This window comes from Somniosus microcephalus, chromosome 6 (assembly GCF_052327205.1).
Source record: "Somniosus microcephalus isolate GS21.2 chromosome 6, FLI_Smic_1.0, whole genome shotgun sequence".
NCBI lineage: Eukaryota > Metazoa > Chordata > Chondrichthyes > Squaliformes > Somniosidae > Somniosus > Somniosus microcephalus.
Genome location: NC_140992.1, coordinates 46,593,648 through 46,665,736, shown reverse-complemented (window position 1 = coordinate 46,665,736; position 72,089 = coordinate 46,593,648). Strand labels below are relative to the sequence as shown.

At 45.6% G+C, this 72,089-nt stretch overlaps 1 long non-coding RNA gene across 1 annotated transcript; it reads right to left on the bottom strand.

Moving 5' to 3' along the window:
• Positions 1-29,258: 29,258 nt before the first annotated feature.
• LOC147115674 (uncharacterized) lies at positions 29,259-56,874 on the bottom strand. The gene is made up of 3 exons (XR_015078584.1): positions 56,328-56,874; positions 42,347-42,455; positions 29,259-29,554 (listed from the first exon to the last, which is right to left on the bottom strand). It is a non-coding gene; the product is annotated as an uncharacterized LOC147115674 (long non-coding RNA).
• Between the last annotated feature and the right edge of the window lie 15,215 nt (positions 56,875-72,089).

Sequence of the window (72,089 nt, the reverse complement as noted above, 5' to 3'; positions counted from 1 at the left end):
TTTTTGCTAATTTCCTTCCTTTTCTCTCCTCTCCTGAAAGCACTTTATCCTTATGTTCATGGGCCCACGGGTGCCAGCAACCTCCTTTTCCTGAACTCAAATTCCCATTCATCATATACCAGCCCAGGAGTTTAGCTAGCAATTTGAAATTTATGCACACACCAAACAATCCACCGCCTCCCTCCCATCACAGCCTACCATCCCTAGACACTAACCTTATAGGCCTCAGAGAACACTGTCACTTTCTATGCAAAAAGTTAAAATAGCATCACCAGCACAAGAATGATAAATGCTTCAAATTCCTCAGATTGATTTCCCAGTCTCTGTAAAATAAATATGCATACAATTATATTTGTTTTCCTATACATGTGTGAACCTAGACATTCAAGCTGGGATTTTCCTTAGCTGGGTGAGTCCGGTGCGGCTGGTGTTGGTGGCGGGTCGCGGCCCCGCTGCTGGCTCCATCCCGCGGCCTAAAATTAATTTACGTTGCTAGGGCTTGTTAAGTCAGCCCAGTGCATGTCCCAGCCTAATTAGAGGAAGTGGGTCTGGTGACATCATTCATGATGCGTCATCAGCCAGTTTCCTTAAAGGGACCATGGCCAACTTTCTTTTTACAGTTCTGCTGTCGGTGTTCGACAGTATTGAGGTGCTGCAAACATAGAAACATAGAAGATAGGAGCAGGAATAGGCCATTCGGCCTCTCGAGCCTGCTCCGCCATTTAATGAGATCATGGCTGATCATCTAAATTCAGTACCCTGTCCCTGCTTTCTCCCCATATCCCTTGATCCCTTTAGCCTTAAGAAATATATCTAACTCCTTCTTGAATATATTTAATGAATTGGCCTCAACTGCCTTCTGTGGTAGAGAATTCCACAGGTTCACCACTCTCTGGGTGAAGAAATTCCTCCTCATTTCTGTCCTAAATGGCTTACCCCTTATCCTTAGACTGTGACCCCTGGTTCTGGACTCCCCAACCATCGGGAACATCCTTCCAGCATCTAGTCTGTCTAGTCCGGTTAGAATTTTATAAGTTTCAATGAGATTCCCTCTCATTCTTCTAAACTCCAGCGAGTACAAGCCCAATCGACCCAATCTCTCCTCATCGGACAAAGTCAACATGGCTTTACAAAAGGTAAATCGTGCTTGACTAATCTACTGGAATTTTTTGAGGATGTAACTGGTAAAATAGATAAGGGAGAACCAGTGGATGTGGTGTATTTGGATTTTCAAAAGGCTTTCGATAAGGTCCCGCATAAGAGATTACCGCCCAAGTTAAAGCACATGGGATTGGGGGCAAGGTATTGACTTGGATAGAAAACTGGTTGGCAGATAGAAAGCAAAGAGTTGGAATAAACGGCTCTTTTTCCGAGTGGCAGGCAGTGACTAGAGGGGTACCGCAGGGATCGGTCCTTGGGCCCCAGCTATTCACATTGGCCCAGAAATTCGAGTCGGGGGCTTGCCGCGCGTGTAAGCCCCCGATCTGCACTTACACGACGCGCCGGCCGTTGAGCTTCAGGGACGCCTGGAATTGGTGTTTTAAAATGTTGACTCCCGGGCAGCGTCTGACGTCACGCCGCCCAGGAGTGCAGCCAGCGCGAAGCCTGTAGCGCGCTGTGCAAGTGAGACACGCCCCTTGAGGTCTCAGTTTAACAGGACACGCCCCCAATGTTTCTGCCAAGCTGCTAAGCATTTTTACATGCAAAGCAGCAGTTTAAATAGGTTTTTGGAAGTTTTTTTAAGCTTTTGGTAACTTTTATAAACTTTTAAAAACGTTTACATTATTTTGAAGAATCTGAAGTAGTTTTAAACAGAATTAAAGCAATTTAAAGACTTTTAAAAGCCCTAAAAGAATTTTTTAAATTCCATTTATTTATTTAGCAATGTCGTCGTCATACGTGTCTTCACACTGTTCCCTTTGGGGAACTGTATGAAGTGGTGGAAGGATTTATGGCCATGATTAACGCTCATTCCGTGACCGTAACCATCTTTGAACCAGCCATTAGGGCGGTTAGTCCTATGGCGGGAGGGTTTTACGGGCTCCCACAAGCTATACAAGGAGGGGGGGCCACCCACACCCACAGACGCAAATATCCCACTGGATGTCAACCCAGAATTTAGAGCCGGAGCTCCGACTCCACTTGCCGGGACTGTCTGGAGCGGGGTTCGAAACCCTACCCTGATCTGGCCCAGCGGCGGGGATCCTACCGCTATGCCAAAGGCCCAATCCGATTAGCAACGTGAAATGGCTGGAATGAGCACAATTCACGGCATTAAAAGAACTCACAATTGAACTGATGATGACCTCAGCAATCTCCTCAAGGAGGTGGAGGCGCAGCGCCTGCTCATCATTGGTAATGAGAAGTCAAAGGCGCTGCAAAAAGGGCAGATGATAGCTTGGTCTTTCAAGTGGCAGCATAGGGCTCCAGTCACGGGGAGGGAAAAGGCGCAGGAAACGTATGGGTGTCACCTTTTGTGCGGAGTGGGCCTTTTGCGTAGCAGTAAGCATCCCCGCCGCTGGGCCAGAAGGAGTAGGGTTTCGAACCCCACTCCAGACAGTCCCGGCAAGTGGAGTCGGAGCTCCAACTATAAATTCTGGGTGGACATCCAGCGGGATACTTGCGTCCGTGGGTGTGGGTGGCCACCCTCCCCCCCCCCCCCCAGATGGGTTGTGGGAGCCCGTAAAACCCTCACGCCATAGGACTAACCACCCTAATGGCTGGTTCAAAGATGGTTACGGTCACGGAATGAGCATTAATCATGGCCATAAATCCTTCCACCACTTCATACAGTTCCCAAAAGGGAACAGTGTGAGGATACGTACGACGATGACCTCTTGCGCAATGCACCTCCTTGGACCCTCAGTCGCAGATGCGAGGGGGCAAATCGTGCAATTGTTAAATTTTTCATTTTATTGACATGTAAAATGTTGGCCCAGTAATTCCCTTCCAAATGCGCGAGTACGGTCGGGGTACTTACGCGTCTGGCCGGAGGAAATGCCGGTTTTCAGCATGCACAGCGCATGCGGGGAAAACCGGCATTTCCTGTCCTCTGAACGAAGGGGTTCAGAGGCTGAACGCATGCGCAGTAAAATTCGTCGCTTTCATTCATGCTTTCAGTGAGGTCAAGTCCTTACAACTTACACATGAAAAAAGCATGGGTACAGTTGCTCCAGAGGCTGCGGAGGAAGATATTTCTTATCGTGGAGCTTCTGAAAGTATGTATGTCTGTATATATTCCTTTGCGTGTTATGTATATATTCCTTTACTTATGTGTATGAATGTATTATTTAATTATGACTTTCAGAGAAAGTAACTTATTGGAAAATCATAATTAAAAACATACATTCATACACATAAGTAAAGGAATATAAAACATACATACATATACGTAAAGGAATATATGCGGACATACATACATAATTACTTATTACTGATGAAAAGTTTCTTTCTTAAAAGTGCTGGAAATGTTACATTACTCATTTTAGAACACTCATTTTCACATTCAATTCACACAGCCACAATTGCTCCTTCTACCTACCGTTCTGAAAACCCGTTTAAAAAAAAAAATTTAAACTTTAAAACTTACTTAAAATTTCTTAAAATAACTTCCCTCCCTTTCCCAAACAAAAATATTGCCTTTCAGAAGCTCCACGATAAAATATATCTTCCTCCGCAGCCTTGGAACAACTTTACACATGCTTTTTTCAAGTGTAACTTGTAAGGACTTACCCTCACTGAATCCATGAATGAAATCGACGAAGTTCACTGCGCAAGCGCTGCCTGTGCAGTCGCACGCGCTGTGCCTCTGAACCCCTTCGTTCAGAGGACTGGAAATGCCGGCGTTCCCCGCATGCGCTGTGCATGCTGAACGCTGGCATTTCCAACGGCCAGATGCGTGAGTACCCAAACTGTACTCACGCATTTGGTCACGAATTTCTGGCCCAATATATATTAATGATCTGGACAAGGGAACTAGATGTAATATCTCCAAGTTTGCAGATGACACAAAGCTGGGTGGGCGTGTGTGCTGCGAGGAGCATGCCAAGAAACTCCAGTATGATTTGGACAGGTTGGGTGATTGGGCAGAAACACGGCAGATGCAATATAACGTGGATAAATGCGAGGTTATCCACTTTGGTGTCAAAGACAGGAAGGCAGATTATTATCTAAATGGCAATAGATTGGGAGAAGGGGAAGTGCAACGAGACCTGGGCGTCCTTGTGCACCAGTCGCTGAAAGTAAGCATGCAGGTGCAGCAGGCGGTTAAGAAGGCAGATGGTATGTTGGCCTTCGTAGCGAGAGGGTTTGAGTACAGGAACAAAGATGTCTTGCTGCAGTTGTACAGGGCCTTGGTGAGGCCACATCTTGAGTATTGTGTGCAGTTTTGGTCGCCTTATCTGAGGAAGCATGTTCTTGTCATGGAAGGAGTGCAGCGAAGATTCACCAGGCTGATACCTGGGATGGCAGGAATGACGTATGAGGAGAGATTGGGTCGATTGGGCTTGTACTCGTTGGAGTTTAGAAGAATGAGATGGGATCTCATCGAAACTTATAAAATTCTAACCGGACTAGACAGACTAGATGCTGGAAGGATGTTCCCGATGGTTGGGGAGTCCAGAACCAGGGGTCGCAGTCTAAGGATAAGGGGTAAGCCATCTAGGACAGAGATGAGGAGGAATTTCTTCACCCAGAGAGTGGTGAACCTGTGTAATTCTCTGCCAAAGAAGGCAGTAGAGGCCAATTCATTAAATATATTCAAGAAGGAGTTGGGTATATTTCTTAAGGCTAAAGGGATCAAGGGATATGGAGAGAAGGCAGGAACAGGGTACTGAATTTGGATGATCAGCCATGAACTCGTTGAATGGAGGAGCAGGCTCAAGGGGCCGAATGGCCTACTCCTGCTCCTATCTTCTATGTTTCTATGTTTCATACATCATTCCTGCCATCCCAGGTATCAGTCTGGTGAATCTTCGCTGCACTCCCTCCATGGCAACAACATCCTTCCTCAGATAAGGTGACCAAAACTGCACACAGTACTCAAGGTGTGGTCTCACCAAGGCCCTGTACAACTGCAGCAAGCCATCCTTGTTCCTGTACTCGAATCCTCTCGCTATGAAGGCCAACATACCATTTGCCTTCTTAACCGCCTGCTGCACCTGCATGCTTACCTTCAGCAACTGGTGCACAAGGGCACCCAGGTCTCGTTGCACTTGCCCTTCTCCCAATCTATTGCCATTCAGATAATAACCTGCCTTCCTGTTTTTGCCACCAAAGTGGATAACCTCGCATTTATCCACATTATACTGCATCTGCCATGCATCTGCCCAATCACCCAACCTGTCCAAATCATACTGGAGTTTCTCGGCATCCTCCTCACAGCACACACGCCCACCCAGCTTTATGTCACCTGCAAACTTGGAGATATTACATCTAGTTCCCTCGTCTAGATCATTAATATATATTGTGAATAGCTGGGGTCCTAGCACCGATCCCTGCGGTACCCCACTAGTCACTGCCTGCCACTCGGAAAAAGACCCGTTTATTCCAACTCTTTGCTTCCTGTCTGCCAACCAGTTCTCTATCCAAGTCAGTACCTTGCCCCCAATCCCATGTGCTTTAACTTTGCACGCTAATCTCTTATGCGGGACCTTATCGAAAGCCTTCTGAAAGTCCAAATACACCAAATCCACTGGTTCTCCCTTATCTATTCTACCAATTACATCCTCAAAAAATTCCAGTAGATTAGTCAAGCACGATTTACCTTTTGTAAATCCATGTTGACTTTGTCCGATCCTGTCACTGTTTTCCAAGTGCTCTGCTATTACACCTGACAATGACTGCACAGAGGTGCCGCCTGCACCCAGGCTCTCCCATGAATCCCTCCATATGCTTATGGAGGGAGTCACAGCATGCAGGGAGGTCCTCTTCCCTTCTGATGGGCGGAAGACACCTCGCCAGGAGACCAAAACAGCCTGTTTGCACATTGCACAGGAGGGCACAAGCAGGGATGTGGTCAGGAGGGCCTGGGTGCAGTGGCACAAACGTTTCAATTATCTCATTAGATCACAAAACGTTAGTACAAAACCACAGTCAACCTCACCCTGCTGTGCCTCTCATCAGATCCCCATCACTCTGCCTTCTCTACCCTACTCCTGCACATCTTTACTCACACCAACTTACCTTGCACCTCCACCCATCCCTCTCTATCTACATTATCACACCCCCATCTCACTAGCCGCCACTCACACTCACTCTCATCCTAGTGCAATCATATCAACTAACGACACATAAGGGTAGGCACTTGGGTGTTTTATCCAATGTTTATATAAAGTTTCTATTAATGTGTTGTCAAACATTGAAATCTTTATTTCCAACACTTTCTGGTCTTGGACAGATTTGCGTGCGCCTTTGGAAGTGGCTTAGTGAGTTCCAGTGAATGGTGAGACATAACGGCACCCCCCCGCAATAGTGATGAGTGTGAAAGGAATGGCTTGGTCATTGTAAGGATGTTTAATGTTGTTGGTGTGGGGTGGTGCCAACCTGGTGCATCATGTGGCAGCCAGGGTGTACAGCATAAAGTTAAGTAAATCTGGCCATGGTGAGGCCATCCCTGGCCTCCTGGGCTGCAATATGCTTGGGTGCTGGTGCCCTGTGTCCTGTGCAGCATCAGTTGATTGCGGAGAAGATTGGTGTTGTTGGTGCTGCTGGTGTTGGGGCTCATTGTGGTCTAATTCTGAGGACCAAGGTGAGACAGTATAAATGGCACCCATGTTGATGGAATAGATAGCAGATGAAGTAGAGATGACAGAAACGATTCGTCAATGGTGAGAGAGGTAATGAGGTGAGACTGGATGGAGACTTGTGTAAAGACTTGCAGCATGCTAAATCTGTTGAGTAAAGTGATCTCTGTCAGGTGGGAGCTATTACTGTACATTTGAAGCTGTCAAGGATTCCGTTGGAGCAATGGCCACTGAACCCCTGCCTCAGCTTGACAGACGTGGTCCCCGACCAGCATGCTTCCCGTGGCCATGAACTTAAAGTTAAAAAGTAAGGTAAAAAAAAAGCCTGTTAAACGTCTGGTAAGTACACTAATGAGTTTAATTGGGTTGCCCGCCGCTGCTGGTCGGGTCTGCTCAGCGCTGACAGACCCGACATTGGGAAAGGCGCATTGCGGCGGTCCGGCCTGAATGTCAGCAGGCTATTTGATTGTGGAAGACATTACACTGAAGACTGACAGTTTCCTAAGTTGGGTTCAACACATGTACTCTTTCCAGCATTGGCCACTGGTTGGCAGTCAAAACTGATTTTATCCTTACCTAGCCCAGGGGCACTGAGGCCTGAGGCCAATCATAGAACCCCAACTATCAGTGAATATCAACTAATGCAGCACAGATTGGGAATCTAATTGGGACCTTCTACTTTACATGTTACCGCTGGTGTCCCCCAAGGACCTATCCTTGGCCCCCTCCTATTTCTCATCTACATGCTGCCCCTTGGCGACATCATCCGAAAACACAGCGTCAGTTTCCACATGTATGCTGACGACACCCAACTCTACTTCACTACCACTTCTCTCGACCCCTCCATGGTCTCTAAATTGTCAGACTGCTTGTCCGACATACAGTTCTGGATGAGCAAAAATATGTTCCAATTAAATATTGGGAAGACCGAAGCCATTGTTTTTGGTCCCCACCACAAACTCTGTTCCCTAGCCACTGACTCCATCCCTCTCCCTAACATCTGCCTGAGGCTGAACGAGTCTGTTTGCAACCTTGGTGTCATATTTGACCCTGAATTGAGCTTCGACCACATATCCGCAGCATAACTAAGATCACCTATTTCCACCTCCGGAACATCGTCCGTCTCCACCCTTGCCTCAGCTCATCCGCTGCTGAGCCCCTCATCCATGCCTTTGTTACCTCTAGACTTGATTATTCCAATGCACTCCTGGCTGGCCTCCCACATTCCACCCTACATAAACTTGAGGTGATCCGAAACTCGGCTGCCCGTGTCCTAACCTGCACCAAGTCCCGTTCGCCCATCTCCCCTGTGTTCGCTGACCTACATTGGCTGCTGGATAAGCAGATCCTCGATTTCAAAATTCTCATCCTTGTTTTCAAATCCCTCCATGGCCTCGCCCCTTCCTATCTCTGTAATCTCCTTCAGCCCCCAACCACCCCACCCCGAGGTATCTGCGCTCCTCTAACTCTGCCCTCTTGAGCATCCCTGATTAGAATCGCTCAACCATTGGTGGCCGTGCCTTCTGTTGCCTAGGCCCTAAGCTCTGGAATTCCCTCCCTAAACCTCTCCGCCTTGTTACCTCTCTTTCCTCTTTTAAGACACTCCTTAAAACCTACCTCTTTGACCAAGCTTTTGATCACCTGCCCTAATTTATCCTTATGCGGCTTGGTGTCAAATTTTTTTGTCTTACAATACTCCTGTGCAGCACCTTGGGACGTTTTACTACGTTAAAGGCACTATATTTTAAAAGTTGTTATTGTTGTTCTTGTTGTCTAGGGGCTTTACTGATAAAACCATTGGGGGTAGGGGAAGAAACTTCCCACCTGCAAAGCTTGCAAAAAAAAATTCTCCCACTTTTGAGGGGAAGTACTAATTTTTAAGTGTTGTAGGACAATCTGTTGGAAAGCCTGTATGACTGTTGGAAGAGAGACATTTTGGTACAGCATGTTACAGTATGCAGCGCACCTGCCAGAGATGGCTCTCACATTGTTGAACACATATCAGCATCCTTTTCAGTGCTGTATACTAATCCGGGAGCTCCAATTATATTGAAAAGTTCAATAATTGCCAGACTAAGAAGAGACTTATTAAATATTAAGTGGTTCACCAAACTGTACTTGTTCAGGTCACTGGCTTAATCCTTCTTACTTGAAGGGTCACAAAAGTTGTCAGGAATTTCATAACTGTCGAATGAAATAGACATGATCAAGTTACAAGAGTGATTCACTTCAGTGGCATATTAGCTGGAACTCAACATCACAGGAAAGATATTGGGGGATATATTGGCCCTTGTACCCATTTTTGGACGATAAATTTGGCTTGTTACACGTAACAGGTGACATTGACGTTTTCTTCTTTGTGCTTATTTTTTCCTACTTTCGACCTTTAATTAAACACTGCTATAGCCCTCAGTACCTCTGCTAAACTGGCAAGAATAATCATAATGGAATAGTTATAATCACACTTTATTGTTTAATTTCTGGTATTGTTTTTGTGCTTTTTGGAGTTGTCCAGCCAGACTGCAGGAGATGACATTTTTTCTTCAATAGGTGTAACATAAAAATATCACCCTGTGCCAGAGACTACATAGGGACAGGAACACAATTCACTATGTATAGCCAATGTTGTTATTGCTCCACGTTATGTATGGAACTTGGTTGGGTTATCGGGGCAGGGTCCCTTTAAGAGTCGTCGATTGTGTGATGACGTCATAGCCCTGCGATGGGGCCGAGTCCCTCAGTCCATGCGGAGAGTTAATAAAGGTAACACGCGTTTTTCTTTGCTGCTATGAAAGTCTCGCAGTCTGTTTATTTCCAGCGACTCCTACATTGGTGACCCCGTTTCCCTTTTGGACGTTTTCAAAGACTTTATCCGAGATGGCGACGAACGCCATTTCTCTCAAATTACCGGAGTTTTGGGAACGGCAGGCTGCCACTTGGTTCGCCCAGGCCGAGGCTCAGTTTGCACGCCGGGACATCACCGCGGACGACACGAAGTATTATTACGTTGTCTCTGCTCTCGGCAGCTCCACCGCTGCCAGAGTCATGAGCCTGCTCGAGGACCCCCCGGAGCACCACAAATTTGCAACGCTGAGAATGCACCTCCTAGAGACTTTTGGACTAACTGAACCCGAGCGCGCATGCCAGCTTCTCTCTCTACCCAGGCTTGGCGACTCCAAGCCCTCAGAACTGATGGACCACATGTTAACCCTCCTGGGCAAGCACAAGCCGTGCTTCCTCTTCAGAGAACTGTTCCTACAACAGCTGCCAGGGCAGGTACGGTCGGCTTTAGCCAACTCTCATATTAGTGATTTCTGCGCCCTGGCCAAGGAGGCCGACAAATTTTTCTCCGCCGGGCAACAGTACTGCGCGGCCATGTGGGGCCCTACCCCCACCGCCACAGCCCAACGGCGGCAGCCCCCAAGCATGTGCTTCTACCATGCGCAGTTCGGCCCCAATGCTAAGAAGTGCCGGCCCCGGTGCAGCATTACCGCGTCGGGAAACGCGAAGGCCCACTCATTAGCTGCCATGGCTGTCGGTCCTTCAGGTAGTCTGTTATTCATTACGGACACTGACTCTGGACATCGTTTCCTCTGCGACACGAGTGCCCAGGTGAGCGTCCTGCCCGCGTCAACCGTAGACATACAGGGGGGGAACCACGGCCCCGCCCTCGAAGCCGCCAACGGCAGTTCCATCCGTACTTTCGGGAAACGGAGCGTGGCACTGTGTTTTGGCGGGCAGCGTTTCGCTTGGGACTTTGTTACAGCGAAAGTGTCCACCCCCCTTCTCGGCGCTGACTTCCTCTGCACCAATGGCCTTTTGGTGGACGTCAAGAACCGACGTCTCGTCAAAGCTGAGACTTTCAGTTTGCTCCCGTGTTCGCTCAGTGGTTCCGGCACGACGAAGTTCTCCAGCGCACTCTCGGCCTCCGACGAGTTTTCCCGCCTCCTCGCCGGGTTCCCGGACCTCACGAAGCCCACTTTCTCATCCACCGCCACCAAGCACGGGGTAGAACACCACATCCCGACCACTGGTCCGCCTGTCTACGCCCGCGTTCGGCGCCTCGACCCGGGGAAACTCGCCATCGCTAAAGTCGAGTTCGACACGATGGAGCACCTCGGCATCATTCGCCGGTCGAACAGTCCGTGGGCCTCGCCCCTCCACATCGCACCAAAACCAGGCGGCGGTTGGCGCCCGTGTGGCGATTACCGGCGCCTCAACGACGCTACGACCCCCGACCGCTACCCGATTCCACACATCCAGGACTTTTCCACCCGCCTGGCCGGGAAAGTTGTTTTCTCTAAAGTGGACCTCGTTCGGGGTTACCACCAGGTCCCCGTTCGGCCACAGGACATCCCGAAAGCCGCAGTGATCACCCTGTTCGGGTTGTTCGAATTCCTCCGCATGCCATTCGGTCTCAAAAACGCCGCTCAGGCTTTTCAACGCCTAATGGACACCGTGTTACGGGACCTGCCATTCCTGTTCGTCTACCTGGATGACATTCTCATCGCCAGCGCCTCCAGGACGGAGCATGTGTCCCACCTCCGGACTCTCTTCGAACGCCTCAGCCAGCACGGCCTAACCGTCAATCCGGCCAAGTGCCAGTTCGGGCTGTCCTCGATCGACTTTCTCGGGCACCGCATCACGGAGGACGGGGCAGTGCCACTGCCGTCGAAAGTAGAGGCCGTGAAGGATTTTCTGCGACCCCTCACCATGAGGGCCCTGCAGGAGTTTTTGGGCATGGTGAACTTTTATCATCGCTTCGTTCCCCGGGCAGCCCAGCTTATGCCGTCGACTGGTCCGAGGAGATGGCCAATTCTTTCACGGACACGAAAAGGGCCCTGGCTAACGCGACCATGCTGGCGCATCCATTGCCCGATGCGCCGATCGCTCTCATCACTGACGCTTCGGACTATGCTGGCGGCGCCGTCCACGAACAGTGGGTCAATGGCACCTGGCAGCCGCTCGCTTTCTTCAACCGGCAGCTCCGACCCAACGAGCGGAAGTATAGCACCTTCGATCGCGAGCTTCTCGGCCTCTACCTCGCTGTCTGACACTTCCGTTTCCTGCTGGAGGCCCGCCTGTTCACGGCATTCGTGGACCACAAGCCGTTGACCTTCGCCATGGCCAAAGTTTCCGAGCCGTGGTCGGCCCGTCAGCAGCGCCAGCTTTCCTTCGTCTCCGAGTTCACGACGGACATCCAGCATGTGGCTGGGAAAAACAACCCTGTCACTGACTGTCTCTCCCGGGCCGTCGCCAGCGCTGTACACCTCGGCATCGACTACACCCGCATGGCGGCCGACCAGGCCTCCGACCCAGACGTCCAGGCCTACAGGACGGCTGTCACGGGCCTTCAGTAAGCGGACGTCGCGTTTGACGATGCCGGCACCATGCTCCTGTGCGACGTCTCCGCTGGGCAGCCACGCCCCGTCGTGAACGACGGGTGGAGATGGCAGGTTTTCGACGCCGTCCATAGCCTTTCCCACCCGGGCAGGAAGCCGTCACAGAAGCTGGTGGCGGCTAAGTTCGTCTGGCACGGGCTCAAGAAGGACGTTCGCGACTGGGCCAATACCTGCGTGGTATGCCAGCGCTCGAAAGTGCATCGCCATACTAAGGCCCCGTTGGCGCCTTTCGCGGTGCCCGAGAGGCGGTTCAACCATGTTAACGTGGACCTGGTGGGGCCCCTGCCGCCCTCCCACGGGTTCACCCACCTCCTCACGATGGTCGACAGAACCACCCGATGGCTGGAAGCCATCCCGCTGTCATCAACAACGTCCGCCGATGTGGCTCGGGCGTTCATCAACACTTGGTTTTCCCAGTTCGGCGCCCCATCTGACGTCTCCTCCGACCGGGGGCCCCAGTTCACATCGGAGCTCTGGAAAGCTGTCGCCCAAGGCCTCGGGTTGAGACTCCACCGCACCACCGCATATCACCCTCAGGCTAACGGGCTGTGCGAATGGTTTCATCGCTCCATGAAGGCCGCGCTCCGGGCCAGCCTCTGGGACGACAGTTGGATCGACAGACTCCCGTGGGTCATGCTGGGACTCAGGACCGCCCCCAAGGAGGACGTCCAGTCCTCGTCCACCGAGCTCGTCTACGGGCAGCCGCTGCGGGTTCCCGGGGATTTCGTCCCCAACGCCACGGACCCTTGGTCCACAGCCCGTCAGCGGTCCGCCCTCCTGGACTACGCCAAGGTTTTCGCGCCGGTGCGGCGGAGTACGTTTTTGACCGCCACGACGCCCACCGGAGACCTCTTCACCCACCCTACGACGGACCATTCCACGTCCTGGAAGCCGGGGACAAGGCCTTCGTAGTGGATGTCAGCGGTAAGCCGGACTACATTTCCGTGGACCGTCTTAAGCCGGCCCACCTGGATCTGGACCGACCCGTTGGGTTGGCTCAGGCCCCCGCGGCGGGGCCGACCTTCGGCTTCTGCACCCTCAGTCCACCACCGAGCGCCCGGGGACCCTCCTGCGACCCCCCCCCCCCCGGTCCCCGCCCCGGACTTAAGGAGCCGTTTCGGCCGTGTGATCCGGGCCCCTCAACGACTGACATTGCCAGTTCTGGTGAATTCTGGGGGGACGTATGTGGTGGAGACCACGTAGGGACAGTAACACTATTCACTATGTATAGCCAATGTTGTTATCGCTCCACGTTATGTACGGAACTTGGTTGGGTTATCGGGGCAGGGTCCCTTTAAGAGTCGTTGATTGTGTGATGACGTCATAGCCCTGCGATGAGGCCGAGTCCCTTAATAAAGCTAACACGCGTTTTTCTTTGCCGCTATGAAATTCTCGCAGTCTGTTTATTTCCAGCGACTCCTACAGCCCATTGCGAAGCATTAGTCCAAACACTTGGTTAATAGCAAGCTTGTACACCCTAACTGATACATGAATTTGTGAAGTAAGTAGTGTGGGTGACAGCTGCCACATGGACTCTTTTCACAAGTTAAGCAATGCAAATCAAAAAGAAAATCAGAAACATTAGCTAGACCATGAGAGAGACACGATAAATTAGAAGAGCACATGAAAGGTAAATGTAGGAAGAGTGACATATATGGCAAGACAACGGAAGTTATGATCATACGTAACAGTGTCAAAAAGAGGAAATTGAGGAAAAAATTCAGTAACAAGCATTTAGGAACCCTTTTGTGGATGTCCATGCCACACATTCCTCCTCACAAATCTCATGGACAATCCCTGTAGAAAGACAGGTTGATGACAGTCAGACAGTGGCAGGACGTCATCTCCTGGTCCCAGCTGTGCACAGATAGTGACCTAAATTAACCACACTGGCAGACAGGGTGAGCCAGCACTGTGTAACCATGCCTGGATATTCCTGCCGCCACCCCACCCCCATTCTCTAGTTCTTTTCAACAAAGATACATTGCATGATATACCTATACAATGGAGAGCACAATTTGTCAGAAAAATATAATAATGTCCAAGTAGTGTTGTGTAATGGGATGATGGAAATGGTATGTGCAAAGAATTTTGTTTATTTTTTATTTTTTTTATTCATTTATGGGATCAGGGTGTCGCTGGCAATGCCAGCATTTATTGCCCATCCCTAGTTGCCCTTGAGAAGGTGCTGGTGAGCTGCCTTCTTGAACCGCTGCAGTCCGTGTGGTGAAGGTACTCCCACAGTGCTATTAGGAAGGGTGTTCCAGGATTTTCACCCAGCGACGATGAAGGATTGGCGATATACTTCTAAGTCAGGATGGTGTGTGACTTGGAGGGGAACTTGGATGTGGTGGTGTTCCCATGTGCCTGCTGCCCTTGTTCTTCTAGATGGAAGAGGTCGCGGGTTTGGGAGGTGCTGCCGAAGAAGCCTTGGCGAGTTGCTGCAGTGCATCTTGTAGATGGTACACACTGCAGCCACGGTACGCCGGTGGTGGAGGGAGTGAATGTTTAAGGTGGTGGATGGGGTGCCAATCAAGTGGGCTGCTTTGTCCTGGATGGTGTTGAGCTTCTTGAGTGTTATTGGAGCTGCACTCATCCAGGCAAGTGGAGAGTATTCCATCACACTCCTTACTTGTGCCTTGTAGATTGTGGAAAAGCTTTTGGGAGTCAGGAGGTGAGACACTCGCCGCAGAATACCTAACCTCTGACCTGCTCTTGTTGCCACAGTATTTATGTGGCTGGTCCAGTTAAATTTCTGGTTAATGGTGACCCCCCAGGATGTTGATAGTGGGGGATTCGGCAATGGTAATGTCAAGGGGAGGTGGTTAGACTCTCGCTTGTTGGAGATAGTCATTGCCTGGCACTTCTGTGGCATGAATGTTACCTGCCACTTATCAGCCCAAGCCTGAATGTCATCTAGGTCTTGTTGCATGCGGGCATGGACTGCTTCATTATCTGTGGAGTTGCGAATGGCGCTGAACACTGTACAGTCATCAGCGAACATCCCCATTTCTGACCTTATGTTGGAGGGAAGATCATTGATGAAGCAGCTGAAGATGGTTGGGCCTAGGACACTGTCCTGAGGAACTCCTGCAGCGATGTCCTGGGGTTGTGATGATTGACCATCTTCCTTTGTGCTAGGTATGACTCCAGCCAGTGGAGCATTTTCCCCGATTCCCATTGACTTCAGTTTTACTAGAGCTCCTTCATGCCAGACTCAGTCAAATGCTGCCTCGATGTCAAGGGCAGTCACTCTCACCTCACCTGGAATTCAGCTCCTTTGTCTATGTTTGGACCAAGGCTGTATGAGGTCAGGAGCTGAGTGGTCTTGGCGGAACCTAAACTGGGCATCAGTGAGCAGGTTATTGGTGAGTAAGTGCCGCTTGATAGCACTGTCGATGACACCTTCCATCACTTTGCTGATGATTGAGAGTAGACTGATGGGACGGTATTTAGCCGGGTTGGATTTGTCCTGCTTTTTGTGGACAGGACATACCTGGACAGTTTTCCACATTGTCGGATAGATGCTAGTGTTGTAGCTGTACTGGAACAGCTTGGCTAGAGGCGCAGCTAGTTCTGGAGCACAAGTCTTCAGCACGATAACCAAGATGTTGTCGGGGCCCATAGCCTTTGCTGTATCCAGTGCGCTCAGCCATTGCTTGATATCACGTGGAGTGAATCGAATTGGCTGAAGAATGGCTTCTGTGATGGTGGAGATCTCGGGAGTAGGCTGATATGAATCATCCACTCGGCACTTCTGGCTGAAGTTGGTTGCAAATGCTTCAGCCTTGTCTTTTGCACTCACGTGCTGGGCTCCACCATCATTGAGGATGGGGATATTCTTGAAGCCTCCTCATTCCGTTAGTTGTTTAATGGTCCACCACCATTCACGACTGGATGTGGCAGGACTGCAGAGCTTTGATCTAATCCATTGATTGTGGGATTGCTTAGCCCTGTCTATAGCATGCTGCTTCCGCTTTTTGGCATGCATGTACTCCTGTGTTGCAGCTTCCCCGGGTTGGCACCTCATTTTTAGGTACACCTGGTGCTGCTCCTGGCATGCTCTTCTACATTCGTTGTTGAACCAGGGTTGGTGGTAATGGTAGAGTGAGGGATATGCCGGGCCATCAGGCTACAGATTGTGGTGGAATATAATTCTGCTGCTGCTGATGGCCCAGAGCGCCTCATGGTATGGCCAGTTTTGAGCTGCTAGATCTGTTCTGAATCTATCTCATTTAGCACGGTGGTAGTGCCACACAACACAATGGAGGGTGTTCTCAGTGTGAAGATGGGACTTCGTCTCCACAATGACTGTGCGGTGGTCACTGCTGCATCTGCGACAGGTAAATTGGTGAGGACGCGGCCAAGTAGGTTTTTCCCTGTTGTTGGTCCACTCACTACTACCTGTCGCAGGCCCAGACTCGCAGTTATGTCCTTCAGGACCCGGCCAGTAGTGGTGCTACTGAGCCACTCTTGGTGATGGACATTGAAGTCCCCCACCCTTGCTACTCACAGTGCTTCTTCCAAGTGGTGTTCAACATGGAGGAGTACTGATTCATCAGCTGAGAGAGGGCAGTAGGTGGTAATCAGCAGGAGGTTTCCTTGCCCGTATGCTTGACCTGAAATTTCATGGGGTCCAAAGTCAATGTTGAGGACTCCCAGGGCCACTCCTTCCTGACTGTATACCACTGTGCCACCAACCCGTGGTGGGTCTGTCCTGTTGGTGGGACGGGACATGCTCAGGGATGGTGATGGAGGAGTTCAGGACACTGGTTGAAAGGTATGATTCTGTGAGTATGACTATGTCAGGCTGTTGCTTGACTAGTCTGTGAAACAGCTCTCCCAATGTTGGCACAAGTCCCCAGATGCTGGTGAGGAGGACTTTGCAGGGTTGACTGGGCTGGGTGTGCTGTTGCTGTGTCCGTAGCCAGTGCCGGGTGGTCCGTCCAGTTTCATTCTTATTATTTTGTTTCGTAGCAGTTAGTTACAACTGAGTGACATGCTAGGCCATTTCAGAGGGCAGTTAAGAGTCAACTGTGGGTCTGGAGTCACATATGGGCCAGAGCAGGTAAGGACAGTAGATTTCCTTTCCTAAAGGACAATTAGTGAACCAGATGGGTTTTTACAACAATCCAATAGTTTCATGGTCACCATTTTTATTCCAGATTTATTTAATTAACTGAATTTAAATTCCCCAGCTGCTATGGTGGGATTTGAACTCACATCTGGATCATTAAGTCCTGGCCTCTGGATTACTAGCCCAGTGGCATAACCACTACGCTACCGTTCGCTCCTATGGGGAAGGTCAGATAAATAAAGTACATTTTACTTTCTTCCTCATTTGCTTATCATTACGCCAATGCTCTCCTGACTGACTTCCTGTCCACCCGCATAAACGTCAACTCATCTAAAACTCCCTGCTCATGACCTATTCCACACCAAGTTCCACTCACCCATCACTCCCATTTTCTCTGGCCTTTACTGGCTCCCTGTCCTCTAATGCCTCAAATTTAACATTCTAATCTTTGTGTTTAAATCCCTCCATGGCCTCAGTCCTCGCTATCTCTGTAGGTTTCTTCGGTCTTACAACACTCAACCCCACCCGCACAACAAAATCTTTACCTTGCCATTGGCAACTATACTTTCAGCTGCCTCGATCTCACTCACCGAAATTCCCTCCCTAAACCTCTTCATCTGCCTTTCCTCCTTTAAGATACTCCTTAAAGCCCAGCTCTATGACTAACCTTTTGGTCACTTTCCTAATCTGTCATTCATTTCTTATTATCCATTTATTCTGTGTAAAATGCATTGGGCATTTTTCTACATTAAAGGCACCATATAAATGCAAGTTATTGTTGTTATCCTCACACCACTGGGTCAGAGAATTGTAAATATGAGCCCCAGTCCAAGGATTGATCTCATAATCTAGACTGATACTCCAGTACTCATTGTTCTACATTGTCAGAGATGCAGAAAGGTTGCAATCCTTACTTACATAAGAGTTACTGCAATTCAAATGTAATTATTATGTAAAACCTTTTGAGCATATCTCCCATAGTGTTTCTCATGGTAAATCAGAGGTACGCAGTTGCAAGCAGGGAATGCTGGGGTGAAGTGTTGTTTGACTGGATTCTGGAAAATAAATAGTGTTTTTCTTATCCACTGTAGGTTGACAAATAGAGAAATAAACTTGTTCCCATCAAATACAATGGTTAAAATAGCTGCTATAGTTGCATAAATAAACAATCCATTGAATATAATTACTATTTTGCCTCTCAAAGTTTCCCCAGATCAAGTTCAAAAGTTCATGCTGTTCTGATGTTTTGTAGAAAAAAATGAAATTCACAGTCCTAGTAATGAATCATAGAATCATAGAATGATACAGCCAATCGGCCCATCGTGCCAGTGCTGGCGCTTTCAATGAGCTCTCCAAATAGTCCCACTCCCCTGCTCTTTCCCCACAGCCCTGTAAATTATTTCTCCTTCAAGTATTTATACAATTCTCTTTTGAATGTTACCTTTGAGTCTGCCTCCACCACCCTTTCAGCCAGTGCATTCCAGATCACAACAACTCGCTGTGTAAAAAAATGTTTCCTTATGTCACCTCTGGTTCTTTTGCCAATTACCTTAATCTGTGTCCTCTGGTTACCGACCCTTGTGCCACTGGAAACAGTTTCTCCTTATTTTCTCTATAAAAACCCTTCATGATTTTGAACACCTCTCTCAAATCTCCTCTTAACCTTCTCTGCTCTAAGGAGAACAACCGCAGCTCCTCCAGTGCCTCCACATAACTGAAGTCTCTCATGCCTGGTACCATTCTAATAAATCTCTTCTGCACCCTCTCCAAGGACTTAACATCTTTCCTAAAGGGTGGTACCCAGAATTGAACACAATAGAAGTGCCACAGAAGTGCCAGGCAATGACTATCTCCAACAAGCGAGAGTCTAACCACCTCCCCTTGACATTCAATGGCATTACCATCGCTGAATCCCCCACTATCAACATCCTGGGGGTCACCATTAACCAGAAACTTAACCGGACCAGCCACATAAATACTGTGGCAACAAGAGCAGGTCAGAGGCTAGGTATTCTGCGGCGAGTATTCTGTGACTCCCCAAAGCCTTTTCACCATCTACAAGGCACAAGTCAGGAGTGTGATGGAATACACTCCACTTGCCTGGATGAGTGCAGCTCCAACAACACTCAAGAAGCTCGACACCATCCAGGACAAAGCAGCCCGCTTGATTGGCACCCCATCCACCACCTTAAACATTCACTCCCTCCACCACCAGCGTACCGTGGCTGCAGTGTGTACCATCTACAAGATGCACTGCAGCAACTCGCCAAGGATTCTTCGGCATTACCTCCCAAACTCGCGACCTCTTCCACCTAGAAGAACAAGGGCAGCAGGCGCATGGGAACACCACCACCTCCAAGCTCCCCTCCAAGTCACACACCATCCTGACTTAGAAGTATATCGCCGATCCTAACCGCACTGTGGGAGTACCTTCACCACACTGACTGCAGCAGTTCATGAAGGCGGCTCACCACCACCTTCTCAAGGGCAACTAGGGATGGGCAATAAATGCTGGCCTTGCCAGCAACGCCCACATCCCAGGAACAAATAAAAAAAATCCAGCTGAGGCCTAGCCAGTGTTTTATAAAGATTTAGCATAATTTCCCAGCTTTTGTACTCTATAGGCAGGATTTTCATTGAGCCATGGAGACGGGGTTGGAGGCGTATGGGGGGTTAAAATCCCGAAATTGGGGGGCACGAACCCATCCCGCCCCCCCAACCCGCCTCCATGCCAGTTTCAAAGGAGGCGGGTACCCGACCCGCACTGGGACCCGCCTCCCCGAGGCGGGAAGGGGATTAGTGCCAATTAACTGCCTGTTAACAGGCAGTTTTTAGCCTAATCCCTATTTTTAATGTTGAAGTGTGGGATTCCCGACGGCTCCAAACCACGCCAAATTAGAGGAGGCGGACCATCGGGATGAAGGGCTTGGAGGGGTCAAGATGTCCGGTGTTCAGGTGAGTGATGGGTGCATGAGTGCAAAGGTAAGTGTGCTTGATGTGTGTAAAGTGTTTAAAGAAGTTTTACATACCTTTACTTACCTTTACAGCCTTCCTTCCTTCAGGTCTCGGGAGTCCCTCATCGCACTGGCACAGAAAGCAGAATAGCTGCGAGCTGTCAAAAATTGCAGCATTCAGCTTTCTGTTCCGGGGAGATCTCTAAATCATCCTGACAAGAAGGAATTAACTTAGAATACAGATTGTCAGCGTTTGACAGCTTCAAACAGCTGTGAAACGCTGATATTTCATCTGTCAAAAGGTCTTGACAGATGAAATGTCAATCTGTGACGTTACCTGTTGCCGGGTGGCCCTTAATTGGCCTGTTGAGCCCGCTGGGCGGGCTCAACAAGGTCAATCAAGTCAAAATCGCGTGGGTTGGCTAGAACTCGATGGAGGTGGGACTACAACCCTGAAAGCTGTAGTCTGGCCTCATACCCGACTCCTCAATGAAAATCCAGCCCGATGCCTCTATTAATAAAGTCAAGGATCCCATTTTTTTTCAACAGCCTTCTCAACTTGTCCGGCCACATTCAAAGGGGGAGAAATTCGATTGGTTAGAGCCGGGGGTGGCGGGGGGGGGGGGTTGCTAAGGGGTTAGCGACTGAGCGCGGCAAATGCTGCAACACCCGCGAAATTCATTTCCAGTTTTAGTGCTGGCACTACCTCTTACCGCCTGGGCCTCAAGTGCCTTGCAGATCGTGATGTCATGAATTGTGCAGCATCCCGTTACCGCCCCTGCTGTGAAATTGGCTTCCGCCCCCTGCTGTGTGGCTGGCCGTTAACAACGGCAGGAAGAGGAGTCGTTGTCAACTCAACTGGCCACTTGGGGAGCGCTATTTAAAGGGAAGGGTTTTCAGGTAGGCCAACCTTTAATATTTCCACCAGCCTGGTTCCTGCTGAAAGTTTTTGGTCACTTCCTTGCTCCAAGATGTCCAAGCCCTCCACTTAGTAGAGTATTTGGGGCTGTAACGGCAGTGGCACAGGTCACCTTGCAACGCAGACCTGCCGACAAGTGGGTTGTGAAGCATCACTGGCTCTTCCCTTTAAGCGAGGGAAGCAGCCATGATGCCGTTAGCGATGCGCTCCAAATTCTTCTGCGTTCTGCTGCTACCGTCCTGCTCCTGGACTTTAGCACTCTAGGAAAAGTGGTTATCGCTTGATTTGGCGCTCCACTTCCCTCTTGGAGCGCTAACGCTGAATTTCCCATCAGGAGAGAATCATTAGCGCCTGGCGCTACTTTTCCTACTTTTCAAAAGTTAGCGCCCCGCCCGGGGTGAAACCCAATTTCTAGCCCTTAAATTGACTGATGTACATACATCCCCGGGTCTCTCTGTTCCTGCACCTCCTTTAAAATTATACCATTTAGTTTAAACGGCCTCCCCTCATTCTTCCTATCAAGGTGTATCACTTCACACTTCTTTGTGTTAAATTTCATCTGCCATGCGTCTGCCCATTTCACCAGTCTGTCTCTGTCCTCCTGAAGTCTGTTACTATCCTTCTCATGTTTACTACATTTCCAAGTTATGTGTCATCTGCAAACTTTTGAAATTATGACATGTATGTACAAGTCCAGGTTTTTAAGATATATATCAAAAAGAGCAGTGGTCCTAATACCAACCCCTGGGTAACACCACTGTATACTTCCCTCCAGTCTGAAAAGCAATTGTTCACTGCTGCTCTCTGCTTTCTGTCCCTTAGCCAATTTTGTATCCACGCTGCCACTGTCCCTTTAATCCCATGGGCTTTAGTTTTGCTAACAAAGACAATTTTTCTGCTCAGCGGAACAGCAACAATTTCTGTGCAGGGTTGGGCGGGGTGAGTGTGGGTAGCATGGGCTTATTCCAGACAGGGACTAAAATGCTGCTCAGAGAGGGAAGGGAAGCCAAGGCCCAAAAGCAGGAGTGAACAGGTCACTGGGGAAAGTGAATAGTTGCTGAAGTGGGGAGCTGAAAGGTGGTGAGGAAATTGATTGAAATACTGCTCAGTGGGGAAAGGGAAGAGAAATGGTCTCAGTGGTTGAGGAGGGGTGGGAGTGCCTTGCCAAAATACTGCTCAGTGGGGAGGGATACATTGCAATGGCAGAAATCCTGCTGCTTGGGAGGAGATTGGAGAACAGGCCGAGATGTTGATCAGAGGGAGAGCAGTGCAGTTCAGGTTGCATATCTCAGCAGTGAATGCCAAGAGGACGCATGTACAACAGGCCGATGATCAGGCAAGCAGAGAGCCAAGCACATACCCTTTAGGGGAATGTTCTGCTGGGTGATAAGCAGGCTGGACAGGCAGGCTACAGGAGCAGATGGTGAGCGAGGGGCCTGGCAAGTAGGAAGGCAGAGGCTGATGGGCAAAGTTCGTGAGGGAGAACAGTAGGTTTATTGGGGGAGGTTTGCAAGGGACAGCTACCAGGGGTGGGTAATTGGGCTGCTAGTGGCTAAGAGAGGCTTGTGGACCGGGCCACATAGAGGAAGGAAAAATATACAGTGGGGTGAGGTGGGAGAGAGTGTAGGAAGGGGCTATACGGGATTTAAAAATTACAAAAAAGATTTACATTTATTTGTACATCTTAATATATACCTCCTTTACTTACCTCTACCGACATGGCTGCTGGCTAAGACAACCAAGGTTGAAAAACTTAGGCTGCTCCACAGTGATGCAAATGGCCAGACCATGTGCCTACATGCAGACTCAACCAGATTTTGTTTTGGGATTAACTCTCAATATTCAATATAACAGCTGTTGTATTAACACATAACATTATGTGATATTTAACACTGAAAAATCCTATCGCAGAGCCACCTAAAGGTACTGCAGGAAAATGCTGACACTTTTTTCATGAGTTTTCGCTTTGAGGTAGTATGAATGTAGGACTTCACAAACCATTTTAAAATGGAATGTTGCAATGCACTCAATTAATACATAATAGATTACTAGAAAATCTCTCATGGTGCTGCTTACTCTAAGCCAGATGATATGCTGCGTTTGAACAGCAGGAACATTATACAATGTATAGCATAATGTAATATTCTGCTGCTAAAATGTAAGTTGTCTATTCCTTTAAGGTTACAAGGTATAAGTGGACCGCACAAAGTGGAGGAGAAGTATCCGAGAAAGCGCCGAACACCTCGAGTCTCTTCGCCGGGAGCAAGCGGAAGCGAAGCGCAGGCAGCGCAAGGAGCACCCCACCCACCTACCCCTTCAACCACCATCTGCCCCACCTGTGACAGAGACTGTAGGTCCCGCATTGGACTCACCAGTCACCTGAGAACTCATTTTTAATGTGGAAGCAAGTCATCCTCGGTTCCGAGGGACTGCCTAAGAAGGAAGAAGACAAGGTATAATTGCCCTACATTCTTGAAATTAATGCTCATGTCAATCAGGTCAGCTCACAGATCAGAGTTCTGGCTTTGTTTGTGGGAAGGTCAATTATGAAGCTGGACACTGGTATTTGGCTCCGGTATTAAGTGTGATTCAGGCGTTTAAATTACTTTGGTGGCTGGGAAACCCCATGACAACGCACATAAAACGTGACGCCAGATTTGCATCTGGCCCCTTTGATTTCTATTTCTAGATTCTGAAGCAGGAAGAATATTTTAAAACTTTCCCACTAGGAGAGCAACAATGAGACACCTTTACCAATGGCTTGAGAAGAACATGAGACTAATCTGGAAGCACAGTGGAAGTGAGGAAAGATCATATTACTCTCGCAAGATTATGATGAATACAACTGTTAAATGATCTTTATCCTTGTGATTTTCTCTGGTTGTGCAATGTCTATCCTATCACATGTGAACAGATGAATAAGGAGGCATTTCTGTTTTGTTTATCCAGACCAAAACCACAGTCCTCAATGTTATCCTACCCAGAGTCCACTGCATGGAGGGAGCAGTAGGGCCATGTGTACCAAAGCACAGGTGAAAGTTGCAATAAGGCAAAATCAAATTTTTGATGGCAATGCAAAACAAGGTTTGAAGCACATTCAAGAGGACTCCACTGAATTATTCAAATAGGACAGTTTCAGAAAAGGGCTGTGTCCTTTAAAGTGGTGCATAGAATTTCAATTGTATTAATCTGAATCTATGCAACTTATCGTAAGAATTGTCATGTAATGCAGAAATAATTGTAATTATAATATAGAAATAATGTATAAGCTGTCTGTTGCTTTGGTAGCAATACAATTCAGAAACTTGTTTCATTTTTGCACTCAGGAAAGTTCTTTATTTTGGAGATAGCATTTGAGATATTCTAAAACAGATGAAGTAGAATGCAGTTTTGCAACAGGCCAGGGCAGATATGGGCTGAATTTTTTGGGGTGGTAGCGGGCATGATTGGTGGCAGGTCAGGTGGGAAAGTTGTTATTTTTGACGGTGGGTCGGGAACCCACTGTCAACTCGCTCCCACACGCCTTTCCCACAGGTGTACCTGTCAGCTTGGAGCCGACCCAACCTGCAGCAGCGGGGGATCCAATTGAAATCATTATGAAGTACTTTACAGGCACTTAAGGCCGTTTTCCCCTACTTTTTAAATTTTCCTGCATGGCCACGGGATTCGCACAGCTCAGGAACCCCGTCTGTCAACCTGAGGCGGGAGTTCTGTGGCCATTGCTCCAGCTGATTACTTGACAGCATAGGAAACAAAGCAAAATAAAAACATGTTGATTACATCAGCTAACAGATTGTTGGAGATCCTGTTCTACTTGAAAAGCTACTGGTAACTGTTAATTTTTCACTGGCCATTCTTGGCTGTTGCCTTCCAACTGAACAGTAATTGCAGTGATTTGATCTGCACTATAAAAAATGACATATACCATTTAAATACATTTTTGTGTTGTTTCTGGTCAGGTTTTTCTCACAGTATACTGTGATTGTCCAGTTGCACATTAAATCAAGTCATCAACCATAACAATTTAATTCTCATCACTCATTCCACTGGTTCAATTTACTTTCAGCCGGAGACTGTAGGGTGAATTTCTGCAGAGGTTCTCTCACTTGTCCATTGTTAACTTCAACGGATGAGCTGCAGAAATCCCAGAAACACATTGTAAGCACCACTTACACTGTTTGTCGGGGATTCCTCAGCTCTTCTGCTGAACTTGCATAAGATTGAAAATCCACCCCATTACAATTACATTTAAAATCTGCTTAATTTTATATATTACCTATACACACACATCTTTTATTTGTGCCAGTTACTGATACAAAAGTCTATAGGTTTGTGATTAAAACACCAATAACTTCCCAATTAATGTACTTTTTAAATTATGTTCTTGATCGTATTTGTAGATGGAGTCATAATACTTAATAATTTTATTTAAATATTTCTTTGTCACTCATATATAACTTTTATTATATTATTGTACAGTAAAGTTTCAACACCCACTATGTTAGATTGAACTTAAAATTTAATGTGGCCAGGGTCCCTTTAAGGATCCCGGCTTAAAACGCACCATGAATGATGTCACCAGACCCACTCCATCTAATTGGGCCGAGTAACGTGCTGGGCGGGCTTAATAGGCCCCATTAAGGTAAGTTCATTTTGGACAGTGGGATGGAGCCAGCAGCGGGGTCAGGACCCAGCACAGACACCGGCCGCACTGGATCCGCCAAGGTAAGGAAAATACCGGCCATAAAGTTGCGCGGGACCAGACTCGGCTACAAACAGCAATGGTTGGAACATGGTTAATATATTCTGGTTTCAGGACTTGCTAGAGATTAGATTTGCGTTGAAATGAATTTACTCCTCCTTTCATCCTTGTGTACATGTATCATCTTAGTATAAAAGATGCATTACTGAGTCTTCTCAAAATGAAACGATGGAATGTATCAACCATTTAACAGTTGTCCAGAAAGTCATGTGTTTCTCCTTTAAGAATACCTTTTCTGTGGCAAAGAAAACAGATTGAAATACATCACAGTCACAGGACATAAAAAAGCAAGCCTCCCCACACTTGCAGGTGTTTGGTTTCATTACTCCAATGAACTATAGCTGCTGATGAGTTTCTCTTGTACTTTTGGTTTCCGAGTACATGTCTGAATGCAGTAAAATTACTCAATTAAACACATCTGTCCCTTCATCAAGAAGTTTTGTTCCTCTTCGCTGAAAGCTGAGATTAACCTGCCGCTCTGAATCCACCTGGGCAATACACTGGCAGATTGTTTACCGTGCAGCTCTGTCAGAAGTCAGGGGTCAAGCTGGCTTCACCAGTGTCAGTTTTTTTCCTCGATGCACAATTAGCTGCGGAGCAGATCACAAATACGCTCTAATTACAAGTCAATTATTGTAAATGTTCGAGCTCCCAGAGGGAATGAAGGAAAAAAAAACAACTCAGCGTGAGTACATGAGTATTAGGAACAGGAGCTGAAAATGTGTTGGTTGCCAGACACCAGAACTAACAACCTTTTTGGCAGTTATTCCTGGATGCTTCTTACCTGTATAGCATCCCGAACTTTAGTTACTTGGATGCTGCTTCTCTTTTGCACAATTATAGTCGGCATCCCTAGTCAACATACAACTTCATAGCAACTAAAATAAAGGGGCTTTGCAGTAAACACAAAGGCAATACAGAAAGGGTAAGAACTAAATGTCCTATTCTATTTATATATACAATCTGGTGAAAATTGCTTTTCTCCAAAACTGAATTTTTTGATTAAAAATGCTTATTTTGGATTGCCTTTATCACATATTCTTTGTAACCCTTACTTTGCTAAAAAAAACCCACAGTGCTCTATACAATTGGTTTCTATTAACTTGGCAAGATGACAACAATAAAAGAAAGATTTTACCATAGGAAGTGCTCATCCATAGTTGTTAGTATTCATCCATTCATTCATGTAATTTTTGACTGATAAACAACAAATTAAACTAAAGTCTCAGTATCTTACTTAAACTATGTAAATCACTATGCATTTTGAATTACAATATTTGGAATAAAATTTAATTAATTCAGCAAAAAGCTGAGATTTAACACTTTCCTGGCTTATCTAGATGACTGATGGTATATTACATTTCTCACTATCGTTTCAGTAGCATTAGAATCAGATACTTAAAGCAAAGAAATTGACTATATTTAAATTAGACAACATAGAAAAATGACACCCATTCATATTTCTTTCTCCTGTGTTTTATTGTCTTTTTCATTAAATCCTTGAGTCAAGAAGGCTATTGGTTTGTAATCCGTTATAGGACTTACCTTCCCATAAGAACATAATTAGGTAAAATGTGAAAGATTGAATAAGCAAGATCATGATAAGCAACAGTATTTAATTTGCTTCCATTAGATACTTTAATTTTACATTTTAGATGATTGGATTTTCTCACTTTCATGAGCATTAGTTTAATTTCCTAGAACCAGATAAAACGTTCTGATTGATCAAAATTTCTGTAGAAAAATAAAATACAAAACCCCAAATAAAACAGCAAGCAGAGAAAACTCAAATTTGAAGCAATAATTCATTTTTTTCCACTTAATCATAGTTTGAGAGTTATATAACTCTAGAATGGTAGTTCTAAAGCTTAACTCCCATTCAAAGGGATTCTGGTCAGATCTCAGTCCAACTCAATTTTGCTCAGTAGATGAGTTTGCCAAGTTCTTGGCTGGGTCATGAGGTAAAGCATTTAGTCACAGCAGATTGCTATCCCCTCCCTGTAGAATTATACCAGCTGACTAATAATCATGGAGGACCATTAATGGCACCCACAAGAGAATCTTCAGCCCACACGCTTTTTTTTTGAAAGATGAGGAATAATTAAGGAAATATTCTAAGGGGGAAACTGAGGTAATTAAAAAATGTGGGGGGATACACAACACTGCCCCATTAGATATGGTATGTACTTGACTGGGCCCAACAGAATAATAAATGGATGATAGCAGTGGGTTCCCAGGTCCCACTGTGTTTTCAGTTTACATCATCAATTTGAATGCACCTGTTGGTCTCAGAGGCCTGCAGCTGTGCTCCAAACCTCTGAGATCAGGACCTTCTACCTGCTGTTGGAGATCAGCATCGAAAAGGCCCCAAGTGCTTCCAATTGTCCTGGGGGGTACCAAATCAATGTTTCTCCCTGCCTGCACACTCTTTGGTCTAGCCTCAGAACCCTTGCTGACCCTTCAGTCATCAAGGGTTCTGGGGGACAGGCACTAGCACCAGCTTCTCATGAGAACCCTTCCACAACACTACAATGGCTATGCTGACTTGCATCTCCCACCGTTGTATCCCTTGGGGCGTCCCAGTAAATTTCAACAGGAGGCATGGCGTGGAGTTCTGATATAACCGTTCTCTGTCCCTTCTTCCTCTGCCCTAAGCCTGGGGAAAGCTGACTGCCAGGTGCAGAGCAGAGGGAAATCTACTCTATTGTAACTAATGGCAATGGGTGTTACCTAATAACTCCAGAGACTGACACCACGATAGAAAAGTAAATATTATAGTGTATTATTGGCTGTCTGCTATCACTGCTGCACAATAACAAAGGGCTTTTCTTTTCTGTTAATTGCCTCTTTGATGTGTTGATAGGATAATATTGCTGTTTAGTAATACCCTAAAATATTCTAATGATGGAGACCTTTGTTAGAGTTTTAACTGTTCTGAGAATGTTGTATTAATCAAATTAATCACTTTACCAAAAAATGTTCCAAGTTTATTTAAAAACCACACCAACAATCCTTGTTTACAGACCATTTATTTGCTATTCAGAATTTTATTTATGATTTACAAGTATTGTATACAGGCCTCTTGGTTGAAATCGTTGACTCAAGTATGACTCTCTGAACAATTAATAATAAAGTAAATCACAGCCCATAAGCAGATGTTCTTAAAATGACCTGGATACTTGGCTCACCTGACTTTTAGTTGAATAATTTGTTGATGTCAAAAGACTAAAACTTGTAAAATCCTAATTTTGTGCTTTCAAAAAACATAAGTCTCATATACCTCGAAATGAATCCATACGGATCTCCTCATTTACTAGGAGGGAATTTTAATCATTTATTTTCCAAATAATTTTGTTATAGAGCACAGAGTGGCTTAATAATTTCTCAGATCAAAATACATGTTACGTTCACCGATTAGCTTTAATATATATTTAGAGAAACAGAGAGGGGGCTGCCTATAGCCAGGTCTGATGCAGTTCATTCATCTGAAGGTATGCAGCTGAGCCTGCCTCTGCTCAAAGTATTCCAGTATCTGATGGATTAGTGCTGATCTGCACTGATTGCTCACACCTGCGTGTCTCAGCAGTTGACGTGGTAACCTGTGTTCCGCTCTATGTGCAATCAGCCGTGAATGGGTAAGACCCTCATCTGTGATGTCTTGTGCAAACAGACTCATCCAACAGGTTGGACCAGACACCTGCATGAGAAGGGGGGGGGAGGAAGGAAGAGATGCAATCATAGATTAGATTATCTATCCATATCACTGCTTTCCATCTGCAATTACAAGTCTGTTCTCATTAAACAAAACTAAAATCTCTAAGGACGTCATTGTATTATTAAAATGTACTGAATCACGTACATTTTGATTCCACACTGAAAAGTTTGAGTTCTGAAAATTAGTACCCTGGTTAAACCACACATCAAAGGTTGGATCAACTCTGAAATTGCCCACAATTTGACCTGAGTTGCAGAACTCAAATTGGCTCCCCAGTAAATCAGATCGACTTCAGTGTTGCTTTCCTCCAAGATAAACTCAGTGTTTTGACATCAACAAATGATTTAGCTAAAAGTCATGCTGAGTGTATATAACTGGGACAACGATACTCATCCATTGTTAGCATTTCCTTATGCTCTTTCTGGATAATGACACTAGAATCATAGAATGGTTACAGCACAGAAGGCGGCCATTTGGCCTGTCGAGCCTGCACCAGCTCTCTGCAAGAGCACTTCAGCTAGTCCCACTCCCTCGCCCTTTCCCCGTAGCCCTGCAAACTTTTTTCCTTCAGGTACTTATCCAACTCCCTTTTGAAAGCCGTGATTGAGTCTGCCTCCACCACCTGTCAGGCACTAGGCCCTGCTTAGCTCTGTAATCTCCTCCAGCCCTACAACCCTCCAAGATGTCTGCGATCTTTCAACTCTTGCGCATCCCTGATTTTAATCGCTCCACCTTTGGTGACCATGCCTTCACCTGCCTGGGTCCTGGGCTCTGAAATTCCCTCCCTAAGCCTCTCCGCTCCTCTACCCCTCTCTGCTCCTTTAAGACGCTTCCTGTCCTAATATCTCCTTTTGCAGCTAAGTGTCAAATTTTATTTGATAACACTTCTGTGAAGCATCTTGGGGCATTTTTCTATATTAAAGGTGCTATATAAATGCAAGTTGTTGTTGTTAATTCACAACTGAGACCTAACACTCAACCCACCAAATGCATTGGTGCTCACTTTGAACAACAGCTCTCAGCTCGATCAGTAGATTATGGAGACAACAGAAAATATAATCTAAGCCTAATCCCAAAGGTATCCAGAAGGCTGTAATGTCCTCCCCACGCTTCTTATTAGGGGAGGGTGCCAGGCATATGAAGAACGATGTAAAAGGAAAAATAAATACTAGTTTTAAGAAAGCCTGGTGCAGAATAAATTGCCATGGAAAGATTACAGCACTTCAATTATAATTACACTCTCTGTACCATGGTTAATTCCTCTTTGGAGAAGCTCAAGCTGTCAAGAAAAAAAACCCGTTGTTCTGCATGTTCTTATGTAAGTATTTTTGTATTTTTTTTAAGTATATTAAGTAATGCTTTACATTACTCACTTTTGTAAAAATTATGAAAAAATATCCCTTACAAACGAGCCAGATTCATTTTAACTTTTGGCGATAACATAAAATGGGGGATATCAGACTCGCCGCTCGGTATACACCTTTCCGCAATTTCCTTTCTATTAAAGACAATGGAAAGGAAAATCGGGAGAAGTAGCCGGTCCAATATCCGACGTTCCAGTTAAAATTACCTCCATCGTGTCTTGTTATTTTTGATTCCTTTTCCTGTTTTGGGTTTCAATTTTCTCCTCTCAGCTCATAACACTTTCCTATGGCCAGGAAGGTCCAGACCAAAGACACCTTTACAAGATTCACAAACAACATTGTGACGGCCAATAGAATCCAAAATTGCACTTTGGTCAGGTTTTCATCCCATGAAGCAAAACACTCTGCCTGTGAGATGCTTATACCACTCACAAAAGTCATCGCAACATACAGTTTTGAATCACAGGCTTCCGAAGAATGCAATTTTAACCCAGACCCTGAAAAGCTAGCAGCTAATTTCAATGTAATGAGTATCTTTAATAATAACTCTTTAACACTTGTCAAGCGGGTGACAAACCAGTTAATTGATATAAATGTCAGTAAGTTAATGGGGTAATTTTCACCCTCACCGCTTGGGCAGTAAACTGGTGGAGCAGATCGACGCCAGTTATAGAACTGGCCCCATTTTCACTTCCATTATAATGGGCATCAATCTGCTCCACTAGTTTACTGCCCAAGTGGTGAAGGTGAAATTTACCTCCCCCCCATTTCTACAGCTGTGGAGCACACAATATTTGTGGATACTGGCGCAACAACAATTTAGAAACGGTCAAATGACCCTATACATACTGGTAACGTCTGTCATGGACTTTTTGGAGGGGAGGAGTCGAACAGTTCCAAAATATGCTAAGGAGCCACAAGTGTGGCAGTTTTTGCTGAAAGGAATAATTATTCAGAAGATCTGACCGAAGGTCCGAAATAAGTTGAACACCTTAAAGAGGACAAAAGTAAAGTGTGACTATTACTAATAATAGTTCAAATGTATCTAAAAAAATTTAAACTGACACAGTGGGCTGGATTTTACCAGCCCTGATGAGGCAGGGTTGGAGGTGGGACTGCTGGGAAAATCAAAAAGAATGGGAGTGGGTCCCGAACCCGCTCCCAACCCACCTCCAACCAATCTTCCTGGGAGTCGGGTCCCTGATTTGTGCAGGGACCCAACTCCTAGCGACAGGAAGAGGATTATAGCCACTTAACTGCCTGTTAACAGGTAGTTAACAGGCAGTTAAGAGGCTTTTTCCCATTTTGCGACTTCTGCTGCGGGTTTCCCGACGTCGGGGAACCCCGCCAGGGTAAGTGAGGCATGCTGTGGGTCTGTTGTAATGTTTGTGTATAGATGACAGCTGCAGGAGTGGTGTGAAGAATGCAATAGGACACTGGTGAGTATCACAGGAAAGGAAATGTTGGGAAAGTCATTTTTAATGTGTTTAGATTTTTCTGTAGGTGACAAGCTTTGAAGCGTTTGTGTGGCCTCATCTCATTGGGAGAAGTGACAGATCACTTCTGTACCCTCACCTGCAGCTGCCATCTGTTTTATCCTAAGGAGAGAGTCATTGGAGAGCCTGGGTGCAAGGGCTCACCTTTGTACAGTGATTGTCAGTGTTTGGCAGCACCTCAATGCTATCAAACACTGTCAAATCATCTGTCAAAAACAAATGGTTCATGTCCCTTTAAGAAAACTGGCAGATGAAGCATCATCAACTGACATCATCTGACACCGGCTTTCCCTTAATTGGCCAGAAAGCCCACAGGGCGAGCTTAACAAGGCCAATCAAGGGAAAATAGCATCTGTGCATCGGACATCGCTGGGAATGGGACTAGAACCTGGAAGGCAGCAGTCCCACCCCCAACTCGTCTCGGTAAGTAAAATCCAGCCCAGTGCATTGTAGGTTATAGCAGATAATGTAGAAGACATGAAAATAGCAAAATTCTGCAAGTTACATTATATATGCTATGATGGGAAAGAAAATATGCTTCAGGAAAGAATTTCCATGGGCCAAGTCAACCTGTTTCAATCACCCCTGTTCTTATGTTTAAGGGCAAACACTTGCACAAAACTGGAGGCATAGGGCCAGACTGTCAGTGTGCCATGAGGCGGGCTTTCAGGCGTGCGGGGGGCAAAAATCCTGAATTCGGGGGTCCCGACACCATCCCGCCCAAAACCCGCCTCCATGTAAGTTTCAAGGGAGATGGGTACCCGCCCCGCACTGGGACCTGCCGGCCCGAGGCGGGAGGGGATTAGTGCCAATTAACTGCCTGTTAACAGATAGTTAACAGGCAGTTTTAAGCCTAATCCCTATTTTGAGGGGTGTCGTGTGGGTTTCCTGACGGCTCCAAACCACGCCAGGTTAGAGTAGGTGGGCCGTCGGGTTGAAGGACTTGGAGGGGTCGCGATGTCGGTGTTCAGGTGAGTGATGGGTGCATGAGTGCAAAGGTAAGTGTGTTTGGTGTGTCTAAAGTGTGTAAAGAAGTTTTACTTACCTGTACTTACCTTAACAGCCTTTCTTCCTCTAGGCTTCGGGAGTCCATCACTCAGCCAGAACTGAAAGCTGAATGGCTGCGATCTGTCAAAAGTGGCAGCCTGCAGCTTTGGTTAGAAGTAAGACTGTCAGTGTTTGACAGCTTCAAACAGCTGTGAAACACTGATATTTCATCTGTCAAAAACTCTTGACAGATGAAATTTCAGTCTGTGATGTCACCTGTTGCCGGGTGGCCTTTAATTGGCCTGCTGAGCCCGCTGGACAGGCTCAACAAGGTCAATCAGGGGAAAATCGCGCCGATTGGCCAGACGTCGATGGAGGCGGGACTAAAACCCGAAAGTTGTAGTCCCGCCTCCTTCCCAACAGCTTAATGAAAATCCAGCCCATAGTGTGGAACAAGTGTTTGAGAAGAAACTAACCACTTAGGAGGAAGCAAAAATCTATTTTATTCAGCAGGGAAGAGCTTGGAAGACATTGAGACTGTGGAAATTGGAGGAGCGCACAGAACTACTGGTATAAATCACATATTCTATGATATTCATGATACATTATATCAATGTCCAAATCCATCCGTCTGTGTAATAACAATACAAAACCTAAACAGATCAGTGGTAATGACAATGCAGGTGTCAGTCTTGGCTCAGTGGTAGCACTCCCACCTCTGAGTCAGAAGTCCATGGATTCAAACCCCACTCCAGAGACTTGAGCACATAATCTAGGCTATCACTTCAGCGTAGTGGTGAAGGAGTACTGTAGTGTCGGAGGTGCCATCTTTGAAATGAGACATTAAACCAAGGCTTCATCTGTCCTCTCAGGAGGTTGTAAAGGATCTCACCGCACTATTCAAAGAAGAATGGGGAGGTTTCCAGGTATCCTGGTCAACAGTTATCCCTCAGCCAATACCACTGAAACAGTTTATCTGTTTCTTTATTTCATTGCTGTGTTCCAATTGGCTGTTTGCATTTCCTTACATTACAACGGTCACTACACTTCAAACGTACTTTGGGACATCCTGCGGTCATAAAAGGCACTATATAATGCAAGTTCATTATTTCTAGTGGTGGTGGTTGCTAAAAAAAACAGGTGAGTTAGGCCACAGGTCCAGCATTCTGGATTGCCTTCCTGAGTTGTACAAGGACACAGACCTTAGTTGGTCTGATTTACAAAGAAGGCTATTGAAACAATAAGTCCCCCGGTAACTACAGAAAAGGAGATGCGAGGCACTGATGCAGGCTCATCAGGGTTTTATATTCTATGGGGGGTCATCCTCCCCCACCCACCAAACAATTTTTAATTTTTGTTACTTGATTTGGCATTTTGGCGCCTTCTGTAATTCTGGGGGTATATTTTTTAATTACATAAAATGCATCTGCATTCCAAACCCACTCCTTATTATATTTCCAAACTTTGGCAAGTACAGTAACAGGGATTGTTAAATAAAGCCACTACATGGCCATTTACACCAGGGAACATCCACCTTATCTTAAAAATATAGCGACAACCAGCATTGAAGAACAGAAACCTTGACATGAGACAGCATACCCCAGAAATGTTTTTAGAAACTGCATTTTAGTAGTTTTTAAGTTTATACGTAGCTTCTTTAGGGACGAACACTAATAAACACCCCATAACTGGGTCTCTCAGAAACCAAGTTTGTATTCAACAATGAGAGAAAGTGACAGCAGAGCAAACTCCCACAAACAGCAATGTGACAATGACCAGATAATCTGTTTTCGTGATGTTGGTTGAGGGATAAATATTGGGCAGGACGCTGGGGAGAACTCCCCTGCTCTTCTTCGAAATAGTGCTATGGGAATTTTTATGCCATTGGCAATGCAGTGTTTATGGTTGACTGTCCCTTCAGAACATCATGGAACAGATGGCATAACTCACTCCATACAAAGCCTAAGCCTACTCATGCACGGTTCCTCCATAATACTCAGCTAAACTCTGTTGCAATAGACTCATTGATTGGCATAAAACCCATTGCTCCTATGCCTCTGCTCTCCTGGGCAATGGCCACCACACCCATACTCTCTGATAGACAGTTCCTCTGTATAACTCATTTCTCTCACTGCAGTGATTCTCCAAAAACCTCCCCTTCATTAAGTTCACTAATGCTGGGACTGAAGTGGAGTTAAATACTCATTTTTGATTAGCCTCTGTAATTCTGCACAATTCATAATTAATGATTTTAACAAGAAAAATCAGCACAGCATTTTGCCAAAGCTCATTAATCCATTTTGGATGGGTAAAAATCCTTAGACCTGCAATAAACACAGGTGAATTGCCCTACTGCCTTTTACTAGCATTACACAAGTTTTTACTCATATTATCATTGCCTTTACCAACTGAGCTGGTGGGAGAGCAAGGCCATCACCTATGCCTCTACTCTCCTGGGCTGCACTTTCCTCCGTGTCTTGGGTCAATTGATAAACACAGTGTATGACGGAGCCTGATAGCTAGCACACCTCCTCATGTGTACATGTGGATATCATCTGAGGATAGGCTTGGGCTCAGTTGTGCTATCCTCACTATCAAACAGTCTGCTGGCACACACACAGTCTAAACTCACACATTAAGCTAAGCTACTGAATGCTGACTATGTTGTTGCATCACTATCATTCAAGCAAAGCTCAAAATGAGAATTGGTTTTACCCTTAATTTGTTTTCCATCAAATAATGACTAGCAAATATTAAATTAAAGGAAACAAGGATTTGGTTCTCTCTGTGTGGTCTGAGGTGTTCATAGGTGCAGGTGTTTATCTGTGTGACTCGCAGGTTTGCTTCCTCCCTCTCTCCTTCTCCGCGATTATCAATCCAATCTAGCTCCAGGGCAACAATCATTTCCTGTCTGAACTCAGAGGAAATGAGAATTAACCTCAGTGTTTATTCTCTTCTATTCCACAAGATGGTGGCAGCAAACAAAAGGAGGACACGAAAAACAATGGCTGTAGCCCTTCTGACTAGCAGCTGTCAGTAGCTGAGATTGTCCTTAAAAAAAAAATGGAATTATTTGGTAGTATCAATTAGAAACATACTGGAAAAGTAATTAGATATAAACTTAGTGTCAGGTTCTTTTTAACTGATTAGTGTTTGATTGATAGTGTCTGACATTTTAGTCTGGCTTATTCTATTTCTTTGAAAAAAAGAAAGATTAAGACAATCCATTGCACATTACCCATCAGTTGCAAGGTGCTTAACAACAGCCAGCAGAGAGGATTCCTCAGTGTTCATTAATCCAAACAGTTAAAGAATGTCGCCACACTAACTACACCCACCTGGAAGATTCTTCCAAACCCTGCCAATATTTCTTTGTTTTAGAGCTTAGATACTCTGAGTGCTGAGAAAAAAATGCATTTCTATTTTAGTGTCTCATCAATCGCTCATCAAAGCCAGAAAACCCCGTTAACCCCTTTAAACCTCTCCTAAGTCTGCCCAGCAGTACACACACTAGAGCCTTTGCTATCAACCAGAAGGTCATAGGTCCAAATCCCTGAGCTGCCTTTCACTCCAAAGCACTAGTTTCATAGGGGTGGGTAGGTGGGGGTCATCACTTCTTGCCAGAACTACTAGATGGAGGTTTACATGGAAACAAACCCCTTACCCAGAATCACATTTTGATCCTGGCGGCTGCTATTGCTGCAGGGAGGACAACAGTAGTGAAAACAGTCATAGTCTGGACAATCCTGATGGCTGAAGGAGGTTGAGTGGTGTTGAGAAAAATACAACAGGAGAGTATTAAAAATGTACTGCCCTAGAACTTACATGCACTAGAAAAATCCAATATGTAAATCATGCTTTCATATCCATTTGTGGTTTCTAGCTATTACTTTGTCAAAATTTACAATAACCACAGAAATAGGAGAGCAATTAGTAATTTATAATCCAGATTTTACAGTATTTGGCAGAATTAATCATTACAAGCTTCAGTGCATTCCTGAGCTCTGATTTTAAGGAAAAGTCTCCATTTGACACAAATTGCAATATATCATACCACAGTGTTGTCTCAGTAATCTAATTACATTTGTCAGATTGCAAATTGAGATAGACTAACAAGGTTAATGGATTATAAATCAGTTAGACTGACACCCTAAATCCCAAATTCATCCAGTAATATTAGCAAATAATCAACTGTTAACAAGGATTTGCACTCCTGGTTCAAGTACAGGAATATTTAATTCAAGGCATATTTTCATCAAATTTTGAGATTTCATTAAAAAAATCATCATAGGCTGAGAATGGAACTTGGTTAAAGATTTAGTAGATGGTATTTAGTTCAGAATGAAATTAATTCTAAACTTTATTTTATATGTTTAAAAACATACATGTGTGTGTTGTCCAAGTCTTTCTAGAAGTAAAATTAAAACATGGATTCTACTTGTTACTGCAGCGTATATAGTAAAACCTTATTTTTTTCAAACCCAGCGTACAACCTCTCATAATAACATTTTAACATTCAAAGGCCTAGAAATTCAGTAGGCCTAGCGCCCCATTTGGGGCGCTGGAGGGCCTAGCGCCGGAGTTATGGCCAGTTTAAAAATTCCCTGGGGCCCTGGAATCGGCGGTAGACCGGTAGCGCTGCGCCGGCACCGATGACGTCATCGGTGTGCGCAGCGTCCCGGTTGCCATGCCGACGGGCCCCAGCGCCGAAATTCAGTTGCGGCCGCCTCGCCCGTGGCAGCCGCAACTAAGACTCTGGCAACAGAGTCTTACACGACTTTGCGCCGGCGCATAAAGGTGGAGCGGCGGCCGGCCGCTTTCCCGCCGGCCGCCTGCCTGCACCTCCCTCCCCGGACTCCCCCACCCCCCCCCCGCGGAACAGATGCTTCTCGGCTGCGAGCCCGGCACTTCCCCGAGGTGCCGGGCTCATTTTTGTGGCGATTTTACCGGCCAGCGGGCGGGTGCAGGCAGCTCCTCCTTAACTGAAGGAGGAGGCCTGCACTTCCCGAGCCTGCCGCACCGCATCGGGCGCCGCAGCGCCGGAATAGCGCCGCAATGCGGCGCATAGCGCCAGTTTTCAGGCGCAAACACCCTTCAGTAGCGCCAGCAGCCGTTTGGGCGCGGCGCTACTGAATTTTTGGCGCGCGCAGGGGGACTTAGCGCCGGCGCTAACTTTCCGGCGCTAAAGCCCTGGCGCGGCGCCAACTGAATTTCTAGGCCAAAGTTCCATTCCTGCTCCCATGATATACACCACTCCCGCCCCATGAAAGTGATGTGCTCCAAAGCCTTTGCCGATGGTCATTTGTAATAGGCCAAAATTATAAATACTATAAAGTAACACAGGGTATTTCTGGGCACTAATTTTCCCTCCGCTCCTATTGGAAACACCTAGCGTCCACTCAATATGTCACACTTGATAGTGCAGTCACAAAGAAGATTACAATGTGGGGTACTCTTGGGCGTGAACCTATGTGTAAGGACTCCATAAGGTGGCATGTTGGTATATCAATAAGGCGTGCCACTAAGCCACCTTTAAAATCTATCTGTCAGCTCAGTAATAGGACTCTAGCCTTTGAGTAAGAAGGACACAGGTTTGAGCACCATTCCAGGATTTAAGCACATAATCTAGATTTATATCAGTACCGTATGGAGACAGTGCTATGTGGCTGGAGGTGCCATCTTTAAACTAAGGCCACATTTGCCTGTTCAGATGTACGTAAAAGATCCTATGGCACTAATTGGAGAAGAGTTCTCTTGATGTCCTGGCCAATATTTATCCCTCAACCAACATCATCAAAACAGATTTATCTAATTTTCTGTTTATAGGATCACCTTGTGAGCATATTGGCTGCCATGTATGCCTACATAACAATAATAATTACACTTTAAAATGAATAAATTGGATATGAAGCACTTTGGGATGTTGTGAGGATGTGGAAGGTGCTATATAAATGCAAGTTCTTCAATTTTCATTAATAAGGTTCAAAAAGACTGAAATGTAGACCAGTGGTGTTTGTTACCTCGAGACTCAACTATTCCAACGCACTCCTGGCTGGCCTCCCATCTTCCACCGTCCATAAACTTGAGCTCGTCCAAAACTCTGTAGCCTGTATCCTAAATCGCACCAAGTCCCATTAATCTATCACCCCTGTGCTTGTTGACCTACATTGTCACATATGATTTAAAAATTCTTATCCTTGTGTTGAAATTCCTCCATGGCCTCGCCCCTTCCTATATCTGTAACCTTCTCTATTGCTACAACCCTCCGAGAACTCTGTGTTCCTCTAATTCTAGGTTCTTGTGCATCCCCCACTTCCTTCGCCCCACCATTGGCGGCCGTGCCTTCAGTAGTCTAGGCCCGAAGCTCTGGAATTCCCTCCCCAAACCTCTTCACCTGTCCACCTCGCTCTCCTCCTTTAAGACACTCTTTAAAACCTACCTTTTTGACCAAGCGTTTGGTCACCAGTCCTAATGTCTCCTTCTTTGGCTCTGTGTCAATTTTTTGTCAATTATGCTCCTGTAAAGAGCCTTGGGTCGTTTTACTACATTAAAAGCGCTATATAAATGAAAGTTATTGTTGTAGTGGTTACACTTAAAATAAACTCTCATTGTTATTAAAAGTGTCCTCTCACCTACTACAAAAACAAAACATAAATAATGTATCTTTCCACTTTTATGCAAAATACTTTCCATAACTGACATTAAAAATTAATTTGGTTTGCCTTAGGCCTGATTTAATATGGATCCGTATTTGTTGAGCATATGGCAAAGCCTGATGTGCAATTGCCCCATAAAACAGAACACAAAGGCAACTGTTACTGTCTGTTTTGTTATTGGTTATCAAAACTAAGAAATGTGGTTTTTTGATTCCAATCATGAATTAAGAATCACTAAATTGTACAAATTTGTATCTGTTTCATGAGCAACAAGTAAATAAGTTTTAGTTTCACCTCTAAATGTAACAAATTAATAATAAATATAATAAATTTTAGCAACTTTATAGATAAAACTGTTGTTTGTCCAGGAAAGGAGAGTTTCTACCACATGTCACGATGAGAACAACACCTCAGTTCAATCCATTAACCCTTACACTACTGAATAAACAGCAACGCCACAAATAATGCTGTGATTGGTGCCTTTTATTTAGTTAGAACAACTAATATAGCAAGCACTGTAAGGATCATAACTTTCCACTTACCCATAGAGTAAAGGACTGAAGTATTTTGGCCTTTGTGTTATAAGTCTTAACGTCTTATTGCAGTTACAAAGCTAGCAAACACTGTTGACAATATTAGTGGGTGAATACTGAATGTGTTTCTCAGATATTAATAATCTGTTTAAAATAAAATAAACAGGTTAACCCCTCCCTTAAGTACCAGGCAGGCGAATGCTATATGAATGTGTTAAATGTTTGGCTGTTTAGTGCAAGAGTCATGAAACCTACAATCTAAAGATTTACTGAGTAGAACCATACTATTTTTTGGTCAAAAATCTAACAAGTTCTAAATGTCATTTGTCCTCAAGTATTTGCAATTTTCTCACAAAAAGATGATGGTTGTTTGTTTTAACCATTTAGCATCTGAGTTCCTGTATACTAAAATAAAGCTTAAGAAGTTGGTTTGGACTTCTTAATAAAAGTAGCTTATGTCAGAAAATAGCAAGGAACTCAAACTATGATAGACTCTGCCTGATTAAACCACCTTTACGTGAAAACTAGGCTTCTAACTACCATGCCATTTAAGTTCTACTGAGTGCCAAAGTTAATCATCTATTCAATTCAAAGGTTATTACTGGCCCTAGTGACTGCCACTACGGAATATACATGATTTTTCTACTTTGATGCCATTAAATTTACAAAAAACCTTTGTGCTAAATCCTAAGAGACATTCTATATTCAATGAATATGGTATTATAAAGCAATATATGTGTTATTTATGGATAGGCCTATTGTAAAGTGGGATCAAGATAGGATTAAGGGGAAATACTGCACGAAAACGAAATAGTATGTCCCACCTGACAGCAAGAGAAGAAAGCAAACCACTCTCATCGGCTATAATTTCATGTACTAGAATTAACTGCAGAGCTGACAATGAAGAGGGGAAATTAATATCATGATAAATGATATTATTATAAAAGACTTGATAACTGATATTGTAGCTCTGAACAGTCTGATACCTTGATATGGCTAATTACTACTGCAACCTTACCTATACAAATGCTAAAAATAAATAGAAAAAGAATGCCAGATAATAATCAAACTAATATACACTCTAAGCATTTGTGATAACGATGTCACAGTTTATGACAATCACTTTTAATGTCCTTTGAAATAAAAAGTCATTTTCTGTGGAACAGTGGGAAAATGCGTAAATGACATTGATATATAATAACTCCAGCGAGGCCTTTAGAGTTATATTCTACACCTAAGTATTTTCTAATTATTGTTCCAAAAATTGTTTGCAATGACATTTTACTGTCTATCAAAAAATTACTTTGCATTTTTTAAAGTGCTTGCCATGTACTAATTCACAGATGTAGCTTAATTTGCCTAAGAGCTTTAACAATTGAACTGAAAGTGAGAAAATGCAAACAGTGGTGCTAAGAGTGTAATCATCTCAAATATATCAATTTAAACAATTCAACTGAATATTAGTGAGGAGGTTAAGAGCTACTCTTAACCAGCAGTTCACAGCAGGTGAGCAGTTTATTTATTTAATTAGTATTCCATCTTACTCGAATCAAAAGAAATGTTAAAAGGGAGGCGAAGGCTCACAAACACGAGGAGGATTTTATATTGAGAGCTTTCCCAGACTTTGGCTAAACCTCATCTATTCTTGTCAGTCATGGTAGACAGTTGAGAGCAATATTAGAGGAGGTAATTACATGCATCAGTCAACATCCTTTGTCCCTCAGCAACTGAGACTTACAGTAAAGTTGGTATAAGGAAGCACTGTACTAGATTAAAGGTGGAGAGCTTTCTGGAATTTCACTCAGTGCACCAGCTGTTGCTTTCAACCATAGTGTGGAAACTTCAGCCTATTTAAAAGAAACAAATAATAGTGTTAATAGGTTTTTATGAGCTGAATAATGATCAATATTTTTAATTCATCTTTGCTCAGGGAACAGACCAAGTAAATGCTCATTGGAGAAAAGTCTATGCTAAACATGGCCTCTATTGACTGATCCATTTGATGAAACTATGTGCAGTATATAAGATGCAATAGATCTTAAGTTGAAACGAGGAAATTGTTACTCCTGGTTTCTAGTATGTGCTTTGTACAAATATAATCCTGATGCCTCTTATATACTTTCACAGAATCATAGATTGGTTACAGCACGGAAGGAGGCCATTCAGCCCATCGAGCCTGTGCCGGCTCTCTGCAAGAGCACTTCAGCTAGTCCCACTCTCCCGCCCTTTCCCCGTAGCCCTGCTAATTCCTTTCCTTCAGATACTTATCCAACTCCCTTTTGAAAGCTGTGATTGAATCTGCCTCCACTACCCTTTCAGGCAGTGCATTCCAGATCTTAACCACTCGCTGCGTAAAAAAGTTTTTTCTTATGTTGTCTTTGGTTCTTTTGCCAACCATCTTAAATCTGTGTCCTCTGGTTCTCGACCCTTCTGCCAATGGGAACAGTTTCCCTCTATCTACTCTGTCTAGACCCCTCATGATTTTGAGCACTGTTATCAAATCTCCTCTCAATCTTCTCTGCTCCAAGGAGAACAGCCCCAGCTTCTCCAGTCTAGCAACGTAACTGAAGTTCCTCATCCCTGGAATCAGTCTCGTAAATCTTTTCTGAACCCTCTCTAAGGCCTTCACATCCTTCCTAAAGTGTGGTGCCCAGAATTGGACACAATACTCCAGTTGGGGCCGAACCAGTGTTTTATACAGGTTCATCATAATTTCCACACTTTTGTACTCTATACCTCTATTTATGAAGCCCGGTATCCCGTAAGCCTTTTTAACTGCTTTCTCAACCTGCCCTGTCACCTTCAATGATTTGTGCACACATATCCCCAGGTCTCTCTGTTCGTGCACCCCCTTCAGGATGTACCATTTAGTTTATATGTCCTCTCCTCATTCTTTCTACCAAAATGTATCACTTCACACTTTTCTGCATTAAATTTCATCTGCCATGTGTCCGCCCATTTCACCAGCCTGTCTATGTCTTCCTGAAGTCTATCACTATCCTCCTCATTGTTCATTATACCTCCAAGTTTTGTGTCATCTGCAAATTTTGAAATTGTGCCCTGTACACCCACATCCAAGTCATTAATATATATCAAGAAAAGCAGTGGTCCTAGAACCAACCCCTGGGGAACACCACTGTATACCTTCCTCCAGTCCGAAAAACAACTCTCTGTTTCCTATCACTTAGCAATTCCGTATCCATGCTGCCACTGTCCCTTTTATTCCATGGGCTTCAACTTTGCTGGCAAGCTTATTATGTGGCACTTTGTTGAACGCCTTTTGGAAATCCATGTACACTACGTCAGTTGCATTACACTCATCAACCCTCTGTGTTACCTTATCAAAGAACTCAAACAAGTTAGTTAAACACAATTTGCCTTTAACAAATCCTTACTGGCTTTCCTTAATTAATTCACACTTGTCCAAGTGACTGTTAATTTTGTCCCTGATTACTGTTTCTAAAATTTTCCCCACTACCGAGGTCAAACTGACTGGCCTGTAGTTGTGGGGTTTATCTTTACACCCTTTTTTGAACAATGGTGAAACATTTGCAATTCTCCAGTCCTCTGACACCATCACCATATCTAAGGAGGATTGGAATATTATGGCCAGTACCTCCAGGATTTCCTCCCTCAATTCCCTCAGCACCCTAGGATGCATACCATCCACTCCTGGTGATTTATCTACTATAAGTATAGCCAGCCTTTCTAATACCTCCCCTTTATCAATTTTTATCCTATCAAGTATCTCCACTACCTCCTGCTTTACTATGTCTATGGCAGCATCCTCTTCCTTGGTGAAGACAGATGCAAAGTTCTTGTTTAGTACCTCAGCCATACCCTCTGCCTCCATGCATCAGTCTCCTTTTTGGTCCCTAATCGGCCCCACCCGTCCTCTTACTACCCTTTTACTATTTATATGCCTAAAGACGACTTTTGGATTACCTTTTAGGTTGGCTGCCATTCTATTCTCATACCCTCTCTTTGTCCCTCTTATTTTCTTTTTCACTTCTCCTCTGACCTTCTACATATAGCCTGATTCTCAGATGTATTTGCAACTAGACATCTGTCATACGTGCTCTTTTTTCTGCTTCATCATATTCTCTATCTCTTTTGTCATCCAGGGAGCCCTGACTTTAGTTGCCCTGCCTTTCCCTCTAGTGGGAATGTACCTCAACTGTACCTGAACTATTTCCTCTTTAAAGGCAGCCCATTGTTCCATTACAGTTTTGCCTGCCAATCTTTGATTCCAATTTATCCGGGCCAGATCCGTTCTCATCCCACTGAAATTGGCCTTCCCCCAGTTAAACATTTTTACTCTAGATTGCTCCCTGTCCTTTTCCATGGCAAATCTAAACCTTATGATACTATGATCACTGTTCCCTAAATGTTCACCTACTGACACTTGCTTGACCTACCTCATTCCCCAGAACCAGATCCAGCAATGCCTCCTCCCTCGTTGGGCTGGATCAAGAAAGTTCTCCTGAACACACTTCAGAAATTCTTCCCCTTCTCTGCCCTTAACACTATTACGATCCCAGTCTACATTAGGATAGTTGAAGTCCCCCATTATTACTACTCTATAGTTCTTGCCCCTCTCCGTAATTTCTCTGCAAATTTGCTCCTCCATATCTTTCCCACTATTTGGTGGGTCTATAGAATACACCTAGTAGTGTAATGGCACCTCTATTGTTTCTTAACTCCAGCCATATAGATTCTGTCCTTGACCCCTCCAGGACATCCTCCTTCTCCAGCACTGTAACATTCTCCTTAACCAATACTGCCACACCACCTCCTATCATTCCTTCCCTATCTTTCCTGAACATTTTATAACCAGGAATATTTAATACCCAATCCTGCCCTTTTTTGAGCCAGGTCTCAGTTATTACCACAACATCATATTCCCTTGTGGCTATTTGTGCCTTCAGCTCACTTACCTTGTTTATTATGCTTCGTGCATTCACATACATACACTGTAAACCCATCTTAGACCATCCTGTATCCTCTCTTAGTTTTACCCCACCTAATACCTTACTATTTCTTACTTTAGTGCTCTCTGCCTCTCCCAATCCTTTGAACACTTTATTTCTCCTTTCTAATGCTACATCCTGGTGCCCATCCCCCTGCCAAATTACTTTAAACCCTCCCCAGCAGCACTAGCGAGGATATTGGTTCCGGCCCTGTTGAGGTGCAACCCATCCTGTCTGTTCAGGTCCCATCTCCCCCAGAACCGGTCCCAATGCCCCAGGAATCTAAAGCCCTTCCTCCTGCACCATCTCTCCAGCCACACATTTATCTGCGCTATCCTCCTATTTCTATACTCACTAGCACGTGGCACCGGTAGTAATCCGGAGATTACTACCTTTGAGGTCTTGCTTTTTAATATCTTTCTTAGCTCCCTGAAATCTGCCTGCAGGACCTCATCCCTCTTTCTACCTATGTCGTTGGTACCGATATGGACCACAACCTCTGACTGTTCAGCCTCCCGCCTCAATGTTCTGCAGCCGCTCGGTGACATCCTTGACCCTGGCACCAGGGAGGCAATATGCCATCCTGGAGTCATGTCTGTGGCCATAGGAATGCCTGTCTGCTCCCCTAACTATCGAATCCCCTACCACTATCACCCTTCCACTCTTTTTCCTCCCCCCCCATGTACAGCTGAGATACCCATGGTGCCATAGTCTTGGCTCTGGCTATACTCTCCAGAGGAACCATCGCCTTCACCAGTACTCAGAACCGAATACTGGTTGGAGAGCGAGATGCACTCAGGGGACTCCTGCACTACCTGCCTGGTCCTCCTCTTCTGTCTGGTGGTCACCCATTTCTTGTCTGCCTGCACACTCCTAATCTGCGGGGTGACCACCTCCTGAAACGTGCTATCCACGAAGCTCTCAGCCTCATGGATGCACCACAATGATGCCAGCTGCTGCTCAAGCTCCAAAACCTGGAGCTCGAGCTCCTCCAGCTGATGGCACTTCCTGCACATGTTTCTAAAACGTTTGACTGAATTTGACACTTGTCAAGGCAAGGGATGTCAATGCAGGAAAATGGAACACTTTCCCATTTCAGACAGCTAGGCCGCGATTTCCCCTACCTCAATGGGTTCGGTGCGGCCAGTGTTGTGGCAGGTCCCGACCTCGCTGCTGGCTCCAGCCTGCTCTGTAGAATAATTTTACCCTGATTGGGCTTGTTAAGCCCGCCCACCGCATTTGCCAGCCAATTGAAGGAAGCAGGTCTGATGAGGTCATTTGATGACACGTCATCAGCCGGTTTCCTTAAAGGGACCATGCACAAATTGATTTTGACAGTTGTGCTGTCAGTGTTCTACAGCATTGAAGTGCTGCAAACACTGACAAGCACTGCAAAGAGGTGCACAGCTGTACCCAGGCTCTCCCATGACTCCCTCCATATGTTTATGGAGGGAGTCACAGCACGCAAGGAGGTTCTCTTCCCTTCCAATGGGTGGAAGAGACCTCCGCAGGAAATCAATGCAGCCTGATTGCACATTGCTCAGGAGGACACAAGCAGGAATGTCATCAGGAGGACCAGGCCGCAGTGGCGCAAACCTTTCAATGATCTCAGTAGATCACGAAACGTTACTGCAAAGCCACACTCAAACTCACCCTGCTGTGCCATTCATCACATCCCCATCACTCTGTCTTCCCTATCCTACTCCTGCACATCCTTACTCACACCAACTTACCTTGCACCTCCACCCATCCCTCTCTATCTACATTATCACTTCCCCATCTCACTAGCTAGCTACCCCTCACACTCACCCTCATCTGAGTCCAATCATACCAACTAACAACACACAAGGGTAGCCACTTGTGTGTTTTAGCCAATGTTCAGGTGAAGTTTCTGTTAATGTGATGTCAAACAATGAAATCTTTATTTTCAACACTTTGCGTTCTTGGACAGATCTGTGTGCACCTTTGGAAGTGGCTTAGTGAGCTGCTGTGAATGGTGGGACATAACGGTACCCCCCACAATGGTGATGAGTTTGAAAGGAATGGCCTGGGCATTGTAGGGATGCTTTTGGTGTGGGGTGGTGCCAACCTGGCACATCATGTGGCAGCCAGGGTGTACAGCGTCAAGTGAAATAAATCTGGTCATGGTGAGGCGATCCCTGGCCTCCCGGGCAGCAATGTGGTCAGGTGCTGATGCCCTGTGTCCTGTGCAGCATCAGTTGATGGCGGAGAAGGTTGGTGTTGTTGTTGATGCTGCTGGTGTGCCTGGTGCTGCTGGTATTGGGGCTGATCGTGGTGGGATTCTGAGGACCAAGGTGAGATAGTTTCAAGGGCACTGATGCTGATGTAATAGATGGCAGGTGAAGTTGAGATGTAGAAGCGACCTGTCAATGGTGAGAGAGGTTGTTCCAATGAGGTGACACTGGATACAGAGTTTACTCCAAACACTTGCAACCTGCATAAAGCTCAATCTGTCTTCCAACTGCTGTAAGCAACAGCTTCTGAGCTTAGAAAGGGAACAGCTGTGAACTGGGAGCTTTTATAGCACATTTGCAGCTGTCAAGTAAAGAGATGATTTCATGGTCATACAACTCCCTGCCTTCTTACCTGACGTGATCCCTGAGCAGCGTGGACCCCGTGGGCGACCTTGTAAAATTTAAAGGTGAGCTCAAAATACTTTTTAAGTGGCTCTTAACAAGGTCGTAATTACCTAAATTGCCTCCCCCGCCACTGCGTGTTGAGTCTGTTCAGCGGTGACAGACCCGACATCTGGGAAAGTCACGCGACGGCGGGTTGACAGCTGGTTCCCGAACTGCTGTCAAAAAAAAATTTCCCCACCAAACGCGCCCACTGACCCCCCTGAAAAATTACCCCCCTAGTGCTGGTATCAAACACTCCCAGATCAGATGTAGCACTGTTAGAAGCAAAGTAAACCTCACTCTATTCTGTCACAACAAGATGTCTTATACTTAAGAAAAGTTGCCGTACTACACCAGTGTGGCATTTTTTCAGTTTCCACTGTATCCGTCCTGTGGCCGCTGCATGAAGTTGCCAATTTAGTGCCAATTAGTTCTGAATTAAGGGCAGTTTTATGTTATACTCCCATGTTCACAAGGAATTGTTCAAATTCAATTCACAAAGGACCATCACAGAAAACAAACAGAGGAAACTTTCATCTATCAATTGGTACTGGATTCAAACCCACGTCTCAATGGTGGAAATAAAGATTCACTCCTAAATTCATTCCATCTTACCATTCCCGCATCTTGGTTTATTTTCCTTCAAAGAAGCTGATTTTCTTTTCATCATTGGTAATAAATTGCTTTTTCGCAAATCTTTTCCCAAAGTTGAGTCACACTTTGCAAGATATTCACACCTTGTTTGCCCAACAAACATAGGATGCCTAACTAGGGACGAGAGTCTTGGATTATGCAGACTTTCATTTCTACTTTAGGAACCCAGTATCTGGAATTTCATGAAGTTCAAAACCAAAGTTTAGACCATAATACCAGTAGACCACCAGACATCAGACACTGATTCACCACTAGATTATCTGGTTTAGATACTCCAGACCCAAAGAAATGTGGTTGTGTAGGAATTCGGGTTGACCTCAGCAGGTATTGGACGAATGCCTACTAAATAATCGAGTTCGACTTCAGGAGAACAATCTAGAAGTTGTTTATTTACAAGAACAGACGAAATACAGCAGGTAAGGCGGCTGGATGCAGGAGCACTGCGAAGTAGGTCTTTCCCCAGTGGGGACGCCACGGGGACTGAGTCCGCAGTCCTCTGGATAGCGTGATGATGTCATCATGCTCGGCTGTGTTTTCCCGCGCTTCGGGCGTCACGTGACCGCGCCGTGACATCAGTGTGTTCGCCCGCGCTTGGGGCGGTCACGTGACTCGCGTCGACGCGTCTACCCGGCACTGAGGCTGGCCGTTGTGGCCGAAGTCGCGAGCGCGAGAGGCACCCGGCACTGTGGCTGGCCGTTGCGACCGTCGAGGGAGCGGACGGCCGAACTAGGCCGGTGGCCGACGCGTTTAGGTGCGTCACGTGATACGTAACGTGACGTCAGGGCGCGTCTTAAAGGGGCAACGGCCCAAACAGGTAAATTAAAGGGGCAATGGCCCAAACAGGTAAGTTATGTACATACAAAGGTAAGTTAAAGGGAATTATGTATATACATAGTAAAGGACACCCGGTGGAACCGCCACATGCGCCCCCCCCAGAATTCGCTTCAACGAAAGTCCAAAGATGAGATGGTCTGACGAGCTAGTGGTCTCGGCGGGCGTGCTGTCTCGACTTGGCGGGCCAGGTCTGAAGATGCTGGTCGTAAGCGGAACCTTACGCACGTCGTGGCGAATAAAACGTATCCGTCAGGCGAAGGACCGTGGAGACGTGTGAAACAGCAGGCCCTGTCAGAGTGACGGGCAGGTTGGGCGGACGCAGGCGATGTCTCCGTTGATGTTGAAACAAGTCCTTGTTCTGACGAACTCTGCAGGAACGCCAAACGAGCGATCCAGAAGGACTTGACAGGCGAGGTCGGTGAACTCGCCGACAGGTGAGCGAAACCTTCGGGAGGCTGGAACGCACGGAACGGTGCGTGCCATAGTGCTACGACGATAACACAACGGAGGGTGAAAAGTTGCTGCGTTGATCAGTGATCCGTGAGGACAGCAACTTTGACGTGGCTCGCGGCCGCGAGATGCCCGTTGGACCCGTCCTCGATGTTTGCAGCGTCAGTAGATGTTTGCGTTTGTTAAGGAGAAAACTGGAGAAAGGGCGGCAACGGTCCAGGTTGTTGTTAATTTCAGTAGGGGTAAACTCTGCCTGGAGGGCGGCAACACTTGTAGTTGTTCTTGCTATAGGAGAAAACAGCCGGGAGGGCGGCATGCTTCTTGTCTCGCCGAAAAGTGTGGTAGGTAACACAACCAGCAGGCTGACGGGCTGGTGCATCGTCGGCGGGGCATGAGTCTTCGTGTTTCACGAGGGATGGGTCCTCGTGGTTTGCAAGGGATGGGTCCTCGTGGTGCGCGAGGAGTGCTTCCTCGTGGTTCGTGAGGAGCGAGTCCTCGTGGGTCGCGGGGGTGAGTCCTCGTGGTATCCCCGCAGGGCGCGCTCCGATCTTGTGGGCCCGAACATGCTGTACCCTGCGCTTGGAGAGATTTATACTTACTGTTGCATTGGACGTAGAGGCGGACGACCCGCATGGCGGTAGAAAAGTCGAATACGGAGACCATAAGCAAGTGCGTGGTCTGCGACGCATCGATGTTCTCGGTGAACAGGGCTTCTACCTTTACAAAGCACAAGGGCGGTTGTTCCTCCCTGAATTGCGGTAGCGACAGCGGAACGGCTGGTGCTTCCATGGCGTGCTTCTTTTGTGAAAATTGTTCACAAAAATCGGGGTCCGGCTGCGTTTTGTCTGTGAAAAATGGGATCACCTCCAGGCTGCGCTTCCTTTGCGAATATGTTCGCAAAAGGCGGGGTCGCCAATGTAGGAATTGATGTTCGTCGGCTGTTCGTCGGTCGTCTTCTGTGAAGACAGGGTTCAGGCAGCGCGTTGCTTCCGTGAAAATCGTTCACGGATACGGGGTCACCAATTGTAGTGTAGGAATTGATGAGCTCCCGTACTCACGTCGTTGGGTCACCAATTGTAGGAATTCGGGTTAACCTCAGCAGGTATTGGACGAATGCCTACTAACTAATCGAGTTCGACTTCAGGAGAACAATCTAGAAGTTGTTTATTTACAAGAACAGACGAAATACAGCAGGTAAGGCGGCTGGATGCAGGAGCACTGTGAAGTAGGTCTTTCCCCAGCGGGGACGCCACGAGGACTGAGTCCGCAGTCCTCTGGATAGCGTGATGACGTCATCACGCTCGGCTGTGTTTTCCCGCGCTTCGAGCGTCACGTGACCGCGTCGTGACGTCAGCGCATTCGCCCACGCTTGGGGCGGTCACGTGACCCGCGCCGATACGTCGACGCGTCTACCCGGCACTGAGGCTGGCCGTTGCGGCCGAAGTCGCGAGCGCGAGAGGCACCCAGCACTGAGGCTGGCCGTTACGGCCGAAGTCGCGGGAGCGGGAGAGGCACCCAGCACTGTGGCTGGCCGTGGTGACCGTCAAGGGAGCGGACGGCTGAACTAGGCCGGCGGCCAACGTGTTTAGGTGCGTGTGACGTCAGCGCGCTAGGGCGTGGCTTAAAGGGGCAACAGCCCAAACAGGTAAGTTAAAGGGGCAACGGCCTAAACAGGTAAGTTATGTACATACAAAGGTAAGTTAAAGGGAATTATGTATATACATAGTAAGGGACACCCGGTGGAACTGCCACAGTTGACTTTAACTGCTCTCTGAAATGGCCTAGCAAGTCGCTCAGTTGTAACTAATCGCTACAAAACAAAGTAATAAGAATGAAACTGGAGGGACCACCCGGCATCAACCTCGGCACCGGCTACGGACACGGCAATGGCACACCCAGCCCAGTCAACCCTGCAAAGTCCTACTCACCAACATCTGGGGACTTGTGCCAAAATTGGGAGAGCTGTCCCACAGACTAGTCAAGCAACAGCCTGACATAGTCATACTCACAGAATCATACCTTTCAGCCAATGTCCCGAACTCCTCCATCACCATCCCTGGGTATGTCCTGTCCCACCGGCAGGACAGACCCACCAGGGGTGGTGGCACAGTGGTATACAGTCAGGAAGGAGTGGCCCTGGGAGTCCTCAACATTGACTCCGGACCCCATGAAGTCTCATGGCTTCAGGTCAAGCATGGGCAAGGAAACCTCCTGCTGATTACCACCTACCGCCCTCCCTCAGCTGATGAATCAGTACTCCTCCATTGTTGAACACCACTTGGAAGAAGCACTGAGAGTAGCAAAGGCACAGAATGTACTCTGGGTGGGGGACTTCAATGTCCATCACCAAGAGTGGCTCTGTAGCACCACTACTGACCGAGTCCTGAAGGACATAACTGCCAGTCTGGGCCTGCGACAAGTGGTGAGTGAACCAACAAGAGGGAAAAACCTACTTAACCTCGTCCTCACCAATCTACCTGTTGCAGATGCATTTGTCCATGACAGCATTGGCAGCAATGACCACCGCACAGTCACTGTGGAGACGAAGTGTTGTGTGGCCCTACCACCATGCTAAATGGGATAGATTCAGAACAGATCTAGCAGCTCAAAACTGGGCATCCATGAGGCACTGGGCCATCAGCAACAGCAGAATTGTATTCCACCACAATCTGTAACCTCATGGCCTGGCATATCCCTCACTCTACCATTACCACCAAGCCATGCGACCAACCCTGGTTCAACATCGAGTTTAGAAGAGCATGCCAGGAGCAGCACCAGGTGTACCTAAAAATGAGGTGCCAACCTGGGGAAGCTGCAACACAGGAGTACATGCATGCTAAAAAGTGGACGCAGCATGCTATAGACAGGGCTAAGCAATCCCACAATCAGCGGATCAGATCAAAGCTCTGCAGTCCTGCCACATCCAGTCGTGAATGGTGGTGGACCATTAAGCAACTAATGGGAGGAGGAGGCTCCAAGAATATCCCCATCCTCAATGATGGTGGAGCCCAGCACGTGAGTGCAGAAGACAAGGCTGAAGCGTTTGCAACCAACTTCAGCCAGCAGTGCCAAGTGGATGATCCATATCGGCCTCCTCCTGAGGTCCCCACCATTGCAGACGGCATTCTTCAACCAATTCAATTCACTCCACGTGATATCAAGAAATGGCTGAGCACATTGGATACAGCAAAAGCTATGGGCCCCGACAACATCCCGGCTATCGTGCTGAAGACTTGTGCTCCAGAACTAGCCACGCCTCTAGCCAAGCTGTTTCAGTACAGCTACAACACTGGCATCTATTTGACAATGTGGAAAACTGCCCGGGTATGTCTTGTCCACAAAAAGCAGGACAAATCCAACCCGGCAAATTACCGCCCCATCAGTCTACTCTCAATCATCAGCAATGTGATGGACGGTGTCATCGACAGTGCTATCAAACGGCGCTTACTCACCAATAACCTGCTCACTGATGCCCAGTTTGGGTTCCGCCAAGACCACTTGGCACCTGACCTCATTACAGCCTTGGTCCAAACATGGACAAAGGAGCTGAATTCCAGAGGTGAGGTGAGAGTGAGCCCTAGTAAAACTGAAGTCAATGGGAATCAGGGGGAAAACGCTCCACTGGCTGGAGTCATACCTAGCACAAAGGAAGATGGTTGTGGTGGTTGAAGGTAAATCATCACAGCCCCAGGACATCGCTGCAGGAGTTCCTCAGGGCAGTGTCCTAGGCCCAACCATCTTCAGCTGCTTCATCAATGACCTTCCCTCCAACATAAGGTCAGAATTGGGGATGTTTGCTGATGACTGCACAGTGTTCAGCGCCATTCGCAACTCCACAGATAATGAAGCAGTCCATGCCTGCATGCAACAAGACCTGGACAACGTTCAGGCTTGGGCTGATAAGTGGCAGGTAACATTCGCGCCACAGAAGTGCCAGGCAATGACTATCTCCAACAAGCGAGAGTCTAACCACCTCCCCTTGACATTCAATGGCATTACCATCACCGAATCCCCCACTATCAACATCCTGGGGGTCACCATTAACCAGAAACTTAACTGGACCAGCCACATAAATACTGTGGCAACAAGAGCAGGTCAGAGGCTAGGTATTCTGCGGCGAGTGTCTCACCTCCTGACTCCCCAAAGCCTTTCCAACATCTACAAGGCACAAGTAAGGAATGTGATGGAATACTCTCCACTTGCCTGGATGAGTGCAGCTCCAACAACACTCAAGAAGCTCGACACCATCCAGGACAAAGCAGCCCACTTGATTGGCACCCCATCCACCACCTTAAACATTCACTCCCTCCACCACCGGCGTACCGTGGCTGCAGTGTGTACCATCCACAAGATGCACTGCAGCAACTTGCCAAGGTTTCTTCGGCAGCACCTCCCATACCCGCGACCTCTTCCACCTAGAAGGACAAGGGCAGCAGGCGCATGGGAGCACCACCACCTCCAAGTTCCCCTCCAAGTCATACACCATCCTGACTTAGAAGTATATCGCCGATCCTTCATCGTCGCTGGGTCAAAATCCTGGAACTCCCTACCTAACAGCACTGTGGGAGTACCTTCTCTGCACAGACCACAGCGGTTCAAGGCGGCGGCTCACCACCACCTTCTCAAGGGCAACTAGGGATAGGCAATAAATGCTGGCATTGCCAGCGACGCCCTGATCCCATAAACGAATTAAGAAAAAACTAGACCACCAAAGGAATATGGAAGCAAACCCCGACCAAAGCCTTCAAATTACGATTAGACTTTTCCTGTGTTTTTCCCTATGTGTGCAAATAAGAAGGAAAATGACCATGCTACATCAGCTTAATAAGCAGTTGAGGAATTTGAAAGAAAGTTTATGATCCTGGAGAGGAGGGTACAAGAATTTACAGAAGCAGATAAATGTTAGGAGATACTTAGAGGGTGAATGGCTAGCACTGGGCTCAACAGGTGAGCCACCTCAAGTCAGTGAAGCAGAAGAAATAGTGCAGTGGATCGTGCTGGAATTGGTAGGTGAGTCATCGCCATCAAGAAATTTTGGATTTATTTCTTTGCAAAACCAGCAATATCACGAGAACCCAAGAAAGTCAACACAATCCAATAAGTTGAAAATGCTGCCAATTCGCCATCTCCCATTTTGCACTACCACCCAAGATGAATTTTACCCCCAAAACTCCTGTCACAGTGTCACCTAAGGTGTAACTGGCGCTATATAAATGCAAGGTGTAAAGAGATCAATGGAGCATATTTCAAAACCAATTTTCACATCCTGCCCTATGTTTTGTAAGAATATGTATTTATACATCACCTTAACACATCATCAGGACATCCCAAAGCACTTTACAAGCGATGAAATGTAGCCACTGTTTTTGTGTAGGGAAACATAACAGCCAATTTAAGCATGGCAGGGTCTGACAAACAATTAAATGAATGATGAATGATTAAAGGTCATCGACCTGAAACGGTAACTTTGTTTTTCTCTCTTCAGATGCTGCCTGACCAACTGAGTATTTCCAGCATTTTCTGCTTTTAGTTAAATGAATTACCAGATAACCTGTTTTGGGCAACATGTTGGCTAGGACACCAGAACTCCCTGCTCTTTGAATAGTAGTATCGGATCATTTACCTGAGCAGACAACCAGGGCATCATCTTGATGTTTCATCCCAAAGACAGCCCTGCTGCCAGTGCAGCACTCCCTCACTACTGCACTGAAATATTATCCTAGTTTTTAAACTCGAATTCTGCACGGGAGCTTGAACCTATGATCTTTGGGCTCAGAGACAAGAGTGCTACCACTGAGTCAATCTGATACTTTAATCATAATGCTGTAAAGAAAACTTAATAGTCTGAGTTATTAACACTAAAAGATATATTTACCACTTTCTCTTTAATCTTTTTTTTATTTTCAATACATTTACATTTTAGAAGGGTACATGTCTAAATGAAAGCCATTAACAAATATATCTTATGAACATTTAAACAAACCCTGCATTTAATTTCAACACAATCTAACAAACAAAATCTACAAAAATGTATTCAATCATAACAATGAAATCAGATTAGATGCTGCGCTATGGGTGGAACTTAGGTGTGCAAACCGCATGTCTGAGAGTCATGGCAGGGTCATACAGCACTCAATAAGGTCTGTTGGTATTCAAGCTTGTTGTAAATTACCTGGTCCAGAAGTGAACTTGTATGTTTTGGCCTGTAATGAAAATTCCTTTGTTGGCTCTCCATAGGATTTCCCACCATTTTTCCGCTGATGAAATTAACTCCCCATGGTTGGTCCAGCAGGATAATCTAATTTTAGCCAATCAGCTTGGGAGCTGCCATTTATCTCACAAAGGAGAAAATGTATCTGCTGCTATGGTAACAATTGGCTGGGCTCTGAGCATATTAGGATACTCTGACATAATGAAAGCCACCAGCTTGCTTTTTAGATGATTAATCTTTTCCCCTGTGAACCTAGTAGAATACATTAGCAGAACTAGTATGATAAATTTGTTTATCCCAAGACAATCATTAGAAAATTACCTGTGAACCAAATTCTCATTAGTGTATAGTTCATGAATGACTGACCATATGGTAAATGATACCAGTCAGACGTGATAATGTCTGTTTCAGCAACAGGCTGAAAATGTTTATGAGGTGCCGCCAACACTTTTTAGATCTCTGCTGGAGCAGGTTAATTTCAGACACTGTACAAATGATATTGTTAGGACACAGCTGGTACTTAAGAGGTATTGGCTGCGTGTGGATTAAGTGGATAACCAGGTTTCAATATTTCACACATTTATCAGGAATTCATAACAATGTATCATTAATCATTTAATTGCACAAATCCTTGTATATTTTTAATCATGAAGGATAATTTTCAAAATTGTAAATGATCTCTTACGTTAGTTATTACTTTCAAACTGTTCTAATTTGGTAGATGGTTAAAATCATCGATCAAGTAATATGTTACACAAAAGTTAACTTTAGTTTTTGTTACAAACATGCAAAATAATTAATCACTTAAGAGAAGCAAATGATGAAAATCATGATCCATACACTTTATATCTGTGATGCTTCTAACCTCAAATCTTCTGGTAATCTCTCACTTCTGTATAAATAGGATCAGCTAGTCTAAGCCAAGTCACTTTCATAGGCTCAAGAATATCTACAAACTCTCCACTTTAACCAACTGACTTGTACTTTGGTTCATCTACCACTTCGGCCTCTTATGCATGCATCATGTAATAATTACAAATATATTTTGATTTCTCTTAAGTTACCTTGTGTCTCTCGGAAATTACATAGTTTAATGGTCTTTACCATGCAGCAGATACGCAATGAATTGTGGTTCACTCCTCTGACCTCGTATGGTACTTTAAAACCTCCACTTCCCTTTAATTTTCTGTTGATATAATAGTGACAAAGTATGGTTTCAATGATGACTGAAGTATCTGATACAACACATGCTTGCCCAACTCCTGACAAATGATTCACACTAATTCTAATAATTTCTACCATGTGTGGGGAGGAAAGAAGTCAGAATGCACATCACCACCCCACCCCCCCCCCGCCCCCCCATACACTGAAACCAAAATTTCAGTTGGGGAAAAACGGATCTTGAATTCAACTCTATCCCCTCTCCACACTGAGCATAATCATGGCTCGGAAGGAAAGGTTAATCAATCTAAAATCCTGTGCCTCCCAACGCCTCTTCCCCTGCCCACACCTGGTTGAGATCAAAGCCATGATACCTCTCACACACACACATAGAATGTGTCAATAGGAGCTGGAAGCCTCAAGGCCCTTGAAATATCTAACTCAAGGTCTAAGACAGGAGGGCAGATCTATGTGGGGGAAGCTCCTTTAAAGTAATTTTAACATTAAATTATTGATGTTATGGGTAAGTTTAGTGATTTTGAATTATAGAAATCAATAAGTTGGTTTCCATTAAGCTTTACTGTAAGGTGAGACTTGGGCACAGGAACAAGCCCAAGTGGAAGATAATCACTGGATGAGTCATCTGCTGAAAATGTTTTTCCTTCCTCTCTGTGTGGGAGAGTGAGGAAAAATAATTAGCAGGTGATTCATCCAAGGCTCCTACACCATCCTACAGCCCATTGCGGTTTAGATAGAAAGGGAGTGCAGTCATTAGAAGAAATTGCATTTTCAGACAAGATGCAAAGAAGAGTGGACCATAACAATGCAAATGCTCCATTTTCAAAACAGTTATGATGGATTTCTGTCAAATTGGGGACATAGACGTCTCCAGAGGAGAGAAAGAAAAGAAACTTTCTAAACTTCACACAGGGAAAAAATGGGAGAAATGTGATGACAATATGCAGATTCAATTGAATAACTGGACATACAATAATATTACCATAAAAAACACAAAAACTGGCTATGAATGTGGTAACAAACTGGAATCCATTATTAAGGAAGTGATAACAGGGTACTTTGCCTAATCATATTATGATTTTCCGAGTCAACATGGTTTTATGAAAGGTAAATCGTGTTTGATAAATTTATTAGGGTTTTTTGAGAATATAACTAGCAGGGTAGATAAAGGGAAACCAGTGGATGTAGTATATTTGGATTTCCAAAAGGCATTCTATAAGGTGCCACACGAAAGGTTGTTAAACAAGATAAGAGCACATGGGGTTGGGGTAATGTATTAGCATGGATAAAGGATTGGTTAACAGACAGAAAACAGAGAGTAGGGGTAAACGGATCTTTTTCAGATTGGCAGGCTGTAACTAGTGGGGTGACACAAGGATCAATGTTGGGGCCTCAGCTATTTACAATCTATATTAATGACTTAGATGAAGGAACCGAGTGCAATGTATCCAAGCTTGCTGATGATACAAAGCGGGGTGGAAAAGTAATATGTGAGGAGGACTCAAAAAGCCTGCAAAGGGATAAAGACAGGTTATGTGAGTGGGCAATAAGGTGGCAGATGGAGTATAATGTGGGGAAATATGAGGTTATTCACTTTGGTAGGAAGAATAGAAGAACAGAATATGTTTTAAATGGTGAGAAACTATTAAATGTTGGTGTTCAGAGAGATTAAGATGTCCTCGTACAGGAAATACAGAGGGCTCGAATTTCATCGGGCCGTTGAGGCGGGATTGGAGGCATGTGGGGGGTTAAAATCGTGAAATCGGGCAGCATGAATCCATCCTGCCCTCAACCCGTCTCCATGCCCGTTTCACAGGAGGCGGATACCCGACCTGTGCTGGGAGCCGCCTCCCAGAGGCGGGAAGGGGATTAGTGCCAATTAACTGCCTGTTACCAGATAGTTAACAGGCAGTTTTTAGCCTAATCCCTATTTTTATCCCTGAAGTGTGGGCTTCCCAACGGCTCCAAGCCACGCCAAGTTAGCGAGGCGGACCGTCGGAGTGTTCAGGTGAGTAATGGGTGCATGAGTGCAGAGGTAAGTGTGTTTGGTGTGTGTAAAGTGTTTAAATAAGTTTTACTTACCATTACTTAATAATGAGGCCTTCCTTCCTTCAGGTCTCTGGAGTCCCTCATCTCACCAGCACAGAAAGCAGAATGGCCGCGAGCTGTCAAAATCTGCAGCCTCTGCTTTCTGTTCCGGAGAGATCTCTAAATCAGCCTGAGAGGAAGGAATTAACTTCGGGTACAGATTGTCAGTGTTTGACAGCTTCAAAGAGCTGTCAAACGTTGATATTTCATCTGTCAAAAGCTCTTGACAGATGAAATGTCAATCTGTGATGTCACCTGTTGCCGGGTGGCCCTTAATTGGCCTGCTGAGCCCACTGGGCGGGCTCAACAAGGTCAATCAGGGGACCATCGAGTGGGTTGGCCACAACTCGATGGAGGCAGGACTACAACCCCGAAAGTGGGAGTCCCGCCTCCTACACGCCTTCATTGATAAAATCCAGCCCAGAGAGTTAGCATGCAGGTACAGCAAGCAATAAGGAAGGCAAATGGCATGTTGGCCTTTATTGCTAGAGGGTTGGAGTACAAGAGTAAGGAAGTCTTGCTACAATTGAACAAAGCTCTGGTGAGACCACACCTGGAGTACCGTGCACAGTTTTGTTCTCCTTATTTAAGGAAGGATATACTCACCTTAGAGGCAGTGCAATGATGGTTTACTAGATTGATTCCTGAGATGAGAGAGTTGTCCTATGAGGAGACATTGAGCTGATTGGGCCTATACTCTCTGGAGTTTAGAAGAATGAGAGGTGATCTCATTGAAACATATACGATTCTGAGGGGGATTGACAGGGTAGATGCTGAGAGATTGTTTCCCCTGGCTGGAGAGTCTAGAACTAGGGGGGCACAGTCTCAGGATAAGGGGCCGGCTTTTTAAGTCTGAGATGAGGAGGAATTTCTTCACTCAGAGGGTTGTGAATCTTTGTAATTCTCTGCCCCAAAGTGCTGTGGATGCTCAGTCGTTGAGTATATTCAAGGCTGAGAGCTCCAGAAGAATCAAGGGATATGGGGATAGGACAGGAAAGTGGAGTTGAGGTCGAAGATCAGCCATGATCTTATTGAATGGCAGAGCAGACTCGAGGGGCCGCATGGCCTACTCCTGCTCCTAATTCTTATGTTTCTTATGTAACAGAGGTATTCTGATAAATATCATTTAGCAATGGAGTAATCATTTTATTCTGGTGTAACTTATGTCCCACTGGTGTTTTTGACAGACGTCAATGTGGGAAATTGTTCAACGCTCAAAATAGGAGCAACAGTAATTAATATTTCAACAGTAGGAGCAGTGGGATCAGTATTCACCACAACTGGGCAACATTGTAACCAATGTTCCCTTTAAGCTGCACAGTGCTCTGCGGTTTCCGCGTAGTCGTGACACCGGCTTTTAAATAAGAAAAAACGCGCATGCACGGTATTTTGAATGGGCTGCACAACCACTTAAAGGGGGCGCGCACCCAAAAAAAAAATTAAAGGGAACATTGATTGTAACCTGGGACTATTACACATTTGGAACATTCTATTCTTCACCTAAACCCTTTTAATCTGTGATTAAATAGAAAAAGACTTTAAATATCATTTGAAGGGACGGGTGAAATTGCACCACAACTGAGAAGGAAACATCCATGGAAGTTTGAAAGTAGTTTTCCTATTGTAAATCTTTGAAAACTACACATTTCGATACTGTAAGCACATCACAGTTGCAAACCTGTCTCACATTACAAAAGCCAGAAAATGCAAATCAGAAGTAAATTTGAAACATAAGAAATTTGTTAAATATCAGACCCATAATTGGGTAAAGAAAGAACATGCACTTATATAGCAGCTTTTATATGCTTGGGATGTCTCAAAATACTTCACAGCCAATTAATTACTTTTGAACTGTTGTGTTGTAGGCAAACGTGGCAGCCAATTTGCACACAGTAAGGTTCCACAAACAACAATGAGATAAATGACCAGATAATCTGTTTGAGGGACAAATGTTGACCGGGACAACTTTCCATATATTTTACATTCTATTCTTACTAGTAAATTTCCTGTAATTAAGTTGTTTAAGCTATTTCTCCAGGGTATCCACAGATTTCCCACGGAAGTTACGGTGGACAATCGTGAGAACCTCTGCAGAAATTCAACCCCCCACATCTCCATCAAAAGGTCTTCAATTGTCTGTGCAGAGCTCTGAATAGTTACATCTGGAACAACATGGAAGAGGGTTGGACTAGAAACAAGGAGTTATTGGGGCTTAGCATATTAGGGTGGGTGCTCAATGTAATAAAATGCATCAGGCATGTAGGCCTGCCTGCAATGCAGTGATGTGCTCAACAATCCCTAAAGCAAGCAGCAAGTGGAAAGGGAGCTGGCAGCCTGCACATATTCTGCAGTGGGCTCATTAAGGCTCTGATTTTGCTTTGCTAATTAGTTCGCCTCCCACATAATGTGGATGGAGCATTTGAGCACCATTCCAGGCACATAGCACCTGGTTTCAAATAGACACTGAAGGGGAGGCTGCCACTAAAGTGTGGCCTAAGAAATTCTAGTACCACTGCACAGAGTCCTTGGCATCTCTGTAGCAATACCCTCTTGCCCAGTGACCCTTTTCCCATGCCAGGAAAGTGCCCAGTGCACAAGAGGCAGCCAGCAGCTCTTTACTGGCTGCTGGCATTCGACAATGCAACTCTGGCATTCCCAATGCATCATGAAAGATATACCCGAAGCACCAGTAATTTATGCAAATAGCCTGACCTTGTATTATCCTGGGGTTAGACCATTTGTGCACAGCACACATATTACCTTGGCAGCACCAGTGGCACGGTACTTGAGCTGCATTATCAGCCCCATTATCTATAGCCACTGAACAATATCCACCAGGGAGAGGAGTCTACAATTAATTACTGAACCGCAGGTAATTAGTTAGTGAGTGTGCTGTGCAAATTGGCGACAGAGCCTATCTACTCTGCCAAGTGTGCCCAACCGCATAATATTATGCAGTCTCACTGCCTCTGGGTGATGCCAGATCACACTGGCATGGACACTGTAAATGGCTTGCTTTAGCAAACAAATGCATTCTTCCATAAAGCTCTGGAATGTTGGGGAAAGGGGTGTGAGAAGATTGCCATCTGCCTCTTGTGGCTGACTTATCCCATCATCCTTGGGGAAGTATCTCCTGATCGCTGAAGTTCTTCCAGGCAAGCTACATGCAGGATCTGGTGATATGTTTTCCCACCCTTTAGCAGCTAAATGTGGACTATCCTCCCCGGATGCATGTTGGCTTCATGTGGTAACTCCTCCTGTCCTCAGTGCCTCACCCCCCTGTGTCCTCAGAAATGGTTTTGGCTGCTCTATTAAGATGGAGTGATGATCAAAGACGACAACAAGACTTCAGTGGAGACAGAAAAGATCAATGAACGTGGTGTGGAACTTTAGACATCATTGGAAGCAGACTCGTCAGATGCCATTTTGGAAAAGACTTACAAAAGCAGATGTAGTGCAACTATGGACTATCCTCAAAGAGTGTTGTTGTTATTCTGTTTAAGTTGCATTTATACACAGAAGTTTTACAGTAAGTGTTATTATTATGTAAGGTTACATAAAAAGACGAACTGTAATTTTAATTTACTGGAACGTCAGGGTATATGTTTCATCCTTCTGGAATGATGTTGATGTTTGGCATCTTTTTCTTCAACCAAGATAGACTTTTTCTTTGATGACATAACACCTCACAGATGCCATTTTCATCACCAAGTTTGAAATTCCGTTTTTTTGCAAGCCTATTCAGATCATTGCGTCTATTTCAATAACCCTATGTAGTTCAATAAGTTTAGGAAGTTTACTATCGTTTTTGGTCATCAATGTGCATGCAGATGACCTTCACTTGGGTGCTGGTACAATTGTGGATATTTCAAAAATTGTCTCGATGGTCATAAAACTGTTTCACAAGAATAAATATCTCTGGCTGGAAGAAACTTTGGATTCTATTTTGTGTATTTACCACCAGCAGCAAATTTATTTCCATTATTAGCATTAATTACCATTCATTATTATAAATACAGAGACTTGCTGGGGCGGTAAATATGAATGATAAGAAAGAAGAAGAAAGACTTACATTTATATATCACCTTTCATTATCTCAAGACACTTCAAAGTCTTTCACAGCCAATGATGTATTTTGAAGGGTTGTAATTTAGGGAAATGCGGCAGCCAATCTACACACAGCAAGGCCCCACAAACAGCAATAAGAGAAACGACTAGATATTCTGTTTCTGCAATTGTTGGTTATGGGGTAACTGCTGTCCAGGACACTGGTAGAACTTCCATACCAACAAGCTCTGTTTGTCTTTTTTAAACTTATCGCCCTGGTAAATTAAGATGCTGATTTTTAGGAATTTCAGCCTTGGTACTTACTACTACAACACTAGATTATTCTAGCACCTGCATGACTGATTACTGCCTTCAATGTAACTGTTTCTATGCTTTTTTTTTAGTATATTCTCATTTGTATGTATGGGTAAAAAAGTGATGAAAGTTCATAACATTTATAATCAAAGACTTCTCTTTATTACTGCTTTTGTTTACTTTAGTTCTCTCTGTTTAATTAGAGTCATAGGGCTCGATTTTCCAAGCCCCGAGGAGGCGGGTAAGTAAAGGTAAATAAAACTTATTAAAACACTTTACACTTACCTCACACACTTACCTCTGCACACATGCACCCATCACTCACCTGCACAACGGACAACTCGACCCCTCCAACCCCTGCAGACCGACGGTCCGCCTCGCTAACTTGCCGTGGTTCGGTGCCGTCGGACAGCCCACACTTCAGGGCTAAAAATAGGGATTAGGCAAAAAACTGCCTGTTAACTACCTGTTAACAGGCAGTTAATTGGCACTAATCCCCTTCCCGCCTCGGGGAGGCGGCTCCCAACATAGGTCGGGTACCCGCCTCCTGGGACATTGGCATGGAGGCGGGTTGGGGGCGGGATGGGTTCCTGCCCCCCGATTCTGCAATTTTCCCACCACTCCCGCCTCCAAACCCGCCTCCTCGGGGCTTGGAAAATCGATCCCATAGAGTTATACAGCACAGAAAGAGGCCCTTCAGCCCATCATGTCCGCACCAGCCATCAAGCCCTGTCTATTCTAATCCCATTTTCCAGCACTTGGTCCATAGCCTTGTATGCTATGGCGTTTCAAGTGCTTATCTAAATGCTTCTTGAATGTTGTGAGGGTTCCTGCCTCTACCACCCTTTCAGGCAGTGAGTTCCAGATTCCAACCACCCTCTAGGTGAAAAAGTTTTTCCTCAAATCCCCTCTAAACCTCCTGCCCCTTACCTTGAAACTATGTCCCCTGGTTATTGATCCCTCTACTAAGGGGAAAAGTTCCTTTCTATCTACCCTATCTATGCCCCTCATAATTTTGTACACCTCAATCAAGTCCCCCTTCAGCCTTCTCTGCTCTAAGGGAAACAACCCCAGCCTGTCCAGTCTCCCTTCATAGCTGAAGCACTCCAGCCCAGGTAACATCCTGGTGAATCTCCTTTGCACCCTCTCCAATGCAATCACATCCTTCCTATAGTGTGGCGACCAGAACTGCACACAGTATTCCAGCTGTGGCCTAACTAGCGTTTTGTACAGCTCCATCATAACCTCCCTGCTCTTATATTCTATGCCTCGGCTAAAGAAGGCAAGTATCCCATATGCCTTTTTATCTACCTGTCCTGCTGCCTTCAGGGATCTATGTACATGCACACCTTCCTAGGGTCCTACCATTCATTGTGTATTCCCTTGCCTTGTTAGTCCTCCCAAAATGCATCACCTCACACTTTTCAGGGTTAAATTCCATTGCCACTGTTCTGCCCATCTAACCAACCCATCTATATCGTCCTGTAGCCTCAGGCTTCCCTCCTCGCTATTTACCACTCCACCAATTTTCGTGTCAGCTGCGAACTTACTGATTATACCTCCTACATTCATATCTAACTCATTAATGTACACTACAAACAGCAAAGGACCCAGCACCGATCCCTGCGGTAAACCACTGGACACAGGCTTCCAGTCACAAAAACAACCTTTGACCATCACCCTCTGCCTCCTGCCACTAAGCCAATTTTGGATCCAATGTGCCAAATTGCCCTGGATCCCATGGGCTCTTACCTTCTTGACCAGTCTCCCATGCAGGACTTTGTCAAAAGCCTTACTGAAGTCCATGTGGACTACATCAACTGCACTACCCTCATCCACACACCTAGTCACCCCCTCAAAAAATTCAATCAAATTGGTTAGACATGATCTCCCCCTGACAAAGCCATGCTGACTATTCTTGATTAATCCTTGCCTCTCCAAGTGAAGATTAATTCTGTCCCTCAGAAATTTTTCCAATAATTTCCCTACCACTGATGTTAGGCTCACCGGCCTGTAATTCCCTGGTTTATCCCTACTATCCTTCTTCAATAACGGTACTACATTAGCTGTCCTCCAGTCATCTGGCACCTCCCCTGTGGCCAGAGAGGTTCTGAAAATTTGTGTCAGAGCCCCTGCAATCTCCTCCCTTGCCTCACACAGCAGCCTGGTATACATCTCATCTGGGCCTGGGGATTTATCCACTTTTAAGCCCGCTAAAACCGCTAGTACCTCCTCCCTCTCAATACAAATTTGTTCAAGTATATCACAATCACCCTGCCTAATTTCTATGCCTACATCGTCCTTCTCCATAGTGAACACAGATGCAAAATATTCATTTAAAACCTCACCCACATCTTCCGGCTCTACACACAGATTGCCACTTTGGTCCCTAATGGGCTGTACTCTTTCCCTGGTTACCCCCTTGCCATTAATATACTTATAAAACACCTTGGGATTTTCCTTTATTTTGCCCCCCAGTGTTTTTTCATGCCCCCTCTTCGCTCTTCTAATTTCTTTTTTAAGTACCCCCCTGCACTTTCTATACTCCTCTAGGGCTTCCACTGTTTTTAGTCCTTTGTATCTGCCAAAAGCCTCCCTTTTTTTCCTAATCCATTTTTGTATATCCCTTGACATCCAAGGTTCCCTGGGCTTGTTGGTCCCACCCTTGACTTTTACGAGAACATGTTGGACTCTCTCTATTTCCTTTATGAAAGACTCCCACTGCTCTGATGTGGATTTTTCTACAAGTAGCTGATCCCAGTCCACTTTGGCCAGATCCTGCCTTATCAGATTAAAATCAGCCTTCCCCCAATTTAGAACCTTTATTTCCAGTCCATCTTTGTCTTTTTCCATGACTACCTTAAATCTCACTGAATTATGGTCACTGTCACCAAAATGCTCTCATAGAAACATAGAAGATAGGAACAGGAGTAGGCCATTCAGCCCCTCGAGCCTGCTCCACCATTCAATGAGATCATGGCTGATCATCCAAACTCAGTACCTTGTCCCTGCCTTCTCCCCATATCCCTTTAGCCTTAAGAAATATATCTAACTCCTTCTTGAATATATTTAATGAATTGGCCTCAACTGCCTTCTGTGGTAGAGAATTCCACAGGTTCACCACTCTCTGGGTGAAGAAATTCCTCCTCATCTCTGTCCTAAATGGCTTACCCCTTATCTTTAGACTGTGGCCCCTGGTTCTGGACTCCCCCGCCATCGGGAACATCCTTCCTGCATCTAGTCTGTCTAGTCCTGTTAGAATTTTATAAGTTTCAATGAGATCCCCTCTCATTCTTCTAAACTCCAGCGAGTATAAGCCCAATTGACCCAATCTCTCCCCATACGTCATTCCTGCCATCCCAGGTATCAGTCTGGTGAATCTTCGCTACACTCCCTCCATGGCAAGAACATCCTTCCTCAGATAAGGCAACCAAAACTGCACACAATACTCAAGGTGTGGTCTCACCAAGGCTCCGTACAACTGCAGCAAGACATCCTTGTTCCTGTACTCGAATCCTCTCGCTACAAAGGCCAACATACCATTTGCCTTCTTAACCGCCTGCTGCCCCTCATGCTTACCTTCAGCGACTGGTGCACAAGGACACCCAGGTCTCGTTGCACTTCCCCTTCTCCTAATCTATTGCCATTCAGATAATAATCTGCCTTCCTGTTTTTGCCACCAAAGTGGATAACCTCGCATTTATCCATATTATACTGCATCTGCCATACATCTGCCCAATCACCCAACCTGTCCAAATCATACTGGAGTTTCTCAGCATCCTCCTCACAGCACACATGCCCACCCAGCTTTGTGTCATCTGCAAACTTGGAGATATTACATCTAGTTCCCTTGTCTAGATCCTACTGACACTTCTACCACTTGCCCGACTACATTCCCTAGAATTAGGTCCAATACCGCCCCCTCTCTTGTAGGACTTTCTACATGCTGGCTCAAAAAGCTCTCCTGGATGCACTTTAAGAATTCCGCACCCTCTAAGCCTTTTACACTCTGACTATCCCAGTTAATATTGGGAAAGTTGAAATCCCCTACTATTATTACCCTATTATTTCTACATTTCTCTGAGATTTGCCTACACATCTGTTCCTCTATCTCCCCCTGACTGTTTGGGGGCCTATAGTACACTCCCAGCAAAGTGCTTGCCCCCTTTTTGTTTTTAAGTTCTACCCATATGGCCTCTTTAGAGGAACCTGCTAAGATATCATCCCTTCTTACAGCAGTAATTGACTCCTTGATTAATATTGCGACACCCCCTCCTCTTTTACATCCCCCTCTGTCTCGCCTGAAGATTCTATACCCTGGAATGTTGAGCTGCCAGTCCTGCCCCTCCCTCAACCATGTCTCTGTGATAGCAACAATATCATACTCCCATGTGTTCATCAACACCTTCAATTCATCTGCCTTACTCGCAAGACTCCTTGCATTAAAATAAATGCCATTCAGCCTTGCCATACTCCCTTGTGCCATTACATATTTGTTCTGCCTTCCAGGCTGACTTGTTTTTTTCCTCTATATTTGTCTGTGCATCACCCCCTACTATAGCTCCACTCCGTACCCATCCCCCTGCCAAGTTAGTTTAAGCCCCCCCCACCCCCAACAGTACTAGCAAACCTCCCCGCAAGGATGTTGGTCGTGTTCTGGTTCAGGTGCAACCCGTCCGACTTGTACAGGTCCCATCTTCCCCAGAAGCAGACCCAGTGATCCAGGAAACTAAAGCCCTCCCTCCTGCACCAACTCTTTAGTCACGCATTCATCTGCTCTATCCTCCTATTCCTATACTCACTAGCACATGGCACTGGGAGTAATCCAGAGATTACAACCTTTGAGGTCCTGCTTTTTAATCTGCTACCTAGCTCCCTAAATTCTTGTTGCAGGACCTCATCCCTCTTTCTACCTAAGTCGTTGGTATCAATGTGAACCACGACCTCTTTGTCTCACTTCCTACACTCCTGTTTTTATTGGCTTTATACATTCTTTAAAATTTGATCTCATTCCTTCCACTTCCCCAACCTGCAGACCACCAGTTAGCCACTCCGTACAATGTACTATACTGGAGAAAAACATGGCCATGAGGTTTTTGGAATAAAATAGGCAAGATCATCTATATTTCCCAAGAATTTCTGTTAAAAGTTTAGAAGTTCAGAATCAAAAGCAGCCTACAGATATACGTCAATAATTTCTGCAACCTGTTGCTGCCTCAATCTAATAAGATAAGGAATCCAAAAGCCAAATACTGCGGATGCTGCAAATCTGAAAGAAAAACAGAAATACTCAGCAGGTCAGGCAGCGTCTGTGGAGAGGGAAACAGAGTTAACGTTTCAGGTCGATGACCGTAAAAAAGATAAGGGGCTGTATTTTTCTAACCTTGACGGGTCCATGGTGGGCGACATCCATGGCGTGTGGTGACCCCGCATCTGTCTCGATCCCAGCCTCCAACATGATTTTCCATTGCTTGGGTTTGTTAAGCCTGCCCTGCGAGGTTCCCGGCCAATTAATAGGAAGCAGGTCTGATAACATCATTTGATGACGCGCCATCAGCAGGTTTGCTTAAAGGGACCATGGCCACATTGATTTTGACTGTTATGCTGTAGAACACTGACAGCACGGAGGTGCTGCAAACACTGACAATGACTGCACAAAGGTGCACGGTTACACCCAGGCTCTCCCATGATGCTTATGGAGGGAGTCACAGCACGCAGGGAGGTTCTCTTCCCTTCCCATGGGCGGACGACACCTCTCCAGGACACCAACGCGGCCTGGTTGCACATTTCACAGGAGGGCACAAGCAGGGATGTTGTCAGGAGGACCAGGCTGCAGTGCCGCAAACCTTTCAATGATCACAGTAGATCACGAAACATTCCTGTTCCAGATTTTTTGCATTTTAACCTCTGACACAACCCCAACCCACCCATTTTTTGGAGTTAAGATTCAGCCCTATATCTGAAGATATTTAATCTCATTCAACCAGCCATATTTACAAAATTCTTTCTGCTTAGACGGTCTTCCACAGCTAACCAGACTGTGTTGGCAGCACCACCTGGTGCCACAAGACTGGAATGCAATGAAGTGCAGCGAAGAGGAACAGATTAACAGCATGACCCATACCGAAGTCCAATATACTCTTCAATCTGAGTCCCGGAAGACAATAAATTATTTTGAACTTTACGATTATCTTATCTGTGGACTGAATCTCTGTGTTGACAAAGCCAGAAAATATGGAAGAAATCATTGGGTCCTCACAAGTAGTCATCGGTCAGGAACTGGATTTCAACAATGGAATCATGCCTGGGCATGGTATATGTAGCACAAGGTCTTCAGCTGCCTCCATCAACCTATTGCTAATGGAGACAGATGCAAGTAGAAAACCAGTCCTTTCCTCTACTTGCACCTCAGTTTTTCACTATGGGCTCTCCCTCATGCTTCTTCAAGGTACCTAAAGTTAGAGAAACAACAGAATAAAACAGCACAATCAACTTCACCTCAGAAGACAGCAGAACTAACAGTCTCCAATGCTGTTTCTACCAAAAAGACTTCTTCCAAATTGTCTGGCGCAGATAGGAAATATTGATATATAAATATTGATAAAAATCACAACATGGTTTACCGACTTATTTTATTAGACAAAGCCCTCCTTCAGAAACTAGGAGATACAGTGTAGGTCCTTATCCCACCAAACACCAGGGGTGAAATTTCTCCTAATTAAAAGCAGGAAAATGTATGGTTCCCAAGAATACAATTTTGTTAGAAGCCTCGGGCGACTGTCTGTGTGGAGTTTGCACATTCTCCCCGTGTTTGCGTGGGTTTCCTCCGGGTGCTCCGGTTTCCTCCCACAGTCCAAAGATGTGCAGGTTAGGTTGATTGGCTATGATAAATTGACCCTTAGTGTTAGGGGGATTAAATACGTGGGGTTACGGGGATAGGGTGGGATATGTGTTGGTGTAGGGGTTACGGGGATCGGGTGGAATATGTGTCGGTGCAGGCTCGATGGGCCGAAATGGCCTCTATCTGCACTGTTGGGTTTCTGTGATTCTGTGATTCTGTGATCATGAATTGTGGTGGCCCTCAGAAGATGGTAATTGTAGGCACTGGAAAGTGATGTTTAGTACTTACCATTCCAAGTAAATTGTGAAACCTGATGGTTGAGCCCTCAAAAGCAGCCCTGCAGTGGAGCACTTACATGAGCCATAGGGGCAATAAGAACAACTGTCATGAGTGCTCTCATTGTTGCTGTGGAGGCTTTGAGACCCAAAATCCAAGATGCAGTCATTGTTGGAATTAATTCATCTGGAGAACAGTTACAGAAAACCCACAAGGGAGGGAGCCTGAGACCTCACACATGCCCACTCTTCTACACTCAGAGAGATCAGCAGTTTGTTCCCATTATGTAGCTCTGCACAAGTTACAGTAGGAACCACTTCTGAAAGCAGAGTCCCAGCAACCCCAACAAAGACAACCCTTAACACTAATGCAGGCCCATCCAAGTTTGTCACAAGTACTGTTATGGGCCGCTGTATCACCTGTAACTTGTCAGTTGGCCATGTAACCACCTGTCAGTAATATTTATTTAATTAGGGAAGTACTTCTCCTACAGAAATCCCAACACTTTCAGGCACTTAATACACCCACCAATAAATGGGAAGATGCATTATAATTGAATATAAATTAAAGAAATTTGTCATACGATGTACTTTTCTCACCTCTGTCTGGCAGGACTGTGTTGTTAGGGCCATAGGAGGGAGGGTTAAAATTCAACGGCTAGTTTCAGCTGTGCAATTGATCACAGAACAATCAACGGCATTTTCAAAACTGGCAGAGAAAAAAAAACATACAATTTTAAAAGATTTGCTTTGCCGCCAAGAGCCCTTGTGGGCAAGCTGACACTGCAACAAGGTGCCGCAGTGAAATTGCTCCATTTCCCGCTCAGGCAGATGCCCCAGTTATGCTGGAAGCAGTGACGGTGGCTGTCGATTTAAGTGACTGACTAGGGAATTTTGTATGGTGTTAGGGCACAGGAAGTGGGCAGGCAGAGGTTCCACTCCGCCCCATATCCGCCTCTCCAAGGCCTACTCAGGAAT